Source organism: Vigna umbellata, chromosome 5, assembly GCF_029865625.1.
Source record: "Vigna umbellata cultivar VRB3 chromosome 5, Vumbellata_1.0, whole genome shotgun sequence".
In the NCBI taxonomy this organism is placed as follows: domain Eukaryota; kingdom Viridiplantae; phylum Streptophyta; class Magnoliopsida; order Fabales; family Fabaceae; genus Vigna; species Vigna umbellata.
The window spans coordinates 16,764,866-16,836,954 of record NC_142169.1 but is presented as its reverse complement, the minus strand read 5'-3'; the positions used below and the strand labels follow the sequence as shown (position 1 = coordinate 16,836,954).

Genomic DNA, 72,089 nt, shown 5'->3' with positions numbered 1-72,089 from the left:
GGATGTGAACAAAAAGTACTTATTTATATTAAGCTAAACATTGTATTATTATATCTGCAAATGAATAACTATTAGTAAAATAATATTAATGTGTTATATTTGTTAAAAGTGTTTTTTAAGTGTTTTAGATTAAGTTAAAAATTATTTCCAAAACGTGCTATTAGAATTTGGGGATTTTTAACCATTTTTTTTTCTGATTTTGTACAAGTTTTGAATTAATTGAATATTCAAGAATTAAGGGATCGATAACTTAGTCCTGTATATTCATTTGTTTGATTTAGTTTTCACAATTATGGTTAGAAATATTAAATTTTACGTAGAAGAAATATTAAATATTTATTTGGGTAGAAAAAAAATGGCTACATGCTGCTAACAAATACACCCCATCAAAATGAGTAAAAAGTAAAAAGGAACTAAAAAAATTTCTTAAATGACACTCTTACACTTTCTATTTTTGACTAGGCATTTATCTTAATAAAATAATACTCATTTACTTGTATTTAAATTTGCACTTATATAAATCAGAGACGAACACAATAGTAAGTCAATAAATTTATCTATATATTTATAATTATTTATTTTTAAGAGGATATATGACTCTAAGTGTTCTATGGAATCCATCTATTCTGTACTCTTTCTTTAACAACCAGGAACTTAATGTCACTGTGTTTTAATTTGCTCTAACTTTTACTATTGTTAAGCTACAATACACTTGATTTGTTGTCACAATATACCATAAGTAGTCTTTCAATTCCTTTCATAATATGAATCTTTGTAACAAAATTAATTGATAATGTCAACAAAGAGAATTTGCATTGATTAATTTGAAAATCTAACACATTAGTTAATTGAACAATAATTTTAATCTTTAAATAATTTTAAAAAACAATGAAATCAAGTTATTTTCTTTATATTTGTTTTTATTTTTTTAAATCTTTTTATTAATTTATTTCTTTCTATCTTTTGTTATTTTGTTTTTTAATCTTTTATTAATCTTTATCTTCTTATTGTTTTTGTGTTACTAACCCTTTTGTATAGTTTTAATAAAAACTAATTTTTTAAAAATCAATTTTGTATTTGTTGAAAAACAACTTAGGGTAGAATTTACCCTTTCTATTTTGTTAGTTACTATTTTAGCAAAATTGAAGTTGTTATAGTTTAATAATATTAATTTGATCGCGTAAATGACAATGTTATCTATAGCTGGTTGTTGATTCGATTTCTGAATCTTGATGTTGTTCACATCAGTTATCTGATTCTACAACCTCTGATATATGTCCTCTCTCATTTTCTTGAATTCAATATTCTGCTCAACCATTATCTTTGAAAAAAAATCTAACTCGGTCTCCCTAGCATTGCCATTCATTAGTTGACTTAAATCATGAGACATATGTTCCGCTCTAATAGCTAACTTTACAAGTGCTCTAAACTTTATAGTATCGGGAAATCTTGGAAAACAGTGGATGGTGGAATTAACACTTAGAGGTAATTCTAAAAAGTTATTGTTACTTGCATCATCCATCATGTTGCATAACATTTTTGTTATTTTCATATCACTCATACATAATATTTTTCCTTCTTTGATCAGCTCGCAACCTTTCATCTATAACTTCTAGTTTCTCTTTCACTCCATCCATTAATAACCCAACATCCCTATAGGATGGTCCATATGGTTATTGCTCATATTTCAAAAAAGATAATGTATGATACAGATAATTTATTTGACGCATAGTCAACTTACTTATATCATATACAAGGTGTGATAACTTGAGGATAATAATCATATTTCATTTGAAAATCACATTATTGATTATTTTCATATGAAAAAATTATTTTGACATTTTTTAAAAAGGTAATCTGAAAAGAAATAAGTTGAAAACTTGTTGAGTAGACTTCTAAGAAAGAGAGGTACGTCTCAATGGACAACTTAAATACCTTATTTTTCCTTAGCCAAAGTGTTTCCTAACTAGTTTTACAAATTTCCCAAAATATTTCTCAAACAAAAATTACGAAAAAAAAACAAATTTACCAAATTTCTTTACCTTTTCATGCTATGCTTGGATTGCCTCCTTGTGGTCTTGATCATTTGCTATTCTTGAATGAAACTTTAACTAATTTATTTTCACACCTCAATGAGTTCAACTTAGTTGCAAAACTAAAATATTCTATTAAAGTACAAAAACCAATGAAGAATCCAATATTAGAGGCTAAATGAGAGCATAAATGTAGGGAGGTTCAACACACACACATACACATAGATCTCCACACTTGTGATTTGCTAAGGACTATGGTTCTCCTACCTCCACCTCCCTTACAGGAGGTACTCAACTGAGCCCGGTCCCCAGACCTGAATCATGAGCTCTGATACCATTTGTAGGGAGGTTCAACACACACACACATAGATCTCAACACTGGTAATATATTGTCCGCTTTGGGCCAAGCCCTCACGGATTTGCTTTTGGTACCACTCCAAAAGGCCTCTTACCAATAGAGGTATCTTATGTGTATATAAACCTATGTTTATCTCTTATTTTATCCGATGTGGAACTTTGTTTGTACCCAACAATAAATATGCACTCATTAGCTAGCTTCGATACTGACAAATTTATGGAATTGGCAACCAGCTTCAACATTGACAAATTATGCTTCTGGTTTATATCCTTGACTTGTTTGGTTAACTTTAGTATTGACTAGTTGTGTCTTTTAAGTAAGGGTCAAGGATTTAAAGCCTCCTTAGTTTAGTTTCCTTTGTTGCACAACATGTATATGTGAGCTCAAGAATCTTCATTATCTTTTCCTAAAAATAAATGTGAAGAATAAGGTTAAGAAATGCATATTTAGAATATACTCCTCTTGCTATAAGTGAAATGAAAAATCTAGAAAAATGTCTAGGTCTTAGGTGCATGACACAATCTCCTTAAAGCATAAGGCCCATCAATCAAAACCTTAAATGATGATTTTACCATCTCCTTATCAGTTTGATCAGGCATCTCACTTGTTGACGAAGAACTTCTTTTTAATCTTTTTTAGCCTTGTTCTTACTTTTTCTTTCTAGCTTGTTCAAAAAGATCAAATAATATGTAGAATACAAAATAACAGAGAAAAAAAAATGTCAAAGTTCCTTGTAAGTTTTCTGCTCAACACCAAAATTGGCGTTTAATCTGCTTTGTTCTTTATTGATTGCAGCAAATCATTAAGGTTCTGTCCAACTTTCATTCAAATATTTCTTTTAAGTTTAGTGTTGAAAACTAGACTATAATCACAACATCTAGTACCACAAGTTTAAAATTTGAAACACTTAAAATAAAAAATTAGTATTTATGCAATTTGTCTGATGTTTTAAAAACTGCATCTTCCACATAACTCCAAAAAAAATTTTTCTTCCATTCAAATTAAATCTTTTAATCAAGAATGTAAAGAAAAAAAAATCAAGTTAAGGTGTTGCTCCCTCCACCACCCCAAGTGTTCTTGTACCTCCTCACTATTTTCTTTTATTCCAAAAATACTCTACACCTCCCCACTATTTTCTTTTATTCCAAAAATACTCTACACCTCCTCACTATTTTCTTTTATTCTAAAAATACCCTACACCTCCCCACTATATTCAACAATCTTTTTCTTTCTCTCTCCAGATTAATGGAGCATTCACATGGCTCAGATTTAAACTTCTGATGTATTGCAAAATTTTATTTACACTTTCCCTTAAATAAGTTTGATTCAATCTTATTTTCACTGTTCAATATATTTTTTTTCTTCAAATTACTTAATAAATGATAAAATTTTGTTCTAAATTTCTAGAAAAATGTTTATATATGTGTGTTTTTTTTTACATTTAATATCTATAATTTTTAACATTATATTATGTTTTAACTTACCGACATGTTTGACTTAAATAACTTGAATAAAGTATTTAATTTATTAGATAAATAATATAAAAACATTATTAAATACTTAAAATATAAAAGAAAAGTTATTTGTTAAAGATTTGGAATTTATTTAGTTCTTTCGTTATTATAAAGTTAGTATATAATAATAATAATAATATATTATTATTATTTACTATTAATATTATTATGTTTATTATTTTGTATTTTCATCTAACTTTTAAGTTTATAAAATGGAAGTGGTAAAAGCACTAATATTGAAGTTTCCTAATATATCACAATTTTAAATATAAGCCATATGAATGCTCCATTATTGCAGAGAGAAAAAGAGAAAGATTGTTGAGGATAGTGGGGAGATGTAGGATATTTTTGGAATAAAAGAAAATAGTGGGGAGGTGTAGAATATTTTTAGAATAAAAGAAAATAATAGGGAGGTGCAGAAGCACTTGGGGTGGTGGAGGGAGCAACACCCTGAAAGTTATTATCAAACAAGTAGCAAAGGTCCAGAGTGTTGCTCCATCCACCACCACCAAATGCTCCTTACACCACCCCATACCCAATTTACCCTTGCTATAAAATGAATGTGAACATTCGTTTCACCTTCAACGGATGTTGACATCTGTGAACGGATGTTGACATCCGTTTACATATTTTAACTTTTTTTTTATATTTTAGTTTTTTGTTTTTATTTTAGATTTTATTTTAATAATATTTTTTATTTACATAATATATTATAAAAAAACAAAAAAAATTAAGACTTTATAAATTAATTTAAAATATAAAAAAATTAAATAATATTTCGATATTAATTCAAAATAAAATAAATTAATAAACTAAAAACTAAAAAAAACCTTAACGTGACACATCCGTTTAAGTAATTATATAAAAAATATTTAAATAATTAATTAAATAATTAAATAATAATACATAAATTAAATTAGTAATAATTATTTTATTAAATAAAATAAAATTAATTTATATATAATTATGTAATAAATTTAAAACATTTTAAATAATATTTATATATTATGTTAAAATATAATAAACTAAAAACTAAAAAAAAATAATAAAGAAAAGATTGCACGTCCGTTTAGGTAATTATATAAAAAATATTTAAATAATTAATTAAAAAATAATACATAAATTAAATTAATAATAATTATTTTATAAAATAAAATTAATTTATATATAATTACGTAATAAATTAATTTTATTTAATTAATTAAATAATAATTATTAATTTAATTAATTATAAAATTTTTTAATTTATTATAATAAATGGATGTGCTACATCCGGGTCATATCCGTTTAAGTTTTTTTTTTAATTTTTAGTTTATTTAAATAATATATTTTAATTAATTTATAGATTAATATAATATATTTTGTAAATTAATTTTAATTAATTTAATTAAATAATTATTATTAATACAATAAATTAATTAACTAAAAACTAAAAAAAAATTATAATGCTTAAACTGATGTGGACACATCCGTTAATGGATGTGGCATATTCGTTGAAAAAAGAAGTGGAAGTGTAGGAATTTTTAAAATATAAAGGTTTGTTTTGAAATTTTTAAAAAATGTGGTGGTGCAGGGAGCAATAGGAGGTGGTGTAAAGAGTAACCCTCTACAAGTCATCTGCAATTTGTTTGGTGTTTTCAGAATTAAATTGCACCTTCCAAATACCTCCAAAAATTAGGAATTTACATTCAAATTAAATAAAATTGAATAAAAAAAATAATCAACTCAATTGAATAACTGTAAAGAAATTTATACATCAAACAATCAGTAGAGATTCGAGTTGTCATATTTTAATTAAAGAGCATATTTTATGTAGAATTTTTCTTTCAACAAACAGTCGAAAATACATAACATTCCAAACAAAAATACAAATATATATCTTTTAACTTTCCTCTGGTTTGAGAGAAAAACATAAAACTAAAATATTTGTGTGAGCAAAATAGAAAATGAAAACAAAACTTATACAAAAGTAAAAAAAATGAAACTTTACAACTATACAAATCCAATATTTACAAGATATCTACATACAAAAATAATGGTTAGAACTACCAAATACTTGAACTAAATATCCGTTAACCACATCCAAAATATTAATGGGGTAATCTTGGATTGTAATTTTTATGTTCATTAGGTTTAAGCCCAAAAATCCATAAAACCACATAATATCAAGTTTTAAAAGATTTATTTAATTGAGCCCAATTGGCAAGTGTACCAAGTCATTTGTAGTACAATAGAATGAGGTTATCCTATCTAGTGGGATTTAACAAGCATATTGGTAATTTTTCTTTTGGGATTTTGTATTTGAAAAATATTGATAATAGTATATATTATATAGATTGAGTGAAGTAGAGGCTATGAGTGGATTTCATCCCATCCTCTTCCAGTGCACCACTATTGATATTGTCTATGTACTCATGCACCACTCCAGGTCCATTCTTAACACCTAGAGTCTAAGTTCATCGAACTTATGTTTGATTCCTCATTGACTGCTTAAATGAATCACTTGCACTAAGATCAAGACTTTATAACCAACTAGAGCCTTAGATCTATTCCTAGCATCTAAAAATACGAGAAGAATTGGTGGGACCACAACTTGGAATCAATTCCTACTCAATCCCAAGCTAATGAAATAAGGCAAGTGATCAGTTCATCTAACAAAAAGCACAAACTAATTCATAAACGGATTGAATGAAAGCATAAATAAATATCCAAGAAGTAGAAGTACAAAGAATTAAAATTGATTACATCCAACCTCGACACAAGAGAGTTCAACTACTCATAAATATTGCAATGTAATCCTAACAGCATCTAAACATAAGATTTACAATGGAAGCATCTCTCTCAAGCCTCACAAACTCATTCTTACTCTATTATTACATATTTGATCATCCACTCAATGCCTAAAATAAGGACATGAGGTTTGTATTTATAAATTGTCCAGGGCGTGGCTTCAGCGATGATGTCATGGCTACAATTACAAAGGTTTCCTTCCAACATGGATTTCCTCTATGGTTTAAGCCCCATGCTTTTGTATTGCAGCCCCAGAGATAACTTCTATGGGAAGGATTGTTTATGACCTAGCCTCAGATGCAATGCTTGAGGATTTCCTCTAAGGTGGGTTTCTTCATGTGGCTCAAGCCTTAAGTTTCATGTTGAAGCCGCACCAAATTCAGTTTGCCAGAAATTGCTTAAAATTCCTCTATTTTGTTCATTTTTCATTTGATTCTTTATTGATATCAAGAATTGAAAAGCAAATTAAATACAGGTGAATTAAGCATAAGATAAACAAAATCAAAACAAGATGTGTCAAAATTATCTTAAAATTCACTTAAATGGGACACTTATCACCAGGTCGAGTTGTAAAGTTTAACCTGTTTTCAACTGGCACACCAGCTTGACCTCGCCCATTTTTAGAGGGGCAATATTGGGTTGGCTTAAACAAGCTAGGTTGGCCCATTTTGCCACTGTTACCAATTTCAATTTTTCTCGATTGTACACATAATGTATGTGTCATACTATATAAAATGCAAAATTGTCATCAAACTTCAATTTCTTTACTAACCTCCCTATCACATATCTTGAATGGAAATTTTAATAATTAAAAAAAATATAAATATGGTTAAATATTTTAAGTAAAAAATAAAACGGTTTGTTAATTATAATATAAAGGATTTATTTTATTTGTAAAAGATTTTCTAAGAAATAAGATTTTGTGAATAATTATTCAATTAGGAAAGATATTTTAGATATTGTTGTATATGAGTTGATAATCTTGGATATTATTATATTGTTATAAATTAAAAGATATCTTAAGATATTATTAAATATAATTATATATTTTTGTTAGATAATAATAAGTGAAAATAAAATATTGTATTTTCCTTGAAAATATTAGACTTATAAATATATAAGAGAACAAAGTCTAGGTAGATAGTTTAAATAGAAACAATGGCAAGTTAAGCTAGAGTGTTTAAATATAAACAATGGCAAGTTAAGGAAGAAGGGAGAAAGTCTTAAAAGAGGTTGAGTTTTTATGGGAAAGAAGAAAGAAGTGAAGAGTAAAAGATAAGAGGAGTTTACATTTTTTCTTTTATTGTCTTCTTGCGTGTTTATATGTGGTGACTTAGCAAAAGGTGATGAAAGGTAACTCTACGTAGTTGTACTAGAGGTGAACTTGGCCAGACTCTCGAGGAGAATAATGAGAAGTGACACCTATATACTTCGTCAAGGCTCTCAAGGGAAGTAATGGAATGTGATAATTGTATATGTCAAGGCCTCTAAAGAAAGTAATAAAAAATTATACTTGTATTAGTAAGATGCATGCAAGAGTTACAAATTGACTCCTAACATTGAGTTAACTTATGATTATATAAATTGTTCTAATGACATGTTTTGAAAATTCGACTATATTTAAATTGTTGTTTGAGTTTGTATTTTTTTCTTTTTTGAAAAGTTATTCTATCTATTATACGGAAACATATTTAATACAGGTGAGGAAGATATATGATGTTAGGGAGATGAATAACGAGACATTTGGTATAGTGTTTAAACTTAAGTTTTTGTTTTCAATAAGATATATTTGTAATTGAGTTTCTCAATAAAATAAGAATGAAATTTTGTTTTAAATTATATAATTTATGTTAATTATAAATTTTAATAAGCCAAAACATATTTCTGAATTCGAAGAAACGTTTCAGAACGGTCCACAAAATAACCCACCAGAATGTCCCTCAGCATCTCATTCAACTCGACCTCTGTACAACACCCACCAAACAGCGGTTACAGCGGCGGCCTAACTGTGAGGTTAGACTGCGAGGGAGGTGCACGTGTTTTCTCTTTTCAGTGGATATTAAAATTATTGGGGAGGTGCAGAAGAAATAATTGGGGTGAAAGAAGTGACAGTCTTTTACTCCATTGTAGGAAATAAATGACAATTCCTGTCTGAGGGTCCCATTGTCGTGATTCAACTTTACACACATGCTTTTAATTCTTGCATACAATTGTGATATACAACCTAAAAACGTAATTGTAACATGCCACATTATAAACTCAGCGAAACAGATTGAAATTAACGAATTAAACCAAATGAAAATTACGGGCAACTCTTCAGCATTTGATACTCTTAAACATACGAATATTTTAACACATCTTAATCTTTACCTCTTGTTATAAAGCTTGAGTTAAAGTTTACATCTACAGCAGTTATCCATCCAGAAACTGAAGGCGCATGATGTCGTTCAACAAATGTATGAATGGGACCATTAGTCTGAGAGACACAAAGGGGGAAAAGGTTTCTTAACTAACTACATCATATTACACAATTGGCTCCTCCAACTCCTCTTGGGTTTTCTTCCTGTACTTGCGGTTGAACTTCTGCATGCTCTTTTTAACATCCCCAACTTCTTGTTCATCCTCCTCCATTGCAGAAACGTCACTGTTTTCAGAGTCACCAGCAGCAATGCCAACAGGGAAGCTTATTCTATTCACGGCGCCATCATCAAGCTTGTGCTTTGAAACCATCTCACTGTCACGCATACAGGAATCACCGGATTTCTTCTTTGATATAAAGGTCACAGATGGAAGATCATCCAGAACATCATCCGCTTGAGATGCAGTTCCCTTATTCAACTGCGAAAGGAAGCTCATGTATGCTTCCTTGTTTGATTTGTCATCCATTTCACTAGGAGAATCATCAAAGGTATATCGAGTGTATCTGGAAGGATTTCGAATGTAATCCGGAACTGCTAAATTAAATTCTTGTGACTTTGACAACTGGTCCGAAGCAGGAACCTCTTCCATTGAAGAGGTCTTCATGCGAACATCCCTAGCTTCTTCGTGCCCATCATCATCATAATTATCTTTATCATCACATTCAGGGTCAAACCGAACCCGTTTCTGAGGCCTGGACTCCCCAGAATTATCCTTACTCTTCAAAATTGACTTGGGATTAGTAACATCTCCGCCACTGCCTACGTCTGGTGTGGATTTCTCAGAGACATGTAGAGCATCAATCTTTTTAGCGGCTTCATCATCCTGCTTCAGCCTAATCCTTGCAGCCAAATGATTTGCACGCGGATCTCGCACAAAATCTCTAAACGAGGTGGGGAAAACACTGCTAGAACTAATCTCAACTCCATCGTCCTTTACATCCTTCATGTACACACGATCACCCGAATCCTCTTTCCCAATAGCCTGTTTGTCATATTGATCTTCCTCTTCCTACATAAAGTGTGATTCACTCAATTTTCTTTTCCAATCCAAACTTTGACAGTGAAAAACTGGTAACAAAAACTGACAACAAAAACAACAATCACAGAGAAAAAACAGATAGCCCTTCTCAAGTTTAATTATATATTTGCTTACACAAATGATAACAACCACAATAAAAGGAATTTGGTGCAAGCATACCATGGGTTCAAACACAAAACCATTTAACTAAAATGAAACAACCCCATCCGATTAGATCCACGTGTTTCATTATATATGAAATTTAAGTATACAATCTTAGTCCATCACCTTCATAATATACTCTTCAATAAACTCATCTTCCTACACAAATTTTCACATTAAACCAAAAAACCCTCAAATTTAGAGACCACTAGTTAAGGTGGAACAACAGCTAGTTAAGGTGGAACAACAGTGAACCCATGGGGGGACTAAGTGGTAACAGTAACAGACTCTTCAATATATTTAAATCTTCTTCCTAGACAATTTCCTCACACACAAAAAAGAGGGATAGTAAACCCAAATTAAAAGGAAAAAGCTTTCCTTCATCGCAGGTCTAAATGATTTTTTTTTTCAAAAAGGAAAAAAAGAAGCAATTTTCATCATCAAATTGATTGAATTAAAATTATAACTGCATAATGTTAGTTCATGATAAAATATTATTGGGGGAAAAGAATAAAGAGGGATGAATGGTATATATACCTCGTAATCGAGGGTGCAATCTTGGCCAATACCAGACCTAATCTGCCACTGTTCATCATCGTAATCGGGGGGTTTAGAGGGTCCACGTGGTGCTTCTTCGTCGACGTCGTCGTCTTCAAGATCGTCTAGGTCCTCCGGCTGAACCCGCGAACTGGAAAAAGGGTAGGGTTGGGGTTGGAGGGTTCGTTTGGAGCGTGCGTTATCGATTTCGTCTTCGGTGAGAGACCACAGAGAGTTGATAGAAGAAGAGGGTATTGGAAGAGAACCAAAGGCTCTCTCTACTCGCACTCTGAAACTATCCTCCATGCCGTTGCAGTGAGTCACCAAATCGTACACAGAAATCTGTTTATAAAGGGTGAGAGGGAGAGAAGGGAGAAAAGGCAAGGGTATTATTGGCGTCACTCGGAAGTCTTTGGGATGCTTCTCACGCAATGGCCATGGTTTCAACTAAATCATTACATTACCCTTTTATGTATTTTTTTTTTCTTTTTGAAACTATTTTATTAGCCCTTTCACGGTGGTATACACTCTACAAAACATTTTAAATAATAAAATTAAAGAAACCGTACATTTTTATTTAGCATCATGTTCTATATATAATATTTTCTACATTTTTTAATTTTAATTAAATTTTAAGTTTTTATAAATTTAAATATTTTTAATTAAATTTTTATTAAACTTGTTGTCTATTAAGTATTTAAAAATTTTATATTTTTTAAATAAGTTATGTTTTTTAATTTTTTGTTAATTGAATAACTTGATTATTTTATTTTTCTCTTTGCACGTTTTAAAAAATGTAAGGCGTTAATATCATTTTTTTTCGAATATGAAGACATTAAAATGATTATATGAAATAATATTCATATCACCTTAAAATAATTAAATAATAAAAATTCAATTAAAAAATATAATGTTCTTTTTTTCAACTTAGAAGGTACTACTTTGGTGAAAGTATAATTTTATTAAAATGAAAAGAAAATTTGTGTGGAATTTTATACAAAAATACAATTCCAGAAAACATCATTAGTTTTGAGTCTAATTTATTCTATTTTACCAAGATAATTTTTATTAACACTAAATAAATGTTGGTATCTCAATCTTTTATACTTTTTATATATTATGGATTATCGTGAAATACATATGTCGGATTGTAAAATCTAAAATGAAAAATCATTGTAGAATTCATTATGCTTTTCACATGCATTCGGTTTAGATAATATTGTAATATTGGATATTGTTAAAAGTTGATTATAAATGTGGTCGCAATTTGTGATGTAATACAAGAAACTTAGATGTTGTTGCCAAAGTCATGCTTATAGATTGTTATTTAAAATTGTACTTATGGCTTGATTTGGTGAGACACTGTCTTATGACACTTATTCCTTTTAAAGGATTATTAGGCGTGAGGAAACTATGACATACAACATTGGTTGTGAGGAATCTATGAACCAAAATAGAGTGCATCAGTTGAAGCTCTCGAAAATTAAGGCAGTGCAAAGGGTGAAGGAATTGCAAAGTGAAGGTGTAGTGCAAGGAAATCTAATATTAGTGATACGATTCTATCCAGGAAAAAATAATATTGTTTGTAAATGGGATAGAAAAAAATAATATTGTTTTTAAATTTGAATCCTTAAGAGATAAACAAAAATAAATCAGAGAAGAACGTGAAATTAAGATTAAGACGAGGACATAACAATCTAGCATATTTATGAGTCAATGAAGATTCACTACAAAGATTTTCATGTTTGATAAGAACCAGAGTTAGGACATCACAATCTAGTAGATTAATGAGTCAATGAAGATTTTTTACTAAGAAGTCTATCTTTGATAAGAATTAAAGTTCTATGACAAGAACCAAGAGAATTCTCTCTTATTGAATTCAAAATTCATTTATTGACCAACCAATATGTATTTGTTATCCCTATATAAAGCCACAAATGCTTAACCCACATAAGAAACCCTAAAAGAAAACCCAAACACATTATATCCAAAAATAACTTAAAAATTTAAAAACAGAAACAGCCTACTTAAAAATTATAAGAAAATTACAAATACTTTGAATTGTCTAAACTATTCTATAATTGTACTCCAAGCCATGATCTTCATGTCCTTTGAATTACAATCTTCATGGAACATCATGAATCTCGAGAAGATTTGTTCTTCTAAATGTTTGCTTATTGACCTTGTTAGGTCTTTTGAATTGCAATAACTCTTCCTCAAGTTCTTCTTCTATAGAATCAATGGATAGTAATTTATCATTCCTTTCTTAAAGTGAATTTTTTCTCAAATTAGTACCTTCATCAAACGGATACAAGTCATTAATGTTGAAACTGTAAGTTACTCCATAATCATTAGGTAGATCAAAATGTAAGCATTATCATTATTTCTCTTAAGAACTTGAAAAGGTCAATCTCTTCTAGGAAGGAGCTTAGATTTCTTTTCGAAAAGAGCTTAGATTTCCTCTAGGAAGGAGCTTAGATTTCCTTTTGGAAGGAAACCTTTCATTCCTAAGGTGTACCCACACCCAATCTTTGGGTTCAAGCTTCATCTTCTTCCTCCTTTACTTAGCTTTAGAAGCCAGTTTCTTCGTTTTATTTTCAATTTGTGCCTTCACTTCCTTATGCAAGTTACTAAAAAAAATTAGCTTTGACAAGACTATCTTTGTTAGTCATAAAATCAATATTAGGAAAAAGGCAACAAATAGAAGGGACTTAGTGAGTTAAAACCATAGACTACCTCAAATGGAGACATACAAGTAGTAGAATGAACTATCCTATTATAACCAAATCCCACATGAGGTATCCATTCCTCCAAAGTTCACAAATTTTTATTTATAAATCATCCAAGGAGTTGAAAAAGAGTTTGATTACCACTCTGATTTATCCATATCTTTGAGGACTACACATTTTAGAGAAGAGAAGTTTTATACCTAACTTACCTCACAATACCTTCCAAAAATGGCTTACAATTTTTACATCTCTATCGGATGTAATGCTCCTTGAAATGGCATGTAGTCTTACCACTTTCTTGAAAAATAAATTGCCCACATGGTTAGCGCCTTCACTCTTTTGACAAGGAATGTAAAATCACAAGAAAACACTAGGGGGAGGGGTTGAATAGTATTTTTAAAATTTTTCGCAAATCAACATCTGATAGGTTTTCAAAAGATTGATAGTCAAAATATATGTTTAGACGATTGTCTTTAAAAATAGTTTTAAGGAAAATGTTTGAAGAAGCAAAACAATAAAGCATAAATTTTATACTGATTCACTCAACCTGAGCTACGTCCAGTTATCCCTTAAGAACTCTTAAGGGGTTTCACTAATCTTCAAAAATATTACACAAGTTTTATCTCTTTAGGTTTACAACGAGTATTAGCATCACTCATGGTTCACCTAGTCAACACAACTAGTCTAAGTTTAATCACTCTTAGTATACAAGTATTTTAACCATTTTGGTTCAATCCTAGACAATTGTCTAGAGTGTTTAACTCAACTGAGCTAAACATCAAGTGTTTTGATTCTCTTCATAATGTACAACACAATGAGTGTTAAGAGAAAATATAGATGATAACTATCAAGGAGAGGATACAGGCAATATAATAAAATCTGAGATTTTTCTATGGTTATTTCTCTTAGAAAATTTAGTTCAGACGATGTAGAGCAACAATAAGCTTGTATGAATGTTCACAAGTTCATTATATTATCCTTCTTATATTTTCTTCAAACTTCCATTTATTTATAGCTTTTCTTGAGAAATGACCTTTTTAGGTGAGAAGTCAAACTCAAGTCTACTTTGTAGAGGTACAATGCTTTGTCATAGCTTTTAGCAAAACGTAGCTTGTATGATGTGTTAGAGTAGAAGTCTTCAAGGGAAACATACCCATAATGTTCTTTATACCTCTCAACGTATTTTTCCTGTGTGTAGTGATTATGATAAAGTCTTTTGTACTTTTGTGAACTGCACAAATATCAAGAATAAGGTATATAAGCATCGAAGCACTTTATCGTTCATGCATTATGTGACATCCCAATTATATACATCATGCATATATAATAAAGACATCATCATGCATAATATAGGAAAGCAGTCAAGAGTAATTAAGGATTACAATCATCCTCAGAATAGAGCGGAATTGACAACTAGAGTATTAGGATTTCTCTATGGGAATTACGGAAAATTTAAAACTTAAAATACACAAAACATCCTTCCAAATAAAACGAGTTTACGAAATAAGAACTAGTCATCTAAGCTGCAGCACTGCCGTCTCCATCAAGAGCTGCTCCCAAAGTTTCCTCCTCAACATCTGCTCCCATCCAAGTGGATGATCATCGCCAAAGAAACATACCCAAACAGCACATAACACAAACAATGCAAGGGTGAGCTAGATATAAAAAGCATGTTATACATACAACACAGTTAATTTATGCAATCATTCGAACAATTAAAGCATACTCATTGATCCATATTTTACACACTCCCATGACATGTAAACATTCATCCAAACATGGCAAACTGACATCACAAGACTTGTTACTTTAAATCCCGACTTGTTGCTTTATAGACCGACTCGACCGGACTAGAATGATTACCGAGCTATGGCGGGTCTTGCACTCGTGGTGGCTTTATGAAATTTAGGCACTCCCGCCCTGGCACTACCGCCTTATGAAACTTGGGCACTCCCGCCCTGGCACTACCGCCTGGTGAAACTTTGGCACTACCGCCTGGTGGAACTTTGGGCACTCCCGCCCTGGCACTACCGCCGGGTGAAACTTTGGCACTAGTGCCTTGTGAAACTTTGGGCACTCCCGCCCGGTGGAACTCTGGGCACTCCCGCCCGGCCACAATCACGAGGTTAATCCGTTATCACTCACCTTGGATCATATGGAAGCATCCAAGACTAGGACCTCCTGCTACTCCTCACCACATGTTCAATCCTCTCTACGTGAGAAGAAAGACCATTGGAGTTTCAGGATGACCCCCAAAACTGAGCTACCATGTAATCATTCTATACAACCCCAAAACACCACCATGTATCCTCTCCTTGAGGATCATGGAATTTCGTCCATGAATTATACTGTTACTTTGAAACTTAACCTAAATCATGAATAACCAGATATCACCATATTATCACAACAAATCCCACATACCTCATACATTTACATACTTCCCACATAAATCACATCATACTATACATTCCAACATTCCACATGCATAAAAAATCTGTTAAGCAAACAACATTAATCAATCCAATACACATTACTAAACAATAATAGTCTCAAGAGAACCACTAAACAATACAAATCCCCGTAACTCATACTTAGACAAAGAAAATGGCTTTGAAACCATCACCAACAGTTCCGGAAGGGTCCAAAACCTCCAAAACGACTTAAGAAACGTCCAAAACGGACACCCGGAACCCCAAAAACTATCAAAAACAAAGACAAAGTCACTTTTTCCTAACACCTCGCGCCCGGGCGCCAAAAAGGGGCGCTGGGCGCGACTTTCTGCGAACACCTCGCGCCCGGGCGCCACAAGAGGGGCGCTGGGCGCGACTTTCTGCGAGACTCTCGCGCCTGGGCGCCACCGGGGGCGCCGGGCGCGAACCAGAAGTCGTCCAGCCCCATACCAGTTGACAGCAACCATTTTGCACCTGTTTTGATCAGTTTGATGACTCTAACAAGTCACAAATGACTTACCTAAGATATCCCAATAACCCACATGTACTCAAAATCCTTACTTCCTAAAATCACTACCTCACTTCCTCTCAAAGTGACCCAAAACTCTATCAGCTTGTTCAAAACAGTGTATACTTTCCTTACCTTCCATTTGATCACCCCTTCAACAGAATACATACATCAACACACCAATCTCAAATATCATCTCAGTCCAACCACATCCACAGTCACAATTTCCAGCATACAGTTCATACAACAAATATCAAAAGCACAATTTCAATCCAAACAACATAGTAACACAAAGATCAACACATGTATTGTTCATACAACCCATAGAAAAAGATCTAGCTCCCCTTACCTCTTGAAGACTTTCTTTGTAAAATTTGTGATCCATCTTCCTCCAAACGTGCAGATCAAGATCTCTTTGCATCCTCCACAATTCTTCACTTCCTCTCCCAGATCTTACTGCAAAAGACTCCATTCTCACCAGATGCCCATCCCAGCTCCTCCTCTCAGCCCTTCCGAAGTTGGTACAGCTTCCCATGGTGTTCTTTGGACGGCTGGAAATGGAGGAAGGAAGGCTCCCTTCCTCGGGCTGCTTTCTCGCTCCCTCTCCCATGCCAAAATGAAGACACCCCCTTTTCTCAGCTTCCTCCCTTCCCCTTCAATAATGCAGCCCAATAAATGAAAAAGTGGTGCCCACCATGTCCCCACCATTCCCAAAATTTACGGGTCTTACATTCTCCCCAACAACAAAAAATTTTCGTCCTCGAAAATTAAGTCTACCGGAACAAGTAAGTTTCTTTTATCTCGTCCTTTAACTCCCGGTAGAGTTTCCTACTCTACCGTCCAAGATTTACACTTAGCCAACTTAGCATACAATATTCTTTTTCTCAGTACTCCAAGTACTGCACTAAGGTGTTCTTCATGTTCTTCTCGTGTCTTAGAATAGACAAGTAGGTCATCTATAAATACTACCACAAACTTGTCCAAGAAGGTCTAAAAATTCGATTCATATAGTCCATGAAATTGGCTGGAGCATTAGTCACGCCAAACGGCATAACCACATACTCGTAGTGACCATATCTAGACCTGAACGCCGTCTTCTGCACATCATCCGCTTTCACTTAAGATTTGATGATAGCCCAACTTCAGATCAATCTTAGAGAATACTGTAGCTCCGTGTAGTTGATCCATCAAATCATCTATTCTCAGCAACGGATACTTATTCTTGATCGTCTGTTAACATAACCTTACCTCTAGATTGCCACTATAACTCAAACCACAACTCAAATCGTCTCCTTCGTCCATTGTCCCACTCTTCCCATTCCAAAGCCATTAATACTTTCTCACTTTAAAGTTGACCCTGTAGCTTGCAACCGAAGGCTCACTTATCTTCCCTACCTGATACACGTTTCTTTCACACCTAAACCCACTTCTGACTCTTGAAGATTACCAACACTCCCGACTCATGCTCATATAACAACACCAATACTGTTTAAAAACTCGTCCCTCACAAACCACCAATCCACAATTTTGAAAGCTCTTCATGAATACCTATTACTGACAATAACATGCTCACCATCATCTGCTGCGCTACTCTGATCCTTATACTTCCTTACTCACCAATTTACTTAAAAGAACACTTCCTTCCTGACAACTGTAATCAGCAAATGATCACCCTCGAAGAACCTGTTTCAGAACTTCTATACGGCCTTACAAAACCCTGAAAACTCTTCCCTTGCATAATAGCCTTGTCATTCCATTTCCTCAACATTGTTTCCTACTCTACAAAACGACCATGCCTGAAATCACTCCTGATTGTTAAGACTTGCACTAGACTATGCCAACATGTCCTCTATTTCTCTTCTGTGATTCTCCAACCTTGTAGTTCTCCCTATGATTATACTGAGTCCAAATATTTTTGCTCTAACTCAACCTCCATCTTCCTCTTGCACTACACGACTTAAACAGGAACCACCCAAAAATTTCGGACGCAGGTGTTGCCTAAGACCCCACTCCAAAGTGAATTCCACTTCTTCAAGGATTGTCCTCTTCAACTCGGAGTCGTCAAAATAAATCAAACTCAGTCGAACACTAAACATCACCATAAAACCATATCCAAAGAAAATTAACTCTATCACAACATGCAACTTCATAACTCTAAACATCTCAACCAACCCAAACTTCTCTGATCATTCTCGATACCCTCTTTAACAACTTATACTACAACCACCCTTTATCATCTGTTCTAAAACCTTTCTTCTCCTTAACATATAGTTGAGCCAACTTTGTCATAGACATTCTCAAATCAATTGCCAAGAAGTGAGCACTCTTGGTCAATCGGTCCACTATTATCCATATTGCATCATGCTTCCGAATAGTGCGTGGCAAATGGGTAACGAAGTCCATCGCGATGTTATCCCATTTCCACTCTGGAATCTCCAACGGTTGCAACAAACCTCCAGGTCTTTAATGTTCCACTTTTGCCTTTTGACAAATTAAGCAAGAAGCCACAAACTGTGCCATGTCCCTCTGCATACCCGACCACCAGAAGGACTTCTTGAGATCTTGATACATCTTCGTCATACCTGGATGCATGCTAAAATGGCTTTTGTGACCTTCTTCCATGATTAACTTCTTCAATCCTGAGCTGCTAGGGATACAGACTCGGCTTTTGAATCTCAAAATACCGTCGGTCCCTAAGGCAAAAATCTTTTCCTTGTTCAGTTCCAATCAATCTAGCTGACGTCTGAAGTTCAATATCCTTCGACTGCTCTTCTTTAACATTCCTCAACAAGTCATTGGATACCACCAAATTACTGCATCTGATGCTGTCAGCTTCAAATTCTACTTGTAACCTCAAATCTCTGAAACTTACTACCAGTTCTAATTCTCTGATCATCAATGAAGACATATGTACTGCCTTTCTGCTCAATGCATCTGCCACTACATTGGCTTTCCCAGGATGGTATAAAAGATCAAAGTCATAATCCTTAAGGAACTCCATCCATCTCCTTTGCCTCATGTTAAGCTCCTTCTGATCAAAGAGATATCTCAGGCTCTTATGATCACTGAACACCTGAAATTGCGCACCATACAGGTAGTGTCTCCAAATCTTCAAGGCAAAAACTACAGCTCCCAACTCCAAGTCATGAGTGGGTTATTTCTTCTCATGAACCTTGAGTTGTCTTGATGCATACGCCACTACCTTCTTCTCCTGCGCCGCATGATTTGGAACTTGAGTCGCTTCCACAGGTGATAACGCTAAGAAGCAACCATCATCATCTAGGAGGTCTTGTCTCAAGACACTGATTGACAGAGACATACCTTTGTCTTCATCATTTGAAACCTTTCATCTTAGCCTATGCTCAAACCTTTCTTCTGGGTGAACTACTAATCTTGAAACATCCAACTAAACTTGACTCTGAATCATTCACTTGTTGAGAAAACTTGATCATCTCCTTCAAATTTTTCACTTAAGACCTTAACAATACATCATTCTTCTTCAAAGACCTCATGTTCTGCCTTATCTGACTGCCTCTCGAAATATTCTCCTTCTACTTCCTTCTTGATACTTGTTCCCCTTAATCCACTATAGAATTTCCTATTCCTTTCTTAACTTAAACTTTAGGTCATCCACCACCTGCTTATTCAGATTCCAACCATCACTAATACCTAGATTCATGTTACCAATCTCTCGTAACGTCACCCCATTTCTCGCCCACACTTCCCTTTCTTCTGACTGCTGACGTCACTGATATACTAAACCCAACTCATTTTTCAAACCTTGTTACAACCATGCTTATCCAAAGCTTTTCTAAATCTAACCTCTAAACTTCTTGCGAACGTACGATATAAGATCTTCTGACTTTGTTTTCTTGAAATTTTCTTCACCCATAACATTACTTCTAAACTCCAATATCTTCACTCGTCCTCGGAAGCTTAACTTTTAGTCTTCTAACTCCTATCTTCGAGACAAGAACTTGTCTCAAAGGCTTAAACCAATTCCAATAAAGGTATACAACTCAAGTTGCCCTTGAATATGCATTCCTCTACTACTATCGAGCACAATACACTACCACAAAAGCAAGAGCAAGACAGGAATTACTACAGGAAACAACACTAAAACTCTAACTCATTCTTACCTCAAACCTTCAGATTTAAGAAAGGAAAACCATCTATGGTAAAAGTCATGAGTGTGCACCCTCATTACTCTTATCAAGATGTTTTCTATTCTTAAAACTTCTAGTTAGATATACCTTACTATATAGACTTGAAAGAAATGGTAAATCATACCATCTACCCTCAAGTCCTCACAGAGAAGACACGGCAAACCCATAACACAAAGGTCATCCTAAGGACGAACTGCTCTGATACCATTAATGTGACATCCCAATTATATACATCATGCATATATAATAAAGACATCATCATGCATAATATAGGAAAGCAGTCAAGAGTAATTAAGGATTACAATCATCCTCAGAATAGAGCGGAATTGACAACTAGAGTATTAGGATTTCTCTATGGGAATTACGGAAAATTTAAAACTTAAAATACACAAAACATCCTTCCAAATAAAACGAGTTTACGAAATAAGAACTAGTCATCTAAGCTGTAGCACTGCCGTCTCCATCAAGAGCTGCTCCCAAAGTTTCCTCCTCAACATCTGCTCCCATCCAAGTGGATGATCATCGCCAAAGAAACATACCCAAACAGCACATAACACAAACAATGCAAGGGTGAGCTAGATATAAAAAACATGTTATACATACAACACAGTTAATTTATGCAATCATTCGAACAATTAAAGCATACTCATTGATCCATATTTTACACACTCCCATGACATGTAAACATTCATCCAAACATGGCAAACTGACATCACAAGACTTGTTACTTTAAATCCCGACTTGTTGCTTTATAGACCGACTCGACCGGACTAGAATGATTACCGAGCTATGGCGGGTCTTGCACTCGTGGTGGCTTTATGAAATTTGGGCACTCCCGCCCTGGCACTACCGCCTTATGAAACTTGGGCACTCCCGCCCTGGCACTACCGCCTGGTGAAACTTTGGCACTACCGCCTGGTGGAACTTTGGGCACTCCCGCCCTGGCACTACCGCCGGGTGAAACTTTGGCACTAGTGCCTTGTGAAACTTTGGGCACTCCCGCCCGGTGGAACTCTGGGCACTCCCGCCCGGCCACAATCACGAGGTTAATCCGTTATCACTCACCTTGGATCATATGGAAGCATCCAAGACTAGGACCTCCTGCTACTCCTCACCACATGTTCAATCCTCTCTACGTGAGAAGAAAGACCATTGGAGTTTCAGGATGACCCCCAAAACTGAGCTACCATGTAATCATTCTATACAACCCCAAAACACCACCATGTATCCTCTCCTTGAGGATCATGGAATTTCGTCCATGAATTATACTGTTACTTTGAAACTTAACCTAAATCATGAATAACCAGATATCACCATATTATCACAACAAATCCCACATACCTCATACATTTACATACTTCCCACATAAATCACATCATACTATACATTCCAACATTCCACATGCATAAAAAATCTGTTAAGCAAACAACATTAATCAATCCAATACACATTACTAAACAATAATAGTCTCAAGAGAACCACTAAACAATACAAATCCCCGTAACTCATACTTAGACAAAGAAAATGGCTTTGAAACCATCACCAACAGTTCCGGAAGGGTCCAAAACCTCCAAAACGACTTAAGAAACGTCCAAAACGGACACCCGGAACCCCAAAAACTATCAAAAACAAAGACAAAGTCACTTTTTCCTAACACCTCGCGCCCGGGCGCCAAAAAGGGGCGCTGGGCGCGACTTTCTGCGAACACCTCGCGCCCGGGCGCCACAAGAGGGGCGCTGGGCGCGACTTTCTGCGAGACTCTCGCGCCTGGGCGCCACCGGGGGCGCCGGGCGCGAACCAGAAGTCGTCCAGCCCCATACCAGTTGACAGCAACCATTTTGCACCTGTTTTGATCAGTTTGATGACTCTAACAAGTCACAAATGACTTACCTAAGATATCCCAATAACCCACATGTACTCAAAATCCTTACTTCCTAAAATCACTACCTCACTTCCTCTCAAAGTGACCCAAAACTCTATCAGCTTGTTCAAAACAGTGTATACTTTCCTTACCTTCCATTTGATCACCCCTTCAACAGAATACATACATCAACACACCAATCTCAAATATCATCTCAGTCCAACCACATCCACAGTCACAATTTCCAGCATACAGTTCATACAACAAATATCAAAAGCACAATTTCAATCCAAACAACATAGTAACACAAAGATCAACACATGTATTGTTCATACAACCCATAGAAAAAGATCTAGCTCCCCTTACCTCTTGAAGACTTTCTTTGTAAAATTTGTGATCCATCTTCCTCCAAACGTGCAGATCAAGATCTCTTTGCATCCTCCACAATTCTTCACTTCCTCTCCCAGATCTTACTGCAAAAGACTCCATTCTCACCAGATGCCCATCCCAGCTCCTCCTCTCAGCCCTTCCGAAGTTGGTACAGCTTCCCATGGTGTTCTTTGGACGGCTGGAAATGGAGGAAGGAAGGCTCCCTTCCTCGGGCTGCTTTCTCGCTCCCTCTCCCATGCCAAAATGAAGACACCCCCTTTTCTCAGCTTCCTCCCTTCCCCTTCAATAATGCAGCCCAATAAATGAAAAAGTGGTGCCCACCATGTCCCCACCATTCCCAAAATTTACGGGTCTTACACATTACATATTTTGAACATTGATAAACATTAAGATGTATCGCGTGTTCAAAACATTTTATTATATGTCAATTCATTAATAAGTGCATCGTTTAATAAAGCATTCAACATATAATTGACAGACTGTGTGAAACATTATATGTTTAATGTTTGAAAGGTTTTTTAAAATGATAGTGCAAGTAGAATGAGTTTGAAAATATTTACGTTTGAATGACATTTTATGAAGTCAAAAGTATCTTGATATTATAACTTGCATCTAATGCACCTTAAGACTTGCTTGGTGTTGGTAATATTTGTCTAATTTACCTTGAGGCTCCTTTGGTCTTGATAGATTGAGTCTAACACATCCTAAGACTCGTTAACTTTTGTTTAAGACCTCTATCTAACCAAATTGCCATTTTTTTTCTTTCATTTCACACTAAAAAACTTCATTAGATAGCCAAACTTTTGTATTATTTTTTGTCATCAATATCATGGGTAACTTTAGGAAAGATTTTGATCTTAGAAAATAATGGATGGCTTAGTTAAAACAAGAGGGAGTGAATTGGTTCTAAACAAATTTAAAAAAAAAAATTCTTTCTTCAAGTCCTTTATAAAAACTAATTCAATTTTAAAATAATCGAAAGTTCATGCTAGATATGCACTTTGACATCTCAATTATGTTGAGTACATATTATTTGTCATCATATGAAGAAAAATATTACTAAAAGGAAAAAAGAAGAATAATAAATCATGAGAGCAACCAAACCCATGATCAAATAATACAAGACAAGAAAGAAGCTAAACAATCCTATACATAGGAAATTGGTAACTATTATAAAAAATAATCCAAACTAATGCTAGAAGGCATAACATAATACCATTTAAATTGTTCCCAATTTACCATGCCCAATTGGCCAATTTATTGACGCAAAGGTTTTATGGTTTTGTTCCCTAAAAATATGTGAAACTTTAAATTCCATATCACTACAAATATTTAGACATTTCCTCTGTCTACCTTTGAGAATCCAAGAAACAATATCTTGTGAAGAGAAGACCTTGAACATTGAAACAAAATCAAACTCCAACCAAAGAGGTATAAATCCAACACTTCAAGCATACTCCACTACATAAATGGCTCTCGTAAGTTTAGCAGAGATATTTTTGAACTCCCATAAAAGAAGAAAAGTTGTCAACATATTCTCCCCTGTTGCCACAAAAAATATCAACAGAAATAGCCAAATCAGGACAACCTTTCGTTGCACCATTTGTGTTAAATTTAACCCAAGTAGCCAATGATATCTCCTAAATAACTTGAACTAAAGAAGAAACTTTTCCAAACCGATTATTAATACTTAAAAAAATTTAAAGCAACAATGATGTTATTCATTTATTTAGTATAAGATTGAAGAAAATGCGTAACAAAATTTTTAGAGCGTAAGACAAAACCAAGAGCGGGTGAATTGGTTCGAGTTAAAAATAACTTCCTTTTTAACAGATTCTGCTTTTAAAAACTTCTTTAATGAAACTAAAAAATTACTTTGAATAAAAGCAAATAAACAAAGGAAAGAAGGGAAGAGAAAAATTGCACAGGTAATTTTTATATTGATTCAGATCAAAAGACCCTACGTTCAGTTGTTAATCTCTCTAAAAGAGGGGTTAACCTTTCCACTAAAATAAGTAACAATTTACAATAGAGAAATAAAGATTGAGATTAGAAATCACTTCTCTTAACAGATAAGAGATGAAATGCACATCCTTTTGATGCACGAAAGGATGAACAACTTGACTCTCCTTTGTAGGTATACTCCACCACTTAGATACACTAAGAAAGAACAGTTCCTCCTACAAGCACCAAGTTCACAAGCTCCCTTTTCACAAATAGAGAGTTTCCCTTAGGCACACAACTCTAATACTCTTAAGTGAAAAGTTGTATTTAAGTTATGTTTAAGTTAATTATTTAGGTTTAATCCTTTCGAACATCCCTATTTATGTAGGATCGTCTCAAGTAGGTCCTCGTATTGTAAATGTTCTCGATTAGGTCCCTTATTATGAAAAATTGAATCAATTTAGGCCTTACCGTTAGTTCCATACTAACACCGTTAAAGGGGTGACACGTGTCAGTTCGTGATTTTTTTGAATTTTTGAATTATATTTTTATTATTTTTATTTTTATTTTTATTTTTATTTTTTATTTTATTTTTTAGTTTTTTAAAAGTAAAATTTAAAAATGTCACGTGTCAAACTGATAGCATGCCACGTGGCAATGGCAGTGTGACATGACACTGACAGTGCCACATGTCATTGTCAGGCCACGTGTCATTGTATTAGTCTCAATTTGGTCCCTGTATTTTTATTATTTTGCAATTTGATCCCTGTATTTTTATTTTGTCTCAATTTAGTCTTAATTTTAAAAATTAAACAATTTTTCCCTCCTCAAATTCAAACAAAGTTTAAATTGTATATATTTAAATAACATAACATAACACCAGCATGTTATGTCACTCTTTTTTTTAAACCCTTATAGATATATTTAAATAACATAATTAACATTTCTATGATTAAGTAAATATAAATATAATTAAACTTAATCTTGTTAAAAATATTTATTAAAAATATTAATTTTAATAAAAATATTTGTTAAGATTTATATACAATTTAAATTTTGTTTGAATTTGAGGAGGGAAAAAATTGTTTAATTTTTAAAATTAAGACTAAATTGATACAAAATAAAAATACAAGGATCAAATTGCAACCTAATAAAAATACAGGGACCAAATTGAGACTAATGCAATGACACGTGGCCTGACAATGACATGTGGCACTGTCAGTGCCATGTCACACTGTCATTGCCACGTGGCACACTATGAGTTTGACACGTGGCATTTTTAAATTTTACTTTTAAAAAAATAAAAAATAAAAATAAAAATAATGAAAATATAATTAAAAAATTCAAAAAAACCACGAACTGACACGTGTCACCCCCTTTAACGGTGTTAGTATGGAACTAACGGTAAGACCTAAATTGATTCAATTTTTCATAATAAGGGACCTAATCGAGAACATTTACAATACGAGGACCTACTTGAGACGATACTACATAAATAGGGATGTTAGAAAGGATTAAACCAATTATTTATAGACTCTTCCATTTGAAAATTAAGTCAAAAAATTAAGAGTTGGGTTCGCAACTACCACTGATAATCGATTATCATAAGTGAAAATCGATTATTTCATAAACATTTACAAATAATAATTTTTTAATATGACAATTGATTATCTATAGTGATAATCAATTATCAGAGTGACTTTTATGAAAAATAAATCCTTTTTCTTAGTGTTTTGCTACTTGAGTTCTACCTATTGACTCTTGAATTACTAAATTAATTACAATACACATATTACAAGTCTTTAACAACTAAGTTATTGAGTTTTCAAAGGATTTCTTGATACTAAATACTTCTTTAATTCTTTAACATTTCTTCATGAAACATCATCATCAAAATCCTTTGTTGAAGCAAGATGTCAATCTTCTTCATTTTGCTAACAATTTGACTAGCCCAACAAAATTAAAAATAATTAAAAAATCGAAAATTATAGAAATAGAATTTTTAAATCTCGCATGGTTTCTTATACTTCAAATCATCTAGACTAATCATCTAGACTGCGCCAGTAATAGTAGTAAGCTTTATCAGATAAACCAAAGGACTGCATTTTCCTTTTAGAAAAGAAATAAACATCATAGAAGAACCAAAAGTGAGATAAAAATAATAGTATCAACCAATACCAAATTTTAACAAAAAATTGAAAATAAAATGCAATAAATTTATAAGTCAAAATGAAAAAATATTGGATTGCAACAATGTAAAAAGATAAATGAAGAGAAAAGTTACTTGAGAATTTATATTGGTCCAATCTTAGAATAACTGGTTCCATTATCTTCAAAAGGTTTGTACATAAAAATCATAAGCAACTTACTAACATAATATGGAAAGAAAAATCTAGATTAACTCTTAAACATACTCGAGAAGATATCAACCTAATAAACTATTTATTAATAAGAAGATATCAACCCAAATCAACTCTTGATATCACATAAGAAGATATGCATAACTCTTGATCAGACAAGAGGATATGCAATGGAACACTACGATAAATTTACTAAAAAGAAGGAATGTACAAAAGGTCACAACAAAAGTAATGCATAAGGCTGGATACAGTCAACACAACACAACCTTTGATTCTCAAAGAAAAATTTGAAAGCACTCTTGGAAAATGAAAATAGCTCAAACAATCTTAATAGAATTTTTGTTTCTAAATGGTATTAATTATTTCAAGAATGAGACCAAGATTCAATTTAGTTAAGAAAACGTTTCTTAAAGAAAGTTTAGACTTATTTAGTTAGTTATTCCAAGTATTTAATCGATTATTCTAACTGGAATTTGAAAAACAAATACGACGCTTCATGTTTTAATGTTTTAATTGATTATGACATGTGCTAGTTGATTAAATTTGCTTTGTATTTATTAGAAAAAAAGAAGTTAATTGATTATACAAGATTTTAATCTTTTAATTGTTTAGAGCATTGATAACACTTAAATATGCTCTTTGATTTAATTGATTAACTAAATTGATAATTGATTATCTTCTTCAGAAACCTTTTGTGAACCATTTAATCAATTTCTTGAAAATTTATTGGTTAAAAATCCATAAAACATTTTTCTCACATTTTAAACCGTATAAAATATTTTTCTTTTAATTGGTTTTAGTATAGGTTGTGTACAAACTAAAACCTTACATGAAATGCTCAATCAATATACAATGAAAGCTAAAACTCTATAAATGCATTTTCAACATATTCTTCTTGAAACATAATAATTAAAACATCTTCATTGGAGACTTGAGTCTCTCTTTTCAAGTCCAATAACTCATATATAGACACAAGTCTAATAATGTGAATTGCTATATCTTAATAATCTCATTTTCCTCTATTATGACAAATATTATTGTTTTGTATAAACATTTGTTTAACTTCTAAATCTATTGTTTGTGTTAATTTATTTTGAAATAAGTTTAAAATTCTTAATACAACCTTTGATTATATGTTTGGAGAATTATTTGACAAAATTTTATCAAGGACTTCAAATGCATCACACTTAAAATGTGATATAGTTTATTCAAATTATTGTAAAGCATGATGTATTATTTTTCTTTAGCTTGGATTTTACTACTAATGGTTTTTTCTAGTAAGGTTTCAACGTGATATGTTCTTAAATAAAATCATAGCTTTTCTCAAAGACGTCACATTGACTTAATGATATCTAAATTACTGACATTATATTCAAATAGATATGTCGTTCAAATTAAAGGATTAGGACATTAGATCAAAGTCATTCAACGTATATCTAAACAAATCATTCAATGAAACAACCAAAACACCAAATTAAAGTGCTTGATATATATATATATATATATATATATATATATATATATATATATATATATATATATATATATATATATATATATATATATATATATATATATATATATATATATATATATATATATATATATATATATATATATTCCAAAATAAACTACTGACATGTTTAATAAAAAATGAAAGGATAATAATCTTCAAATTTTTTAGAATTTGGAAATATCTTTTAAACATTTTTAAATTTTTATAACAATCAAGTATATCTTGAAGATATTGAATTTCTTTAGAACATAATTGTAGGAGACTATATTGTCAAAAACAATATTACAACAGAAAAGCCAAAAACAAAGCTAAGTTTAATTTCTATATTAAGAGTCTTAAGGAAATACATTAAAGAATCTAAAAAGTCCTAATTAAGGCCTAATTTTATCATCTTTTATCTTTCATGTTCTTCACCCTTTCTTCTTTTATTTTTATGTTATTCTTACATTTTATAGAGTGCTAAGACTCTGGATTGATTCTACCATACTTTCTTAATTGAATTATGAGGTCAAAATGAAATAATTTGTTTGTTCCTTTGATTATTGTTGTGATTTATGTTTATCTATATCTTTTGTCTCTAAATCAAGTAAAAATAATATTTTTTATATTGTAACAAGTTAGTATAATGTTAATCTACATGCATATTGAGAGTTAAAAAGTTTTTAATTTTAATTGAGAATGTAATTTGATTAAACTTAAAAACTCTTTTGTGATTCAATGACTTTTTATCAATAATTGAGAATGCACTTTAATTAAAGGTAAAAAATTTAATAATAATTAATCAAGAATATATTTTGATTAATTAGCTTTTTACTTAATAAAAGTGGTAAAATAATATATATGATTAGACATAGAAATATTTAATTGAAAATGTACTTTGGTTAAATTTACTATTATTGATCTAAAAAATTTTTGTTTTTAATTGAGAATGTATACTTTGGTTAATAGTGAGAATGTCAACAAATTAATTGAAAATTTATATTGATTAATTTGAAAATCTAAGACAATAATTAATGGAATAATAAACTTTAGATAATCAATTATGAATCACATTTTTTTAAAAAGTATCATAATCAACCTATTTTCTTTATTATTATTTTTTCTCTTTTTATCTTTTTTTAATTTGATTGATTTCTGTTTGTTATCTAATATTTTATTTATTTTGTTTGTCTTTATTTTCTTGTATTGTTTTTATAAGAGTTAATTTATTAGAAATCAATTTTGTGTTTGTTAGCTACTATTTAGAGTTACTTTATCCTTTTTATTTTGTTGGTTACTATAACAATGTTAAAGTTTTCATATTTTAATAATATTGATTTGATCGTATCAATGACAACACTATAAATCTTAAATAAGGAAATCTTGCTTTGAAAATATTTGATCTAATCTTCCCCTCTGGGTTACACAAACACCGATAACAACTTAGTCAACTATATAAAATGGACATCAATTTTTACCCAAAACTTTAAAATAATGAATTACTTTCTCATTTCTATCCAATGTGGGATTTGGACTCACACTTGGATTTTCACATTTATATATTGTTCTACTTTCTCATTTTTATCTAATGTAGAACTTGAACTCACACTTGGATTCCCAACACGCATAAGATTATTTGTTTTCTTCAAAAGAGTTTATCATACATACGTTGATTTCATTAACACCAATTCATCAAACTAGCCGTTCGAAAAGAATTTTAACTTAGTCTGGAAAATATTTACCATTACAATTGATTTTATTATAATGGAATTTTATATCATACGTCGTCTGATAGAACATTATATATGTTGAAGTGTAAATCAAAACAGAAAAACAGATTACTCTCATGCATATAAATACTGTAAATCATTTCTAATATTGTTAATAATACACTTTTGAGAGTTATTCAGCATACCTGTGAGTCTTTGCAACCTGTTGATCAGTCTGAAATTGTGTGTGTGGTGGTGCTCTGCCGTGTGTGGTGGTGGTGATCGTGGAAGAAGGGTTGAAACCCTAGCAGAGAGTCGTGTGACTCTTTTTCTCTCTGATTCTCGCCTCTCATTCCTTTCTCTTACTAAAACACGTGTGCATATTATGTTTAAAGTAAAAGTAATATCTGGAGTTGGGTTTTACGTTTTTGCCCTTATTCTAATATGGTATCAAGAGCATAGGTTCGTGTTGTTGCTTTCTTGGTGAGTGATCTGGAATTGTGTGTATCCAAAGGAGAAGAAAGAAGATTTCTTTGTATGGTTAAAGATCAAAGAAATTTCAAGAACTCAGCAAGAAAGGATGACAGGATTTGGAGGAATACAGGGGCCACTACCCGTGTTTGATGGGAAGCAGTTTGAAGACTGGCGCATTAAAATGCAAGCCATTTTTGGCTTCCAGGATGTTTCAGAGGTGATAGAAGATGGGTTGCCCGAGTTGAGTGACAGGGCTACAGAAGAAGAGAAAAAGAGTTATAAGTGGTAGGTGAAGCTGGATAGCAAGGCTAGATTTCTGCTATACCAATGTGTCAGCCCAAAGATCTTCAACAAGATCTGCAAGGCTGCTACTGCTAAGGAGGTATGGGACATCTTAGTGAAGACTTATGGGGATGGAGACAGAAACACAAAGGTTAAACTGCAGGCACTGAGAAGACAATTTGAAATTCTAGTCATGGAGGAGAGTGAAACCGTGGCTGAGTACTTTGATAAGGTACAAGAATTAGTGAATAAGATGAGGGCCTGTAAAGATGGAATATCTGATGAGTATATTGTTGACAAGATCCTGAGAACATTATCATCCAGATTTGATAATGTTATGGTTGCTATAGAGGAAACCCGAAGGAAGGAAACCATGGAGATAAAGGAATTGTTGAACTCATTAGAGTCTCATGAATTTCGTATTAATGAGCGCAGGCAATGCCAGGAGCAGGCCTTGCAGGCCAGATCTCAGTGGAAAGGCAAGAAGCTGTTCAAGAAAGGAGGAAAAGGTAGCAAGAAGGGCAAAGACTCACTGGACCAGCAAGGAGAAGAGTCCAGTGAATCAGGCAAGGTGAAAAATCAGAAGAATGGTGAATGGAAATTTGACAAAAAGAAGGTCAAGTGCTATAATTGTCAGAAACTTGGTCATTATGCCAAGGATTGTTGGAGTGGTGAAGGTGCTAAGAACAAACCAAAGAAGAGAGCTAATTTGGCCCAAGAAGAGGAATCTGATTCAGAACCAGTGATGTTGATGGCTAGAACTGAGGAAAATTCCTCAGAAAAGGATGTCTGGTATCTAGATTCTAGGTGTTCTACCCACATGACAGGGAGAAAAGACTGGTTTGTGCGAATTCAAGATGCTGCACAAGGGAAAATTCGATTTGTTGATGACAGGAGTTTGATGGCAGAAGGTACAGGCAGGGTTGTTCTAAGAGATGCAGAAGGAAAAGAAGTCACAATTGAAGAGGTACTGTATGTACCAGGTTTGAAATCAAATCTGCTGAGTTTGGGGCAGCTATTGCAAAAGGGCTATGTGATGAAAATGGAGGATAACAGCCTCAGTATTTTCAACAAACAGAGGAGAATGATTGTACAAGCTCAGCTGTCACACAATCGGACATTCAGAGTTGTGATGAGTGCAGTAAAACACCAGTGCTTCATTGCCTCATAGAGCAAGGAGGAATGGCCATGACACTTGCGGTTTGGGCATTTAAATTTCAAAGATCTGTCTCTGTTAGGACAGAAAAGAATGGTGAATGGATTGCCTAATGTTGAGATTCCAGACACAGTTTGCAGGGAGTGTGTGTAGTGTAAGCAAACAAGGGGCAGTTTTCAGAAGAATCTACCCCAGAGATCTGTAGGAAGACTAAGAGTTGTCTATTCTGATGTTTGTGGATCGATACAGGTTGAAACACCAGGAGGTAGCAGATATTTTCTGCTGTTTATTGATGATTACACCAGGAAATGTTGAGTGTACTTAATCAAGAGGAAAGGAGAAGTATTGCAGGTGTTTCAAAAATTCAAAAGAATGGTTGAGAAGCAGTGTGAGCAGAAGATTAAGATCTTGAGGACAGATGGAGGTGGAGAATATATCTCCACTGAATTCAAGACCTTCTGTGAAAATGAAGGGATTGTCCATGAGGTTACTCCTCCATATACACCACAACATAATGGTGCAGCTGAAAGGAAGAATAGAACTCTACTGAACATTGTGAGATGTATGTTAAAAAGCAAAGGATTGCCTAATTTTCTATGGGGAGAGGCTGTGGTGACATCCACTTATATTCTGAATTTGTCTCTAACAAAGAGACTGGTGGGCCTGACACCTAAAGAGGCATGGACAGGGGTGAAACCAGATGTCAAACATCTGAGAATTTTTGGATCTATATGCTATAAGCATATACCAGATCAACTAAGGAGAAAGCTGGATGACAAAGGTGTACCACTGATTCTTGTGGGCTATAATCCTACTAGAGGATACAAGCTGTATGACCCTGTATCAGGGACAACATGTATCAGTAGGGATGTAGTTGTTGATGAAAGTGGGGCTTGGCAGTGGAAAGAAACTGAGCAGGAATCACCAACCATTTCTCTGGAGGATACCACTACTGCAGTTGAAACAAAAGAGAACAGTGTTAATAGCAGGCAGAGAAGATCATCCAGAACTCCACAGCTGCTAGTACACTTGAGAGACTATGAGTTGTCCTATGAAGCTACTCTAACAGCAGATGGACAGTGTGTTCATTATGCCATAATTATAGAGGCTGAACCAGTAGAATTTGAAGAAGCTGTTAAAGATTAGAAATGACATAAAGCCATGGAGGAGGAGATTGACTCCATAGAAAGGAACCAGACCTGGGAGCTGGTGGAATTACCCTCTGGAAAGAAACCCATAGCATTAAAATGGGTTCAAAAATCAAAGATAAATCCACAAGGCATTGTTGTGAGGTATAAGGCACGACTGGTTGCTAAGGGATTCTTACAGAAGGCTGGAGTTGATTATGGTGAAGTATTTGCTCATGTGGTAAGGGTTGAAACTATCAGGTTAGTGTTATCTCTGGCCACTAAATTTTGCTGGTCTTTACACCAGCTTGATGTGAAGTCAGCCTTCCTAAATGGAAGACTGGAGGAGGAGGTATATGTTGTGCAACCACAGGGTTTTGAAGTCAAAGGGCAGTTGGACAAGGTGTATAGGCTGAGGAAAGCTCTCTATGGGCTTAAGCAGGCTCCAAGGGCCTGGAACCAGCGTATTGATGGATTCATGGGCAGTATTGGGTTTGAAAAGTGTGTTTCAGAACACGGTGTGTATGTGCAATGCTGTCAGCACAAAGGCAGAACAGAGAAGTTGATTGTGTGTCTTTATGTGGATGACTTGTTAGTCACTGGAAGTTGTGAAGAATTAATTTCAGTTTTCAAAACTGAAATGCAAAGTGAGTTTGAAATGAGTGATCTTGGAAGACTCAGCTATTTTCTTGGCATTGAGTTTACCAAGATTGAGAGTGGAATGGTGATGCACCAGTGAAGGTATGTTTTAGACCTGCTGAAAAAGTATGAGATGGGTGACTGTAATGCTGCAAATACTCCTGCAGAAGTGGGATTGAGGCTAGAGAAAGAGCCAGAAGAGGAAGCTGTTGATCCAACAGCTTACAGGAGAATGGTTGGAAGTCTTAGGTATCTCTGTAACACCAGACCTGATTTGAGCTATAGTGTTGGAGTGATAAGCAGATACATGGAGTGTCCTAAAGTATCACATTTGAATGTTGTCAAACGGATACTGAGATACTTGAAGGGTACACACTCGTATGGGATTCTGCTTAGAAAAGGAGAGACTGGAGAAGAAGTACAAATTACTTCTTACTCAGATGTAGATTTGTGTGGAGACAAGACTGACAGAAGAAGCACTGCAGGGTACATTTTCTTCATGGAAGGATGTCCTATTTCCTAGAGTTCTAGAAAGGAACCAGTAGTTGCCTTGTCATCATGTGAGGCAGAATACATAGCTGCCTGTGAAGCTACGTGTCAAGCAACCTGGCTGAGATCCTTGGTAGAAGGACTGAAGATTAAGCTATCTGAGAAGAGGGTGAGACTAATGGTTGACAACAAATCAGCCATAAATCTTGCTAAACATCCTACATCTCACGGTAGGAGTAAACACATTGAGACCAGATTCCACTATATCAGGGAACAGGTCAGCAGTGGGAAAATAGAGATTGTACACTGCAGATCCGAAGATCAACTTGCAGATATACTGACTAAAGCCCTCAAAGGCGAACGTTTTCTGAAACTCAGAAAACAAATCAGGATGGTGCAAGTTAAGATTTTGAAAACTTAGGGTTTTCATCACGGAGAAGGAGATCGGTCAAGGAGGTGTTTTTCCCCAGTTTTAATCGGTGAAAAACATGTGTGTGCTTGAAAGAAGGTGGTTTTACCAATTTTAATCGGTAGAAGTTGCTGAAAATCAAGGAGGTGAAGCTTTTCACCGATTCAATCGGTGAAAAAGAGGGGTTTCGTCGTTTAATCGTTGTTTTTCAAAGTTTTGTTTAGGAGGAGTGTTGAAGTGTAAATCAAAACAGAAAAACAGATTATTCTCATGCATATAAATATTGTAAATCATTTCTAATATTGTTAATAATACACTTTTGAGAGTTATTCAGCATACTTGTGAGTCTTTGCAACCTGTTGATCAGTCTGAAACTGTGTGTGTGGTGGTGCTCTGCCGTGTGTGGTGGTGGTGATCGTGGAAGAAGGGTTGAAACCCTAGCAGAGAGTCGTGTGACTCTTTCTCTCTCTGATTCTCGCCTCTCATTCCTTTCTCTTACTAAAACACATGTGCATATTACGTTTAAAGTAAAAGTAATATCTGGAGTTGGGTTTTATGTTTTTGCCCTTTTCTAATAAGATAAGGTCTTTAAAGGCATATAATATAGGACAAAAGCAAACTTGTCTAAGGATTCTTCAACTACACAAACACACATGTTAAAAACAATTATGTAATATTAATTCATATTATTTAGAGTGTTTATTATCATTAAAATCAATATATGATTTTATAGATTGGGTAATTTGGGGTGGTTAATTAGATTATCTTATCTTAACGAGGTGATCTTCATACACCTTGCCAACATTATTATCTCAGAAGAGTTGAAACACTTGCCCGTCAAGAGAGGAATCAGTTCTCGAACCAATTCTACGTGAATCATGCATGTGGGGAATCAATTCTGCTATGGATTAAACCGATTCTCATTGCTTTTAAAGTAGGGGCAATAACATTTCTGAAAATATCATTAGGTGAAACAATTGCTTCCATCTTATTAGTAATCTCTTTATCAACTTATTCCTTTTCTCCATCATAAAAACTTTCATCTAGTGCACCTCGTTGTGTTTTTAAAGTTTTATTTTCTGTTTTCGTCATTTATTACAATTATTAACTTTATTTTTTCAAAATTATTCATTAACATCCTTTTAAAAATTAATTTAAACTAATCCAAAAATTATTTTATATTATTTTTAACAATAGTATAATTATTAAAATATTTTTTTATTTAACATGTTAATCAAATTATTCATAAACTTTATTTTTAAATTTATTGACTTTTACTTTCAAATTTTTTAAAAAAACAATATAAACTTTACTTTTAAATTTATTCAAAAATCTCTCTAAATTTATTTTTAAACAAAAAAACAATCTAAATATTACAATGTCACAAATTAATGTTGAAATAAATGAACGTTGGAAATCACTCTTTGGTTAACATTTGTCATAAAAAAGCATTCAACATGTAAGAGTTGAATTAAATAAGCTCAAATGAAAGGTTCACGAAGCATCTACCTTTAAAAGGATGGTACTAAAAATTTAACCGCATAGTTAACTGAACAAAGTCGATCTATAATCAATTGATATAATAAAAGCTTGTTCATCCAAGAAATTGATTTCTCTTACAAAACCACAAGCTTAGGGGCATATGTAGCCACCTACCTTCGTGCAACTTAGAAATATAATCATATATTAATATGGTTGGCAAAGTACTTATCTATATTGGAATAACTCGAATAAACAATTAATAAAAAATGTGATATATTTTTCAATTATTTGTGTAATTAAATTTATGTTATTGATTATTTAAGCCTTTATTTTAGGAGGTCCAACACCATACAAATACATGACGAAATACTCATTTATTATTTTATATTTTAATATATATTTATTCTAATACAAAACTCTTTTTAATTTGACTATTTGTTCTGTATTATGATCTCTTCTTATTTCTTAACGGACAATTCAACTTTCATCTCTCAGAAAGATTAGCTCAAGTTCTAAAGTTACTACACTTTTCAATTCATAGATACAACACTTCTTTCCAATAATATTATATTAAATTTAAGTTTTAAGTATATAATTGCATCTAAGCTTAATACTAAACGTAATGGTCTCTAACAGAAAGATGCAAATAAGCTAAAAAAGACAGACTATTTATTTCTTAACTAAACAATAATAAGATTCTATCGAGAAACTTATCGATAAATTGTTATAAGTTAAGTAGATATAAGATTTACTTATAATATATAATTAAGTGAAAATTTCAAATTTTAAGTTGATTTTATAAAATTAAATATCTACTTTTTAATATATGATATCAAAATCATAAATTAAAATCTTTATAAAAAATATATATGAATAAAAATAGAATAAATTTTTAATAAATAAAAATTATCATTAAAAATAACAATATCCTATGTCTAAATTAAAAATAAATATTTGAAACATTACACAAAATAATTTTCAAATATTTTAATTTATATAAATTAATTTTAACTAATAAATAGTTATTTTTAAATTTAAATATCAATACGATTGGATTGGATTTACATCCAATTTAATATAACTCAAATTTAATATTTTAAATTTTATATTTAATTATTTAATTTATTAAGTTAATTCGATGTAGATTGTTTAAATTACAGGTTTATTTGATAGTTTTTCAAATTACAAAGTTATAATACTTATTTTGTTTAATAGATAATATAAACATAGTAAATTTTTAACTAAAAAAAATTACATAAATAATCCATGAATATATATATATATATAAAAGGTAATTTTGTGTATACATTTGTTTTGGACGAGGGGTATATAACTATACCTTACTGGTTTTTCTGCGTTGCATTTGATTCCAGTTATTGTTAGTATTAATTATTTTTGTTAGATCTTTTAATCGAGCGGGGTATACTTGTTAAAGACACTCTAACGCTGAAGTTAGTTAATGAATCCAATCGATTATCATAATACAGTCTTAATTTCAAAATAAATGCAATCACCTACATTTTTACATTACTTCTATATTTATAGGTTTCAAAGTGTGTTTTTAATTAGGGTTGACTCAATTACGGTCAAAGAGTCCATAGATATGCTTTACTTTGCTAAACATGTTAGGTTTGTGAAGATGGTTTAATATTGGCCTTACTGACCGGTTAACTGGTGAAGGGGTTTGAGATGGTTCAATGTTGTGGGAGAGTTGATCGTTCAGGTACGTAGACCAGACGATTATATGGTGCACCATATAACTGTCCGCGAACGACTCTGCCTTTAGTGCAGTCAATAGGTTGTTGAGGATGAACTTCTGACTAACATCTCTCACCTGTCGAGTGGTATTGTTATATTGCTCCATATGAAGTCCTTCAACAATTCGTCCTTCCCTTGCTTAGTACTGATCATCGTAAGGTGTGTTAGACTTTGGATGCGACTCGAAGTGTATTACTTGCTAAAAAGAGATTGAACGGTGGCAAAATAGTCCACTATGTTCGGGGGCAGGGTGTTGTACCATACCAACGCCTTTCCCTTTAATTATAAAGAGAACTCTCGACACCATACTGGATCACTTGAAGAACGTCATTGTGTTCATGAACGAGCAAAGATGATCGTTCGGGTCGGTAGACCCGTCATACTTCTCGAATGTAGGAGGTGTGGACTTCTCGGGCATCGGTGCTTCCACAAAGATCGTAGTAAAGGGTAACAAGCCTTCAGCCTGCATGGTCGGGACATAAAGGGTCGTCTTAGTAGTCGTAGTGCTCATCTCCTTACCGATCCTGCTCAGTCCTTCAGCTTGACTATTGTTCTTCGAGGGTGTGGGGATGAGTGGCAACAAATGTTGTGTCGATTGTTCTTGATAGTCGGCGACGTGCTCGACCCTTAGTACGACTATCTCAGCTTCGTGCCTCCTTCGCATCTCCTAGATTTGTCTTTACATTTCCTCTATCAACTCCAAAGGATCTCGTTGTTTGCCTCATGTTTCTCGTGGTCACCATTGAGTTTGTTTGCTCATTCTCGGGCCCCATAGTGGGGCCAAAATATTTCGGATAATGGGGTCAAGAACTATTCCTCTACACTTAATTACTACTCTTTCTGTGTCGCCTTCAATTCTGATTATTGTTGTTATCAATACTCTTTGTTTTATCTTCAAGCCGAGTGGGGGTATACCTATCAAAGATACTTTGACGCTTAAGTTAATTATTGAATCTGATCGGTTATCACAGTACAATCTTAATTTCATAATAAATGCAATTACCTTCCTTACCTTACCTCTGTATTTATAAGTTTCAAAGTAGGCTTTTAATTAGAGTTTTCTCAATTACAGTGCAAGAATCCATAAAGTATATTTTACTTTACTAAACATGTCGACTTTATGAAAATGATTTTATATTGACCTTATCCATCGTTTGACCTCGTATTGGTGACCGACCAATTACAAATTAAAGGGTAATTGGTGAAAGGGTTTGATATAGTTCATTGTTGTGGGAGAGTTGTATGTAGACTAAACAATTATATGGTGCAACATTTATTTTCTAATTTTATCCTTTAAATAATTTTTATAAATTAAAATAATTATTTTGTTAATTTTAGTTTTCAAGTAATTGTTTTTCTAAAGTGTAACCGTTTTTTATTTGACTTTTTTTAAATTTAACTATTTTTTAATTATAAAATTACCTAAAAAACAAAGAAATAAAATTTACAATAAAATTATAAAGGTTACTTATATTTAATTTTATAATTATAATAATAAAAAAATAATTTTATTACTTTTTATTATCATAAAAAGAAAATAACATATACAACGCAAGTGTTTTCATAATTTTAATGATTGATGATTACAATCTATTACTTTATATAATTTATTATTAAATTTCAACAAAATGGTATTATATTAAAATAAAAATTTAAAATATCTTTATAAATTTGGTTTAATTGCTTGAATGGTCTTTACGGGTAATATTATGTGCATTAATTAAGTCCATTTTTGTTTATTGCGTCTAAATTGTTAACGTTAGGGATGATAATAAAACTCGTAGGCGTGGGTATATGCGGACAAAATTCATTGCGGGTATTTAGTATTCGCGGGTAGCGAGTAATTTAATACCCACTCGTTAACAGGTTGGGTTCGGATATCACACTATTCGTACTCGCGGGTATTCGTTACCCGTTTAAAAAACGAAATTTCAATTTTTACCCATTACTTTTTTATGAAATTAGAAAATAAGTTAAAGTATTTGTTTTTAATTTTGCCTCTGTTACTGCGTAGAGGAAGTAAAGGGTCCAATCAAATTAATTTTCCTTTCGGCTCCCTTCTTCTTCTTTCTTCTTCTCTCTCAAACTTCCTTCCCTTCTTCTTTCTTCTTCTCTCTCAAACTTCCTTTCCCTTCTTCTTTCTACCACCTACCAACAACAAGAATCACCGTCTCCAACAACGCCGCAAGGACCTCACGTTGTCGTTGTCGCAACATTTGTAGCTTCCTCTTCCACCATTCACACCTCCGTCCGCGGCCAGCGGTGGAGCCAGCCAGCAGCAGGTGATCCTGTTCGTAGAGCTTGAGAGGCTGAACCACATCGGGAGTGGTCGATGACACGAGGAGACGACGACGAGAGGCAGATATGAGATGTTTTTGTGCAAATCTGAGATGCTTTGGTGCAGATCCGAGATCCTTTAGTGTAGATCTGAGATCTTTTGGTGCAGATCTCAGATCCTTAAGTGTAGATCTGAGATGTTTTTGTGCAGATCTGAAATGCTTTGGTGTAGATCTGAGTTTTGAAGTGAAGATTTAGGGTTTATAAGTTTTGAAAAAGAAAGGAAAATAGAGTTTGGGTCAGAATTTGGGCTTGGATAATAATACACACTGTTAACAGATATCCAACGGATATCTGTAGGTTGGTAAAAATTCACCGTTGTTTTTTATGCGGGTACCCGACGAGTAGCGGGGCGGGTAACAAGTACACTTTTTTCATGCGGGTCGGGTTCGGGTATCACACTATCTGTGCCCGATCCGACCCATTGTCATCCCTAGTTAATGTTGACCCTTAATTATGCTGTGCTGGGTATTTTTATGTGTCATGACTAGGGAAGGCAAAAAAATCCGCAGGCACGGATATTTGCGGGTAAAATCCGCAGTAGGTAGTTACTATCCACGGATATTTACTACCCGCGGGTAACGGGTAAAGGGTATTTTAATACCCGTTTCTAAATGGATCGGGTACGGGTAGTATACTACTCGACCGGTAGGTACTCGTTACCCGAAAAAATAATAAAAAATTAATTTATATATTTTTTAATTAAATTTAATTAAAAATAAATTTAAACTATATTTTATTAGGCTAAATTTAATTAAAATTAAGTTTTAATTTATATTTAATTTAATTTATATTATATTATATATCTTTTTTGTAATTTTATTTAAATTTTATTTTAAAAAATGTATAAAATATGTTTTGTTTTATTTTTTGCGGGCATGCGCAGGTTTTAAAATACTCACGGGTATTTTCTTAACGGGTACCCGCACGGATAACGGATACAATTTTATCCGGCGGGTCGAGTTGTGGGTAGACACTATCTGTGTCCGACTCGACCAATTGTCATCCCTAGTCATGACATTGTCGTCACATTTGTTTGGTGATGTGCAACCCAATAAGGACTTGGTGACGTGGAAATTTTGGGATTAATGTTTAGAAAAAAAATTAAATGTTTATGAAACTAGGGATAGAGAAGAAGAGTTCATGAATTCGGGGATTTCGAACATATAAGAAGAGAAGCTTAATTTGGGGTTTTAAACATAGAAAAAGAAAAACTCAATTGGGGATTTTGAACAGAGAAGAAGAAAAACACAATTGAGGATTTTGAATAGAGAAGAAGAGAAGTGAAATTGAGATTTCGAACAAAGAAGAAGAGAAACAAAATTGGGGTTAGGGTTTCCCGTCTTTGCCCAAAAAAGGTAAGGGGAAGAAGGAAGAAGGAAACGAAAATCACAATACTAGAAAAGGTGTCTCATAGAGTCTTCTTCATCATCACGATATTAATCTTGGTGATACAATCCTCTCTGGCGTTCCACGGTAGCAAAAACAATATCATGAAGGTCCACATACGCAACATCTCAATCTAGTTCAAAGAGTAATGTAGCTCATTGGATATTGTTCAAAGAAGAAATTGTGAAGATGGTGTTGATCATGGTGGTCATATGAGTGTTTGCAAAAGTGAATTTTGGTTCAAATTGCTTCACTGTAAAAGAAAGAGAATGAAACAATATTACACGGAGATGATGATAAACTCGTTCATTCTATGCCTATAAAAGTATGAGAAACAATGACTTGATTTGTTCTTTAGATAAATTAGCTGCACCTACCAAGTTTAAATATTATGTGTTGTAGATGAAAGGAATCTCATGTCATAGGTGAAGTAGGTGTTGTTGGGGGAACTCCCATTCCACTCCGACTCCGACGTGGTGGTGGAGGCCTTAGGTGCTTCAAAACTTGGATAATATTTTTCCTAAATCCTAATATCAAATTTTTATACTAGAAAACCCTCATGACTTACAAGTTGCAAAAAAGGAAACGAAAATCACAATACTACAAAAGGTGTCTCATAGAGTCTTCTTCATCATCACGATATTAATCTTGGTGATACAATCCTCTCTGGCGTTCCACGGTAGCAAAAACAATATCATGAAGGTCCACATACGCAACATCTCAATCTAGTTCAAAGAGTAATGTAGCTCATTGGATATTGTTCAAAGAAGAAATTGTGAAGATGGTGTTGATCATGGTGGTCATATATGAGTGTTTGCAAAAGTGAATTTTGGTTCAAATTGCTTCACTGTAAAAGAAAGAGAATGAAACAATATTACACGGAGATGATGATAAACTCGTTCATTCTATGTCTATAAAAGTATGAGAAACAATGACTTGATTTGTTCTTTAGATAAATTAGCTGCACCTACCAAGTTTAAATATTATGTGTTGTAGATGAAAGGAATCTCATGTCATAGGTGTAGGTGTTGTTGGGGGAACTCCCATTCCACTCCGACTCCGACGTGGTGGTGGTGGAGGCCCTAGGTGCTTCAAAACTTGGATAATATTTTTCCTAAATCCTAATATCAAATTTTTATACTAGAAAACCCTCGTGACTTACAAGTTGCAAATGTGTTTTGTCATATCATTACTAAGTCAATATGTTACTAGATAATTAACATAATGGATTTGATTGATACACATTAACTCAATTACAAATCAAGTTGACATTTTTTAAAAAACGGAAACCAAACAACACACTATTGTAAAAGTGAAGATTATCTAAGCAATTAAACCAATTTATAAATATTAAAATATAAATTTAAATTGAGTAAAGTTTTTATAAAATTTTAAATTTCTATTCAAATTACATCATAATTATCTATTTCACTCAATTTTATTTATACATCAGATTATACATTCAAATTTACTTTTTTTTACTGGATTTTATTCCTTCCCGTGGTTATTCTTTTTATTTTCAACTTTTATGAAAGCTTATCCACTCAGGGTCTGTACATCCAAAGAAGTATTTTTCCTTGAGAAAGACAGTTAATTATTCACTTTGGGCCCTTGTGCCTTTCCTTGCACTCCACATTTACTTAATTCATTAACCATGAAACAAAACTCTCAGTACATATAGCCAAAATCAGTGCAAAAATGGTAGCAGCAGAGATGATCAATGCGGCAGTGGTATTCGCCCTTTTGGTGGCGGCGATTTGGGTTGTGGAATCAGAGTACATAGAATACAATACGACGCAGAGGATAGTACCAGACAAAATAAACGTGCACTTGGTACCTCACTCCCACGACGATGTTGGCTGGCTCAAGACCGTCGATCAGTACTACGTTGGGGCCAACAACTCCATTCGGGTCTGTCTTTTCTTTTGTTATAATTTATTATTATTAATTTTCTCTGCAAAGTTAGGAATTGTAATATGAACAATTAGTTGAGGTGACTTGTGGTTGCAGGGTGCATGTGTGCAGAACGTGCTGGATTCTGTGATATCCTCGCTCTTGGAGGACAAGAATCGCAAGTTCATATATGTGGAGATGGTAATTGATCATATATGGTATTTCAGTTGCATTGCACTGCGTAGCTTTTATTTTGGATGAACTTTTTTGTAAAGAATTTTATAAGAGACGAATATAATGATAAATCTGAATGACTAAAATTAATTTGTTAAAAATAAATATTTGAGAAGTTATATGTGAGAAATTCTACGAATTAATATGAGCTGGTCCAAAGAGACTCATGTTTGGACAAATTTCTTTCTGAGTAATTCTAGATGATAAAAGTGAAAATGAGCATCTTTGTAAGTTAAAATTTGCTTATTTACAAGTAAAACCAAAATTAAAGAAGTTATATTAGAGAGATTTTACAAATTAGCTTATGTGTAAACTAATTTTAATTATGAAGAAACTCGAATACTTTTGTCCAACTACATCCTTATCAGGGTGCTTTTAGCGTCCATGCCATTTGTTGTTCAAAGTTCTCCTCCTTTAGAATTACAGGATTGATTATTAGCTGATGTCATGGGCATCTTTTTCCTGCATTGTAATTAGTTCTTTCTTTCATGAAGCATTAAAAGGAGTATATGTCTATGAATATATAAACTATATTTTGGGTTAATAATGAGGACTTTGCATAATGATTAAATATGTTTTTAACTAGAGACAGTTTTTTAAAAAAAGTATTAAAATTTATTTTAATAAGAAGTGATTAAAATATTAATTATACATATAAAGAAAAAAATACGATGGTTTGAGAGAATCTCTTAATTAGTTGCAAGCATAATGTGTGAAATACATCAACAAAGGAAAGAAGTGAGAAAGTATTAAGATTTCCTAACTGAGTGAGTGAGTTTTGAAGTTGTGTACAGGAATAAATAATAGTACCTTCCTGTGCTTTTTGTGATGTTTTATTTTTTTACATGATGGATTATAAATGGCAAGAACTAAGTGATTAGTGGGTTTAATTGAGTTTTAATTTTTTTTATGGGTAGGCTTTTTTCCAAAGGTGGTGGAGACAGCAAAGTAAAGTAATGAAAATTAAGGTCAAGGAGCTTGTCAACTCGGGTCAGTTGGAATTCATGTAATGTGTCTACCCTAAGTTATTCTTCCTGAAGCTAGTTAATAGCTACTTCTTTTCTAATTCATGTCTAATTTGGGAGTGTTTTTGCCTAATTTATAACTGGCATAGATTATGTCAGTGACTTTTGAATCTGATTAGTAATTTCTTATTCTTGTGCTATTTTTTGTTTTGGTTCCTGATTCTGTTTTTGAAGAAATGGGGGTATGTGTATGCATGATGAGGCCACCCCGCATTACATTGATCTAATTGACCAGACCACGCTTGGGCATCAATTTATCAAAGAGGAATTTGGTAAGGTTCCAAGAGTTGGTTGGCAGATTGACCCATTTGGCCATTCTGCAGTTCAGGCTTACTTGCTTGGTGCTGAGGTATGTTCATCATAACTGAACCATTTGGACAATTATGTGTACTAATTACCAACATAATATGCTTTATTTCACTTCTGGTCACTTGAAAATTGTACTATTATGTTTAAAGTCATTCACACACAATCATATTGAAGTTGTTGCATGTCATTATGAATTTGCAAGTCCTATGTGATTGTATCTTTGGTGCAGCTAGGATTCGATTCTCTCTTTTTTGCTAGAATTGATTACCAAGATAGAGCCAAGCGATTGAAGGAGAAGACTCTTGAGGTTATTTGGCAAGGTTGCAAGTCTCTTGGTTCTTCTTCACAAGTTAGTTCCCTAATGATTATGTTTCTCCTTAGAAGTTAGAGTTTTTTCCCTTCATATAAGTACTTTAGAGGAATCATCCCTATGGGTACACTTCGTTGCAGATATTTACTGGGATATTTCCTAGGCATTATGATCCTCCTGATGGTTTTACATTTGAGATAAATGATGTTTCCCCTCCTATTCAGGTAGTCTTCGTTTATTTATTTAAAACTTACTTGAAGAATATGTTTAATTCTCTATTTGACCATTTGAAGGATGACATTCTACTATTTGACTATAATGTTCAAGAAAGGGTCAACGATTTTGTATATGCTGCCTTAGCTCAGGTGAGATCTGGCTGACAATTGAACCTCTTTTGTTTTTTTTTTCTTTTTATATGAATCTCTATATTGATAGCTCAAATGCTAAATGGAGGTGTAAGAATGCAAGTTAAACTCTAGTTAGTAAACTAGGAATGTAGTAGATTTTGATTTGTTACCTTTCACATTGAAGGCCAAAATATGTGTTGGTGGGAAAGGTATTTTATGAACTTGTAATTTTAAAATTTCCAGATGATCTTTTTGACACCTAAAGTATGCGTCTTAAAGAAGGACTTGAAAGGGTTAGCTATAATGATAGGAAAGTTAATTCAAAATAATTTTATACAACAAGATACATATAAGGAACTCTACCCTCTAGAATAATAATTATGATTACTAGTATCTTACAATACCATATGCAATAATTACAATATGTCCTTATAACTTGATAGATACCATAAATAAGAAAGCACACTATAGCTGAATAATCACTTTATTAGTAAAGAAAACAAGATTGCATCAGTATGTTATCTTAGGGAAGAAAATATAGAGCAGTAAAACAAGTAAAAAATATCACTAGACACTTAGAGAGTGCCTAGTCTCTCCTAATTCCCAACCAATTCCAGCCTCCCCCTCCCCCTCCCCCACTATCTTCCCACGCCTTATAGCTGTACAACATCGCTCCTTTCCTACTGTGCCAGCTTAGTAGTTTGTTACATGGAAAGATTCTTCTCATTCTCTCTTCTGTCATTTTGATCCCCTACTTTGCCATTTCTTCTCTGTTACCTTAGATATTTTTGTGTTTGGGCCTAACTATTTCCGGGTTCCTATCAACACTCCCCTCCACAAGACGCACCTTGCCCTCAATGTGGAAATCAGGAAAATGCTCCTTCATTGTTGATAGAGCTTCCCACGAATTTTCAAAATCTGGCAAATCCTTCCGAGTTCCTATCATAACTCAACAAAAACGACCAAAGAGTAGACAAATATGTTGCCAAGTGGTTTGGACAATGGGAAGGTGGCATGTGGAGGACATGCGCCAAAAATCGGATGTTGTAGATTGATCCTTGATGATGTTGGATGGTCGATTGGTAACTTGGCTTCATCATGACCTTTGAGGTGTACTTAACCCTGACTTCTTCCAATAGAACAACATTGGACGATGGTAAACGATGATGTTGATAGTGGTGATAACGCAGGAGAAGATAGAGCATGATTGTACCCTATGTGATAACAACTTGAATAAATAAGATAGAGGAAAATGGTGTATTCAACCTACATTGTTGTACTTTATTGATGTAAATATAGAGGTTACAAAAAGAGGTAAGGCATTTACCTCAAATCCTAACCCTAAAGTTGAGTACACACAAAAAGAGATAATAATAAAATAGCATTACATCTCAACAACCATGTTCGTTTTCCCAAAGCAATAGGTTGGTCATCAAGGTTAGGTGCACAATTATTCAAGGAATTTTTCAAAGGTTCTTAACTAAAGTACAAACACTTTCCAATTTTATAAGGCAATATAACTGTCCTTGTTTCTTAACAATTCTAATCATCCTCCCCGTAGCAATATCCTGAAAAACACAATGAGAGAAAAAGAAAGTTACAAAACAATTTAGGTCATGAGCAAAATTTTGAGCTAAAACAAAAGAGTTGTAGCTAAGCTGACAATGTGTAAGATGCGGATGCAAAGCCCCTAAGATTGGGATATCTATACCAACTTGAAAAGGGCTAGCTATATAAGGGGAAAAAAGACTTTGATTGAATTGATTCAATGTAAATCAGTCCAATATATGCAATATATGCAGAGACCTCTACCCTCTAGAGTAATGATTACAATGATTTCTAGTATCTTAGAGTAGCACACTTTTAATAATTACAATATCTCTTTGTAACTCAACATATTTTCTCATCACTCAACGAAAGGCATGGATGATAAAGAATATGAATTACCTAAAAAGAATCCGGCTTCTATTAATTGTAACATTTTTCCTTTAACCTAAACATTTACCCATTTTAATTTTGTAACATCCATCTTTTGTACTTTTGTTAGATGTAACCAAAGCAAATTTGTAGCCTTAAGTTAAAGTCTTAATACAATTTTGCAAGGTATCTTTTTTCAAGAATCTATAACACCACGGCCTTTGAAAAGCTTGACAAATCAGTATATTTCTGAGAGTAAACCTTTTATTTTTATTCATATATTTTAGTTGGTTTTGTGTTGTTTGAAATGGAGTATTTGTATATCATGGAAAATACAAAATAAATTTTCTACCTGTTTCTAGGCTAATGTGACCAAAACAAATCACATTATGTGGACAATGGGTACAGACTTCCGTTATCAATATGCTAATTCATGGTTTAGGCAGATGGATAAGTTCATTCACTATGTTAATCAGGTAATCTAGCTTGTGTTTTTGTCTAAAGTGTTTCTTTGGAGTTATTGTTTTATATCATTGATGAGACTTACTGATTTTTGCGCCTTGGAATTACAACTTATACTTGCACATCATGTTACATTCTCTCAGGATGGACGTGTCAATGCATTATATTCAACACCATCTATCTACACTGATGCAAAATATGCAGCTAATGAATATTGGCCCCTTAAAGTTGGTGATTTCTTCCCGTGAGTTTATGATACTTATGTTCTATATTTATCTTTGAAATTAGAGGTAAGGAATGAGAAGGGAAGGGGTGGAAAGTCACAACCTTCTGTTTGGGAGCTTTTTAGTGAGGGAAAAGAAAGGTAAATAACTTATTTTAAATTAAATAACAAATATAAATGTCAATTCCCATTCTTTTAACTTTAAGTCCTAATGAACAAAAGGAAGAAAGTACACCTTCTTTCTATTGAATATAGTAAAACTAAATATAGGATTAATCTCTCTTGTATCCAAAACACACATAGGATAATATATTTCTAACGAAGAATGATACAAGTATATATTATAACCAGACAAATATGGTGAATAGAAGATATTGTTTTAATATATCAAACAATATCAAAAGTCTACGTTTCCTTAATTAACATAAAACGAAATATATCTAACATTTCCCCTCAAGCTAGTGTATACAAATCGTATTGCAAATATAATCAATTCTCGGTCCCCTAAAAAATTTAGTGAAAATATCTATTAACTGATAATTTCAAGTCTTGATGTCTACATATACAATCTTTTTTTGAATGAAATGATAATCAATCTCAATGTGTTTGGTTCTTTCATGAAAGACAGGAATATAATTGATATGAAGAGTTGTCTGATTGTCACATATAAATGTTATTTGAGTGACATTTCCAAATTGTAACTCTCTAAGAAATTGCGTAAGCCAAACAAGTTCATAAGTGGCTGAGACCATAGCTCTATATTTTGCTTTTGCACTAGATGTTGTCACAAAACTTTGTTTCTTGCTCCTCTAAGAAATCAAGTTACTACCAATGGAGACACAATACCCGGAGGTAAATCTTCTATCTGAAGGAGATTCTGCCCAATCAACTTTTGTATGGTTATTGGAACCATATAACAAACTTTTTCTAGGAAATCCTTTAATGTACTTTAATATAAAGATGACTGCAATCCAATGATCTTCAAGATAACTTATCAAGACCAAAACTAAGATTATGAACACAACATGTAGACCCAAAAACTTTAGTAGGTAAAGGATGTAGAGTTGCATGAGGAAATAAAATAGAATGAGAAATTTTGTTATTTATAATCAAAGATGACATGAAGTTAATAAGATAACATGCAATAAGAATAGCAGCACCCGAAAAATGTTGAGGAACCTCACCATAAATTAAAAGTGTTCGAGTTGTTTCCACAAGATGTCTATTCTTGCGTTCAGCCACCCCATTTTGTGCAGGTGTATAAGCACATGAAATTTGAGGAAGAATGTTATGAGAAGCCATAAAATGTTTAAAAGAATGGAAAATGTATTTGCAGCCATTATTTCTTTGCAAAGTTCGAATAAAAATCCCAAACTAAGTTTTAATTTCATTATAAAAGGATTGAAATATAGAAAATAACTCAACGATTTTTCATTAAAAACAACCAAGTTCATCTAGAATAATCATCAATAAAAGTAACAAAATACTAGAAACCTAAATTACACTTGACACGTTTAGGTCCCTAAATGTTATAGTGAACTAACGCAAAAGGTGACGAAGCACGTTGTGAGACACTACGAGGATAGGAATTATGACTATGTTTGACAAGACTGTGATAACCTAATTGAGTTTGAAGAGATGGAAACTCCATAAGTGTGCCAACATGTGTTGAAGGGTAGAGAACGAGTTAGATGACTAATGGATCATAAGTTAAAGGGGAACTCAAGGACATAAAGAACATTATCAATGGTTAAAGCTAGAAAAAGATTAACCGTACCCACACCATGAGACAAGACCATCAGATAAGACCCAAGACCCATCAATCATTGTAACCGTAGGTAAAGTATCCGGAGAGGATAAAGAACAAAACAAAGATTTCTTACCAATAATGTGATCTTTGGCACCTAAGTCAAGAACCCAAGGTCCAAGAGAAGAAATTTGAGTTAGGCCTGCGTTATCAGAGGAGGCAGTGGAAGAAGCCATGGAGAGAGAAAAACACTAAAAAACCAAGGTTCTCCAATCAAGGCAACAAGCACAGATCCTGAAAGAGGAGAAGGAGGCGACTTTTGCGTAGTTGATTGCTGCCTAGATGAAATGATCCTATCTAGGTACGAGTACGCTTGTTTCTGAATTTGATTCCTCTCATAACATAAACAAAGAAAATCGGACAAGAACGTGAAAATAAGATAGAGATGGAGATGCCAAAATCTAGCAGATTGACGAATCAGTGAAGATTCTTCCCCTCTTACCATGAGAAATACTTTTGATAGGAATGGTAATTTTTCTCTTCCTAAAATTTATACTCGGATTAGGTCGCACTCATGATTCGGGCCATGGAGAAATTTAAAGATTCTTCCTCTTTCCACGACTTTAGCATGTGTGGATGCATATGTTTTACACATCTTTATTGTTTGGTACTGATCTAATTGAATCCATGATATTTTGATATGGAAAGGGAGCTCTGTTTTGTATTAAATATCCTACTTTCAATGTCATAACATGTAGCAAAATCCTTTTTCAATGTCATAACATATAGCAAAATCCTTTTTCAATGAAAAAGTACTCTGTAAGTCATCTCATATCTCTTTGGCAAAAGAATGAAACATATAATTTCGACTTATTTCAGGAATCATGGAATGCCACATCCAAGTCATAATTAGTGAATCTTCATTGTCCCAAATTGGAAAATGAGTGTCGTCTAGTCTTGGCCCTCCTCCATCTTTGTAGTCTTGAATGTCCCTTGAGAATCTTTAGAATGTAATGGCTCCATTGTAAGAAATTCTGACGATCCAACCGATAGGCACCCACCACATTTGGAAGATCATTAGGACCCAAAGGAATAATTTTTACTTCAAACATGACTTGGAACACAATCAGAATCTCCGTTGACTCTATCCGAGATGACGATGACATGTGGGCTACACCGAAAAACAAGAGCCGAACATAAAAAACCAGATCTACTCAAATTTGGGCCAAATGGGACCTCACCGACCCGTTGAATGGACTTAAGAGGCTTCGACGACCCTTTTTGTGACGGCAGTGACAAGTGGATCTCGATGAAGGTAGGCACATGGGCTACCCGTGGAATGGACTCAAGAGGCTTCGACGACCCTTTCTGTGACGGCATCAACGAGTGGGTCTCACTGGAGCTAGGCGAATGGGCTACATGCACTCGTGACGATGGTGGCATATGGCGGCTTCTTTCCTGGAGCGATTTTCGGTGTGTATTCGCCAGAGTTAGATGCACATTTCTGCCATATCAACGACCCCAATCGGCTACCCCGGCAGCTGCATTGGCCGGACAACAACGACGGTGACTACTGTTGCAGCGGATTGAAAACTTTTATTATTTTCATTCATCTCTATTACATTCTCCTTACCTATATTTTTAACAATCTATGTCAGAGCGGCTGCAGCGGGGGGGGGGGGGGGGGGTTGAATTGGTTTTTAATAAGAATGTGTGCCTTTTAAAAATTTCTACTCAATTTAACTTAATAAGCAATTAATAATGATAAATAAAAAGAGTAAGGTTGAGAGAAATTTGTATAGATGATTTTATCCTGGTTCGGATCTTACCAATCCTACGTCCAGTCGCTTATCTCAAAACAAGATAAATAGTTCACTACTCACAAGACAATTACAAATTACAATCACAAAGAAACAATTTGTAAAAGTTTAGAAAACACCTCTCTTGATACCACAAGAGATGAACCTGCACCTTCTTTGAGTCTTCACAAAGGATGAAACACTTCCTTCGAATACTTCATGAAGATTTGGGTGCGTTTTTAATGGTTCTGACAGAATCTGATGCTAATTCTTGATGGCCAATTTTGTCAGAAATTAATGACTTGATCAACTAAGAAATAGTATTCAATAACAGCTTATCAGTATTATATACATGTGATAAGATCTATTAAATATGTGCAACTTCATTCTAACACTAACATAAATTTTTGTGAGAGTTGGATCTTGACAAATAGGAAGATTACCACCTTCATTTACTTCCCTTCCCATCTCTTCCTTCACTTTAAAGCTTCCACATAGTTTAAAGATCCAATTTTAAATTCAAGACACAACATTTTAGGTACGCAGATCACCCAAATGCTTATTGGACTGGATATTTTACAAGTAGGCCAGGTTTGAAGTTCTATGTGAGAGTGATGAGTTCTTACTATCAGGTAAAATTTTTGACCTATTTTACTTAATGAAGTAATTTGTTAAGTGCTTGTGAGCTAAAGGCTCAGTTTTCTTGTTTGGGCTATCTTTATTGCTTTTCTTTTATTGACATTTAGGCAGCACGGCAATTGGAATATTTTAAAGGGAGGGATGAAACAGGGCCAAATACTGATGCATTAGCTGATGCTTTAGCAATTGCCCAACACCATGATGCAGTTAGTGGCACAGAAAGACAGCATGTTGCTTCTGATTATGCACTGCGACTCTCATTGGGATATGAAGAGGTGTACTTTAACAATTTTCTCCTTTAGTATTGATATCATAAACATAAACTTATGCATACAACTTTTTAATTTTCAGGCAGAAAGGTTGGTTGCATCTGCACTTGCTTCCTTGGTAAATCAAAGACTAAGTTCGCATAGGGTGAACCCAGTGACAAACCTCCAACAGGCAATGCACCACAGTCATGGCACAAGTTTCTTTAATTTTTTATGGAAGAATCAATCATAAATTACCTACTATTTGGTACAGTTTGACTTGATAGTGAATTAAAAATCAAAGATGAATGATTTTTGTTAGATGTATTTTACTATATGGTCCTCGGCTGCCCATCTCTATGTTTTCCCTTGTGCTTGAGATACACAAGGATCCCATCATGAGACTCTATCATTTATCTCTAGGTGGTATCCAAAACTTGTTGAATCCAATCCCTCACAATGGACTCACTGTCCATAGGCGCCAAATTGTTTTTCTGAAAATTGTGTTTCTTTCTAATTTTTTGCATCCTCTCTTCACTGCAATTTTTTAACAGTTGTATTCCATCATTTTTGCTATTACCGCTGCTGTTGTCAGCTTTCTAACCAGCTACCTCACCATTAGAGTCACGTTGTCTAGGTGACCACTGTACCACCAAAGTTCTGGCCATCAAAGCTACCACATGCGACTAGATGCAAATGTTCTTTTCTCTCCAGCAGTCACTGGAAGCCGCAGGTAGTGGCACGTCTGGCCCGCCCCTAACTTGCGTTGGTGTTCCCTTCTCCAATTGGGTCTTGAATTGACTTTGTGATTAAGGGTTGATTTACATATCCCCTCTCTGTTGGGATTACATTATGGGATATCTGATCGTTCCCACATTTAACTTTGTTTGGTCCACCTTGTAGCAATTTGTGCTAGTTATTCTCTAACACACTTTCACTTGAAGAGAAGACTTTTAATCACGTGAATTTAATTAACAAGGTTTTTTGAAAGTTTATTAATTTTTTTGAACAACCATGTTATTTACAAGGACGCTATTTTTGTTATCCTACACAATGGGTATTGCTTGAGTGACCAACAAATGTTTAATAGTGTTGATTTTTGTCTCCGGCAAGTAGTGGTTTTGACCTTCTACTTAATCTCCATCTCCATTAGGGTCTTCACCAAAAGTAGCATCTCATTTATTTATATTGTGAACTTTAAATCTAACTCAATCCCAAAAAAGCGGCTTGTAAGGTAGGATTTATACTCACTTATTTATATTGTGAATTGACCCTATCTCTAGTCAATGCAGAACTTCCATCACACCACCCTCACGCTAGGTATATACATTAATGGGTGATCCGATAGCGAGTGGAACAATAGACCCCACAAACATCAAATTTCACTACAATAGGCTCTAACCTATGATTCTGATACCATGTTAAAAAGTGGACTTTAATCCTAACTCAATCTTATAAAACCAGCTTGTAAGGTGAGGTTTGCACCCTTTTATATATTGTGAATTGACCTTATCTATAGTCGATCTAGAACTTCCAACACAGACCAAGCTAGAGGAGCTTTGCTCGACATTTGTAATTGGTCTGAACAAGCTAGCTACTTTTTCAAACTCAGTTTTCAATACAAAGGTTTCTTTTCCCTATAATTTTCTTTTTATCTCTTAATTTGGTATCAGAGCTCCTTTTCTCTCCATTTTCCTCTTGATACTTATACAGAATCATGGTCAATCTAAACTTATACATATTTAGTGGTACACATTTCTCTACATTAACCTTTCTTATCTGGTAAGGATTCCTATTTCTTTTGTCATATTATGTTCTTGATAAGTGATATAAATGAACGACAAAGGAGTTATTTATCCCAATGAAAATGTTTTTGGCTGCTTTTAACTGTTTTTTATTTCTGATATGTGCTATTAACTATTATCAATCAGTCACTTATTTTTTTATTAACTTAGGCTTCCTAAATCTTCTTAGTTTAAGAACATTTGATATTATACTAAATTATGTGAATCTATTTTCAGTGTCCTCTTCTTAATATAAGTTACTGTCCTCCTTCAGAAACTACATTGGTTAATGGAAAGAGCTTGGTAAGGATAGTATTGATTTTTTGCATGACTATAATTAGATATGAAAATTTCTAATTGAAATGTTTCTCACAAATTTTATTCCCGTTTTAGGTCATTGTTGTTTATAATCCTCTTGCTTGGAAGAGGGAAGATGTAATTCGAATTCCTGTAAGTTCTACTGGTAGTTTGTTTATTTTATTTCTTGTCAGACTTGGGTTTGGGCTGTGAAAGGTGTATTCCATCACTTCAAAATCTGTGATTGCTGCCATGTTCCATTTACTTGGGTGTATCATTGGGTCATTTTGTTGTCTTGTAAAATATATTAATTCACTTATTCTTGCAAATTTTATTCTTTAGAGTTTTTTGTTTGCCTCTTGAAGGATCACAAAGTTTATTTATTGCGTGTTAGAAGGCTTAAAGATGATAAGAAAAACATACTTTTGTTTTGATAATTTCTTCAAGTTTGGTGGAATGAGCTAATTGAGGGACTATAGGCATTCATATACTGTTTCATTTATTCGTATTTCCCTCCCCTTGGATCTTTAATTGTATGCATTGATGCGTACTTTGACCAATAAGCAAGCTGAAAGAAACAGCATGTACATATACATCAGATAGGATATTCGAACAAATTCCTTTGATTCAACTTTTAGTGATTATCATTCTGATTATTTATAAATTCTAACTATTCAATCACTTCAGACACTAATTTATGCTTTGTGTGACTGACTCCTGAACATATTTGCCAGATTTCCACTACACGTGTTTTTGTTCAGGATTCGGATGGGAAGAAAATTGAGTCTCAGCTTCTGCCTCTGTCTAATGCTACTTTGACTATGAGAAAATACTATGTCAAAGCATATAGAGGAAAAGCTCCTGGGAGCAACGTACTCAAGTATTGGCTTGCATTTCCTGTGTCTGTACCTCCCCTTGGTTTCAGCACCTATACAGTGATAAGCTCTGATCAATCAAGTTAGTGATATATGTTCTTGCTTTCTTAACTTCGTTTATTTGTCTCTGGTCTGTTGTCTGTGTCAGTGTAGTGGGACTGAAAGATAATACTAATTAACTTCAACTTTATGACTCTTTGAATGACATAGATGATAGTTCAACAATCTCAAAGATTTCAAGTCCACAGGGAAGTACTAATAAAAGCATACAAGTTGGACAAGGGAATCTAATGCTACTTTATTCAGCAGATGAAGGAAAACTGACTCACTATGTTAACAGTAGAACCCTGGTAAGTTTCAATGAGCTTATTAGTTTTTCTATTTGTAGTCTTAATATGCTCCAAGATCAGATGTTATCTGGTAAGGGATGCCATTATTTTCTGAGTTCAATTTGCTTAAGGAATAAAGTTAGCAATGCTGAAGTTTCTTATTTTATTTTTGGTTGAAGGTTACAGCACCAGTTGAACAATCATACAGTTATTATTCTGGAAACGATGGGACTGAGAAGGATCCCCAGGTTACATATATACTGAAGCTTCTATATATTTGAATATCATTTCTATTAATTTTGTACTACATTGTTAGTGGGAAGAATTTTTTGGTTGATATAGTTGTCTTTGTTATTCTGCTCTGTGCAATATTATAAATCAGGTTGTCCTAGCCGGATGATGACATTTCTTTGTTAGGCATATTTTGGTATAGTATTTCGTTTGGTAAATGTAAAGAGCATCGTAACAGCCAAGAATTACATTTTTCACCTAACAGTGTCGTAACTGGCCAATTTGCTTCCAAAAATAGCAACAGTACCAAAGAAAGCCCCTGAAAATGACTGGGCTTTCAACAGATCAGAGAGATTCTCCTCTCCGTTGCTGAAAGGAGACTTGTTTTGCTCTTATAATCAAATCATCAGTATCTACACTTGATTGTTGCCACACCCTTTGTTTTCGGATGTGGTTGGTTTCTTTATTAGGATTTGGCCACCATACAAGTCTCATGATCCCACCAGTAGCTGTTGGCTCACTGGTAGGACTCTTTTTGGTAACAGGTTGCCCTAGATGGTTGGTGGCTAGTGAAAGGAGAAAAGAGAATTATGTTCTAAGGGGATGATTTGTATAGCATGGTCTCCCTATGCCATATGAAATACCGTGTTGAGAGTGTAGTATATGCAGCACAAAGTACACTCAAATCGAGCCTATATGCTCTCATTAACCTAGCAAATAGAAACAATAAAAGAGCCAACATTTGTTAATCAGAAGATTGACTTAAGGTGTACATGTTTTCTCATTTTCTTTAGTTTCTTTTTCTGGCTTTTCCTTTACTCTGTCTTCTAGTTAGAACTATGATAAGATCACTTTCTTACTTTAATCTGTAACATTCTTAATGAACTTGGTTAAATATTTGTTAAAACTGCATACTACATTTTTCTTAGGCTTCGGGGGCATATGTCTTTCGTCCAAATGGCTCGTTTCCCATTAAATCAGATAATCAGGTTATGGACTTTTCTTTTCAAACATTCAATGGTTGATGATTTTAATTTATGGTCAATCCAGACAATAATTTACATTTATTTTGTATGGTTTTCATTCAGGTATCTTTTACTGTCCTGCATGGTCCAATATTGGATGAAGTGCATCAACAGCTCAATCCATGGGTATCCCAGGTAAAATATGGTTAAAATAGCTATTATATGAATAATCTTTCATGTGCACGTTCACACATCACTCCCAATGCCTGCAGCGTCCCCTGTCCCCTCAAATTTCAGTTAAATTAGAAGTTATATCTCTTGTAATTTTCTATTTCCTTACAGCTTAAGCATGGAAGTCTAATTTTTTTTTTTTTTTTTTTTGCATATACAGATTACAAGGGTATTCAAGGAAAAAGAGCATGCTGAAATTGAGTTCACAGTAGGTTACTTTTCACGTTATCAAACTGGAAGTGTAAAAATTGTTTCATTTCAATTATCAGAAACATTTGAGTTGTTGCATTTTAAATATATATATATATATGTAGGTTGGGCCTATACCAGTGGATGATGGCATTGGGAAAGAAATTACTACTCAATTTAAAACGACAATGAAGACCAACAAGACATTCTATACCGATTCTAATGGACGTGACTTCATTAAGAGGGTTTGTTTTGTTTTCTCCTCACCTAGTATTATAAATTATGCATACAAGTGATTATTAGATTGTAGTATCAACTCTGCTGGCCTTTGTATTATGATAAACTATTCAAATTTTCTATTTGAGAATTCCAACACTTTTGCAAGTAGAAGACACAATATAATTAATAGGAAAACCCTGAGTTGAACCCATCTTGATAATGGGGATCTCACACATAGGATCCATGATGGGTGGGTGAAATTCGAAGAGACTTCATTTAGGTTTAACACTAATGACATCTGACAAAGTGCTGGCCTACCTGAAAGTGCTTTGCTTTGTCACCTGACGTGTTTATTGTCCTGTTCTAGTTTGGAAACAGGAAATCCTCTTATTTTAAATTGATCTGCGGCATATATTCTCTGAAATTAGATTATTTGGGATTTTTTGAGAGTTGAGTCTGTCTTAAGGGTTGCATCAGTTTCTCTTCATGAAAATTAGGGTTTCATCTGTCAATAACGGTTGCTATGCTCTCCTCTGTTCTCAGATGATTTTGGCTGGAAAGGAATGCTAGAATTTGCAGGAAAGCATGCTAGACAAAATCATGGACAGTGTTTTTTTATTTTTTTCTCAAACTTATTTAGTGTTATCTTGAACACTTTTTTTTCTCATCACTTCTTTATTAGATATGCAGAGTTTGGGAAGCCATGTTACTTGATTCAATCTCTAGTTTTCGATGTTTATTTTTTGTATTATTCTTGAGGGGATGGCTTGTTATCTAGCTTTGTTCCCTGTTTTCTTTAATGTATTTTCTTTTTCAATTGATACAAATTGTTTTGCAGATTCGAGATTTCAGGCAAGATTGGGATCTCCAAGTGAACCAACCCATAGCTGGAAATTATTATCCAGTATGTTTCATTTTATTGAAGACTCACTATCCGCATTCCAATTTTTAACTTATATTATGTTTGTGTACTGTGGTACTTATAGAAACTTGATCAGAAAACTTAAGGAAGATGAAGTTTACAGAGATAAAAGAGACAACACAGTATCTTCTGGAAACAAATTCAACTCATGACCTTCTGTTAGTACTTTGGGCAGGGGTTGAGACTTTTGTGTGTATAACTTTTTTCTTGAGTGCCACATGGAGTACTGGGTGAAATTTTAGAATGAGGTGGAAGCTCCAGCTGATACGCTGCTGCCCCTAACTTGGCTAGAATTTTGTGAGGACCATAATAGCATGGACTCAACTTCTTGTTCAACTTTTTAGCCAAAGATCTCATCCTACATGGTTGTAGTTTGAGATACATCCAGTTCCCCACCTCTAACTAAACATCTCTAGGATGATGATCAACATATCTTTTCATTTGATCTTGGGCCTTCAACAGATTCTCTTGTAACCCCTTTAACAATGTGTCTCGTTGGTGAGTAATTTCTTCAACTCAAGAAATAATTGTGGTCCCTCTTAACAAGGTAGGAGGGTCTTGGTCATACAGTGCTCTAAAAGGAGACATTAACAAAGATGTATTATAATTTGTGTTGAACCAAAACTCTACCCAAGGAAAGTTTAAACTCTCTTGGTTTTGTACCTCTAAGAGCCTATTGAAAACCTTGGTTTGTCCATCCATTTGTGGATGATAAGCTGTGCTCACACGAGTTTGAGTTCCTAATGTAAGACCCTAGAAAATTTTTATTTAGTAGAATAATGAAAATGAGTTAAGTTCAAATTATAAATTTAAGAATGAGTAAAATAGCCAACTAGTTATATAGCTCATTTCTATAGAGTACTTGGCTAACATATGGGAGGTATTGGGTTCAACTCCCACCAACAACTTTTTATTTTAGACCTTTTTCAAAAATTTAATTTAGATGTGGAATTGGTGCAGTTACGTGAATGGCAATTGAATTGGGTGAGATTGAGTCAAATTGAATTTATAGGTGCTGAATTCCTTAGAAAAAAGAGCTATTAAAATAAGTATTGGAAGATTAATTAATTTGGGCTAGGAGAAGAGTAGTAAATGTGAAATAAGGCCTGAAGTAGTGATTAGGGTTTTCTTAAGTGCAAAAGCTTTGGGATAGTCTACATATTTTGGGACGGTGCCTTTTGGGAGTCTGTAGGGTAAAAGGAAAAGAGAGAAAAATACTGAGTTAGAGAAAAGTGCTAAGTTTTTTGGAGTTAAGCGCAATACAGTTAGCAGAACAGTGAAGTATCAAGAGTTAGAGTGAAGTAACAATTCAGGTGAAGGGATCTAACAATTTTAATTGTTTTAGTTGTTTTAACTGTTTCAACATATTTTAACTTAAACTTGTTTTGTATCTTATTTGTGAAGATGAAACGAGTTTTGGGAGAAAGGAATTTCTTAATTTTTTGTAACTTTTTGTTTCAATTGAGGTTAAGAATTTTAAATCCTGAAGTTTGACTATACATGATGAATAAAGTTTAGTTTCCGTTGTTAAAAGGTTGGTATCGGAGTTAAGTAGTTGCTTTTTGTTAATTATCAATGACATCCTAGATGGGGTTACATTTTTGGTATCAATGGTAGGTTATGATTCTTTAGGAGGATGTTGGGGAGAGAGCTCGTGTGTTTCTGCTGTGCATCTTATGTGGACTCTTTTTGTGTGTGATGTACTTGGTTTTCTTATTGGGTATTGTAATTTTATTCAGAGCTCTAAATTCAATAGAAAATTGTCATCCCTCATCTTTTTAATTGACTAAAATAATAGATCTAGCATGAGGACTTACACTTCGGCAAATGATGCCTTTTCCCAACATCTCTATCACCAATTTTTCAATCTGTCTTCTGGTAGTGGGGATATTTGTATGGCTTAATATTTGGTATTTGAGAGTCCGATTTAAAACCAAATCCATGGTCTTGCCTCCTTTGAAGAGATAGAGAGTACTAAGAGCTTTAAAAACATGAGAATATTTGTCAATGACCCTGTCCAACCACTCTACAACCCTGGTACGCCACGTTGTTGTATCTAATATTTGCTTCCATTCCAAAACGTACCCCTCTCCCTCATCTTGCAAAACCCTTCTAATTGTTTTTATAGAAACTGCAGGTTTGATCTATTTAGGTTCGGCTTTCAACAACTTTTTCTCTCAATTAATTTTTAATTGGAGGGTTAAGGTATCAAAATTTTCCTTACAAGAAAATATTTTGCCGTACTGTCAACTCCTTTAACTCTAGTAGTAATCATTTACACATACCTCTACACACATTATTATGGCCATCACCAACCTCAACCGAATATTTTCTGGTAGAAATAAAGCAGTGAGTTGCTCCACAATCAAATAATGCCACCACCTTATGAGCTGACAACTTCAGAGATCTTCTAGTTGAGTCCTGCTATACTGTTCAGTGATAGTTGTTTCCTTCTGCACCTCCTCAGTAATTATTCCTCTGTATCCAACTCTTCCTCATCTTGTTGTCCTTTTAATAGCATCATAATATTGAGTGGCTTGTTATTTAACTCAATGAAAAGTATTACAGAAAGAATAACTCTTGTTCCTCCAGGGTTCAAGATCCTCCCACATTCTTTTCCTTCCTTTTTCTTCTGACCCCAAACTTATTTATACAAACCTCTCTTATTCTTGAACTAACTCTATTGACATGGTTACTTATTCCCAACTATTTGTAATTACATCAAATAGCTCTATTCCCGTTTTCCTTTATTTCTTCTCTCAAACCTTTGTAGTCGGAGGTTGTATCCTATCAGGTACTTTTTTATGAATGGATTCGTTTACTATCTACGGTAAGTTTTCCTTTCCCTGAGTGAATGAATTTTTTTTGCATTTTTTTTTCTTTTCACGTTTTTATTTAAATGCCAAGCATTGTGTTAAGAGAAATGAAACTTCTGTATTATGAACTGAAAGAATATACATTCACTTATAGACTTTGTTTACAGAGATCTACATTCTACATCAAGCATAGGGCTCGATGGAGATGGTTGCCACCACACAAGAAGCAGTTGATCTTCTTTTCCCAAACTTGACCATCTAGTTCGACAAGATTTAGTCAATATATTCCTTAGTCAGAAAGCATATATATGGGAGACAACGAATCAAACAGATTATGTGCTTTGATAATATTTTTAATTTGATATCACCACAACAAACAATAATTCTCATTGAGTTTTTCTATGATCTGATGAAACAATATTGTCAACCATTGGAATTTGAGAAGAGAATCATCATTGGGGAAAGGTTGCATTGAGCTAGAGTCCTGCAAATTGGACCTTCTTGATTTGTAGTGGAAGCCATCTAAAAGGTGGACCAAAGAGCCCATGATACCATGTTGAGAGAAAATAAAATTGTTAACTATGAATTGAAAGATTTTACATTCACTCATTGACTTTGTTTACAAATATCTACATTTATAACGGTCCAGTTATAAGTTAGTTGTAATTTCCTAACCAAAGAAGCTACACTAACTAGAGTAAAGAACAAGTTGTAGTTAATACTAACTAACTAACCAATATACAGAGTTTTACACTCACATTGATCTTTGCTCTCTGCTTCACTTGCAAGACATGCTTTTTCTTTTATTTCTTAAGCTTGTTGATTTGTTTGAAATAGATATTTCTGCATTATAGACCATCTGCTTTGTTCTTCGAATAGATATTAATAAATATTATGGCTTTTCACTATTCCTTCAGGTTAATTTAGGAATATATATTCAAGATAGTAGTGTGGAATTCTCAGTGTTGGTGGACCGCTCAGTTGGAGGTTCCAGCTTGGAGGATGGCCAAATGGAGGTGATGCTGCATAGGTGGGTTATATTGGCCAAGTTCAATAATGAAATAATGAATAATGATTGACATTTACTCGTTTTTGTGATTTGGTTTTATATTTTGTTAGGAGGTTGATTCATGATGATGCAAGAGGTGTAGGTGAGGTACTCAATGAAACAGTTTGCATTGCTGATAAGTGCGAGGGCTTAACGGTTAAGTAAATCTTTCCAACAATTCATCTACAACTGCTTGCACAATGATTTCTGTTTGTGTTCATTTGTGAGGGGAAATTTTTGATGCTCTGATAAGGTCTCGATGTATTGACTTTTGTTGTTGAGAGATGCATGTTGTCTTACTAAGTGCAAGCACGTGATTTTATTTAGTTGATCTCTCCATACATACCATTTTTTTGTGTGTGGATCCTGGTCTGCTTGCAATGAACATTTAAGATATTATAAAATTTGCTCTTGTTGTGAGAGAAATGGATGGAAGAGAGTCTGAAAAGTGGTTGTATGGACTACATATCAGACTCCATCTTATGTAGACTGATGACAATAAATACGAATAATTATAAGGATATTTTAATCCTATATTCATTATATGATAGGCCCATAAAATCATATAATAAATCTGATTTTAACCATATATTTTCCTCTAATTATAAAGAGCCAAATTAAATAAGGAAATAAATAAAAATATAAAAGAAAAATAAACCCTAAGAGATCATCTAAGATACTCTAAAATATTTTAAGATAATATTTGAAGATATTTCTTACAGTTCTAACCATATTCTCTAAATATTTGGCATTGTGTTTCCATTTCCTCACTGCCTGTACTATGGCCATTAGTTCCCATTCATAGACAGACTTTTGTTGGGCTCTGTCCGATGATAAGGCTTGACTCCAAAAAGCGAGAGGCCTCCCCTCTTGTAATAACACAACCCCTAGACCATTGCTAGAAGTATCTGTTTCTAGGGTGAATGATTTTGTAAAATCAGGGACTGCCAAAACTGGTAACTGAGAAATCGCTTTCTTCAATTCATCAAAAGCATTTTGAGCCTATGTTGTCCAATGAAAGTCCTCTTTATATAATAATTGCGTTGTAGAATATACTTGAAGCTTCTAGAGTATTCTAACATATCTAAAAACAAAAAGTTTCATTTTTACAAAATAGATTGTCTATTTTATGGTCTGCAATTCCTTCCCCTAGCTTCTTTATTCCTGCTCATGTTCCTCTCTCTTGAGAAATTTTGTGGTCCTCGTCACTAATCCATTTGAAATTTGGCTCCCATCATATCACCAACTTACAATTTACTAATAGTACAAGTTTGTATGTTTACAGATTCAAGGAAAACTTTACCTTAGAATTGACAATAAAGGTGAAGGTGCCAAGTGGCGTCGCACAGTTGGCCAGGAGTTATATTCACCGCTGCTTTTGGCCTTCACAGAACAGGTAAAAAGAAGGGAGACCCCCGAGAAGGTGGTAGCTTAATCATTTGATTAACTGTCTTCCACTCGTTATGCAGGATGGGGATAATTGGTTACATTTTGCTACATCAACATTTTCAGGCATAGATTCTTCCTACAGTTTACCAAACAACGTTGCTCTTTTAACCCTCCAGGTGTGCAAGGAAGATTGGGAACATTGAGAGATAAAATAGAATGAGTTTAAGATTCCCTCTAAGATTTTACATTATCTTTATCTTTGATAAGTATCTATTGTTTTTATGTACTTCCGCAGGAATTTAAAAATGGAAAAGTACTCGTAAGATTGGCTCACCTTTACGAGGTATAGAATTTCTTTTACTTATATACTGATAATAATGAAAGATTTAAACTGCCCCTTACAAAATGATCTTCTAAGGATTGCTTGCAATCTTATATTCTTAACCATGATTGGAATTATTTTCTGACACGTACATGTTTTACTTGCTCTTAACCTATGCTATGAAAATGCAAAATGTATACATTTCAATCAAAGTAATGGAAATAATATTTTTTACGTCACTGTTAGGGATCAATAACAGTTGTCAATGCTACCATAGACTAAGCTTAACCACGCAAAGACATTAATAATCTAGCTATGAATGATTTCTGATATCAATTGGAATCTTTAGGAAGTACGACAACTTTTCCATTATTTTTATTAGCCCTGAGTATCACATATTTTGCTCTGTATTCAAACATCAAATAACCTATATTCATGAATTGTTGTTTGGTGCCTGTTTACATATAAAGATCGGAGAGGACAATAATTACTCAATAATGGCTAGTGTGGAATTGAAAAAGTTGTTTCCTAACAAGAAGGTAAGAGCGATAACTAACTACTCCAGGTTATGTTTTCAGATATCATGTACCATGTATAGGTTTCCTTTTAACAACTCATCCTTTTCAGATAAATAAAGTAACAGAGATGAGTTTGTCTGCTAATCAAGAAAGAGCTGAAATGGAAAAGAGGAAGTTAAATTGGAAGGTAGAAGGTTCCACTGAAGAACCTGAGGTGGTGAGGGGAGGACCTGTTGATCCTATAAACTTGGTGGTTGAACTTGCTCCAATGGAGATCCGGACATTCTTCATTGACTTTAATCCTCTCCAAACAGTTTCTGAAGCTGAAAATCATATGTCAAATTATCGAAGCATCCAATAAAGTAGCATCTATGCATTGTGTCTGGTTGCAATCCGATGATGTTCCATTGGAATGTATGTTTTCTTGTAAATATAAGTAAAACTTTGCGTGGTTTGTGTCTGGTGACTATTAAAACGAGGCTTTTTTTGCAAAAAATTATAACCATTGCTATTGTAAAATCAAATTATTACTATGAAAAGTTTGGATGATAGTTCTATGTCACATTGAATCCATACCTAAGTTCATCCCTTAGAGATAGCAAGTTCCATGAAAAGGATAATCCACATAGCTTTAGCGTACAAGACAGAATGGATACTAATAAAAGAGAAACAACCAATAACTTATTGTATGCACGTATTTTCCTCATACACTCCCATTTTTTAAAAATTGCTAAATTTTGTCCTTTTAGTTTTATAACCAATTCAACCTCCTAAATCTCCTTTAATCTTCATTGGTCCCCTGTGATCTCTTGCTTTGGACATTGAATTGCACACTCTAGATTGGATTGTTGAACAATATTACGAAAAAAAAAATTGCTTTACATAATCTAGAAGTCCTTTTTGAATTACATAATGCTTAAAAAAGGTGCTATACAATTGAAAATATGAAGAAAAGATTATCCTATAACGAAATTAATATCCTGTGTCTATTTCCTGTGTTTCAATTAGTGTGTTTAATCAAAATAACTATATCTAGACCATTTATTCACTAATATCAATACAAATTCTAACATCCCATTTGTCTTTCATAAACAATTATAGTGGTATCGTCTTATAACAATATAATTTACCACACTCTCAATTCATAGAAAAACTTTGTAACATAAAGATGTTTACATTCTTCTCTAACTGAAATTTTTACAAAACAATATTAAATAAAATTTACATCATAAAATTTACTTCATGTTTCCCTTGACATTCACATGACACATTTTCATATGGAGAACAAATTTTCAATGTTGTAAAAGAACACATTTACAAGCAAGAAAAGTGAAGGAGAGGTCCATTGAAATAAAGTGATAAAAATCAAGAAATAATTGAATATCCAAGTTTGTATTATTTAGAATATTATACAATAAAATATTATTAAGTTGATAACTCTACAGCAACAAGACAACCTCATAGTATTAGAGTCCTCTAGAGGATCACTCTCCTCCTAATCGACTCACAACTTCCTACTTTGTACACTCTCCTTTCTGTCTCCTATAATAGAATTCCCCGTCCCCGGATTCTTGACACGTCATTTCTCATCTTAACTAACTTCTCACTCTTTCCTTTCCTAACCCCACTTTCTTTCTTCTCACATAAACATTCCATATTTTGGGCCTAACTGTTTCTTCTATAATTGTTCTTTGCTGAATAACAGGTTCATATTCACTTTTCACCTTATGATCCTTATTAGGAGTCCTATCATTACTCCTCCCCTACAACAACAGCCTTGTCCTCAAGGCTGAAAGGAGGAAATTGATTCTGCAGTAGCACCTCATCTTCCCAAGTTGTCTCCTCCACTGTTCTCCCCTTCCATTTCACTAGCCATTGTTTGATGATGTTACCACCCTCCAGAATCTCCCTTGCTACTAACACTGCCTCAAGCTCTTCCTTATCTTCCTCCTCAAAGACTCAACTATGTTGGTAAAGTCGGTTCTACTGCATGGTTTCCAATAGCCTTTTTCAGTTGGGAAATGTGAAAAATTGGATGTACTTTGGCTTATTTCCAGCAACTGCATAAAAAAGGCCCGTAATACCAAGGTTCCAACTTTTTATTAATACGTCGAGCAATGGTTAGTTGTCTATGTGGTCGCAATTTAATAAACACCCACTCTCCTACCTCCAACTACATGAATCTACACTTTTTGTCTGCAAATTTCTTCATTTGTTGTTGAGCTTGCAACAAGTGATATTTCAATTGTCGAATATCTTCATCTTTAGCAACCAAGTCAACAACTACAGCTTCCACATGTGTTTCTCCCTATGTAAAGCGCACTAATGTAGGTTGTGTTCTCCTATAAACGATTTCGAAAGGAGTCTTTCCTATCTGTCCATGAAAAGTAGTATTATACCATAATTTTTCCCAAGGTACCTAATATGATCAATATTTGGATTGTTTCGACATAAAACATCGTAAATAAGCTTCTAAACATCAGTTTACTACTTTCGTTTGACCACCGGTCTCAAGATGATAAGAAGAACTCATTTTCAAAGTTGTTCCCTGTAATCGAAATAATTCCTGCCAGAAGAGGCTCATAAACAAAGGGTCTCGATCACTAACAATCGACTATGGAATGTCATGAAGTCTTACAATTTCCTTAGGAAACAATTAAGCAATCTTCCTTGCAGTGTAAGGATGTTTCATCAAAATAAAGTGGCCATATTTAGACAACCGATCCACCACTACAAATATAGCTTGAAACCCTTTCGATTTTGGTAAACTCGTAGTGAAGTCTAGGAAAATATCTTCCCAAATCCTATCTGGAATAGGCAACGACTGAAGTAATCCTATTGGAGATGTTACTTCATGTTTATGCCGTTGGCACACATCACACGCTTTAACAAATTCTTGAATCGTCTTCTTCATACTATCCAATATAAATTTCCTATGATGCGTTTGTAAGTTCTTAAAAAACCCGAGTGAACCGTTGCTAGCAAAGAATGAAACTCGGTTAAAATGGTGGGAATTACATCTGACTTAGCTGACAATACTAAGCATCCTTTGAAAAATAATACTCCTCGTTTCAAACTAAAATCTACAATAGATGAGTCCTCCTGTTGTAAAATAATACTTCTGCACCACTTGCTGTAAGAAGGGATCTACTTCCACTTCCTTTTAGATGTGTTGTTCCCGCAAGCATATATATGGGAAAAGATTGAATCTCCCTCAATTCACCACCTATAAACATTTGTCACAACGAGTCAAGCAACTTTATTATATGGGCCAAGTTTGTAAATCACCTCAATCTGATATCCCAACAGCTTTGCCAACCAAATTTGTTGAGCCTATGTGGTGATCCTTTGATGTAAAAGGTGTGTCAAACTCTTTTGGTCTGAATACACCTTAAAACTCCTTCCAATCAGGTATGGTCTCCAATGTTGGACCGCTAACACTAATGTCATTAGTTCTTTCTCATAAGCTGACTTATTTAAATTAGTCAGTGACAAAGCTCTATTGAAATAAGCTATCGGTTGACAATCTTGCATTAATATTGCTCTTATCTCTGCTCCTAAAGTGTCACACTCAATGCTTCAACTCGGTCAAAACTTTTGGGTGGCATGGACATCAATGTTAGCTCTTCTCGAGATCCGACAGGTCGGGCCAATGATAAAAACCAAGAAATAACTGAATATCCAAGTCTGTATTATTTAGAATATTATGCAATAAAATGTTATTGAGTTGATAACTCTACATCAATAAGGCAGCCCCAGAACACTAGACTCCTCAAGAGATCACTTTCCTCCTAACCGACTCACAACTTCCTACTCCGACTCAACTTCCTACAACATACCCCTACACACTCTCATTTCTCTCTCCTATAACAAAATTTCCTCATCCTTGAATTCTTGACACATCATTTCTCATCCTAACTAACTTCTCACTTTTTCTTTTTCTTTTCCTGATCCTACTTTCTTTTTTCTGATATAAACCTTCTATATTTTAGACCTAATTGTTTCTTCTATAATTGTTCTTTGTTGAGTAATATACCCATGTTCACTTTCCACCTTGATTCTTATTACTTATGACCTATCATAAAGCATAAAAGATATTTTAAAAATAAAATAAGTGCATGTAGTATCGGAAGCGAAAGCCCCAACAATTGGTTAGGGAACCCTCTTAGACTGGAGATATATTTCTAGGTAAAGCTTCTGCACCCATCAAATTTCTCCTCCCACTCATAAAAAATTTCCGTAAAAGGAGGGGATGATTGATTTTCAAACAAAAAAAAATCTGAAATTGTTTATAATGTTTTAAAAAATAAATTTCGGGGATGATAGGAGAAGTGATAGTGTATAGGAAGAAAATGATAGAGTGCAGAAAACAATTATCATATTTCTATATGGACAATGAGTTCATTTCTCACGATGTATTGCATGTGTTTTACATAGAGTAATGATAATTAAATAAAATATACCTACCCAATAATTCAATATAGTAACATTTTAATCATATTTGTTTTACTTTTAATTTAAAATAAATATTATTATATCATTATAAAAAGCTGTAAAATCAATGTATTTTGTATTTTTTTAACGATGTTAAAGTATTATTTTCCTTACTTTTACTTTTTATGCATTTTCGTATGGGTTAAGTTTTGAAAAAGTTTAAAGTAAAACAGATATCGCCTTGATGTAGAAATTAATTGCCTTTAGTGTACATAAAATATGTCAGCTTAGCTTCTATGAGTAGCTCACTCTATATTTATTGAGAAGGTAAATAACACAATAAGAAACATTTCATATTTTGCTTAAAATCATTTAGTATCAAATTTATTTTTCAACATATAAGTCGAAATTCAAGATTTGAAACAAGTGACATTTGACTTCGAAGACCCACATCGAAAACATGAGGATCCCAAATAAATCAAAAACAGCGTTCCTCATCTGAAAGTGCATATCTTTAAACAAAATTTGATCGGCGACAGAATCTGTGGTTCCTTGAATGATATAGGCATCAGTTTTCTATAGAAATTTTCATGCAGAATTAATCCGAGTTTGGATCCCCTTTTTCGAAGTTATACCACTAAAGTAACCCCAAAATAAACTACTATTTCATGCATCCATCATTAAAAGTGCTAACTCCTAAAAATGAAAAAGGAAGACTTAGGAAAGAACCAATGTGACTGGTTTGGCCAATATACATTTCATTCTGCAACAATTATAATGTCTAAGTCCCAATGAGTAAACATTAAAATATTAAACAAATACGAAAAAGAGAATCCATAAGCCCTTAGCGACATATAAGGAAGTCTTTCCGGAACAAATCCATGGCCAGAGAACTGTTTCTGAGGCAAATCCCTGATTCTACAAGCACCTGCAACAAAAGTTTCGACATGTTCTGTTTTTGCAAAAGCACATGATTCCTATTCACACATTTATTCCATGAATCTCGTTGAGAGCTACGCAACTATGAATTGAGATTGTTTTCAGAACAGCTAAGGTTAATTATTAGTCATGAATCATTATCCTTAAAGAAGCAAGTGCATACTTTCACATATCAGCAATTGACTTGAGGGTATGTAAGATATATGATGATTGGAAACATTAGAAATGTTTGAGTGATTTGAATGCTTCATAAACTGATAATTTTAAGGCTTTTATATGATATTTAGAGACATGATGGCATGCAGTTTCCAGAGCAGTTATCAATAAAATATTTCAGTTATATGATGGCACACACACATCACTGCACCCAAACAATGCGGGATATTTGTCGTATTGGAAGGCCCGCTTGTCCCACATCGAGAACCTTTCAAAAATTATAACAGTTTATATACTTCAGAGAAAGAAGCATGGTCACGACCTTACTTGAACAGGATCTGTTCTATAGGCTCGTACCTCTGCATCCTTAAGTTCTAAGGAGACAGGAACTGAAATCTGGTGGATGAATAATGACTCTGTGATCAGAGCGTGATTAACGGCTAGATGGACTTCTCTTCGGATTAGTGAAATCTCCAGCTGCCGAGGATCGTTCCTGGTCAGCAGTGGCTTAGGATGGTCACAGAGTTGTCTGACAGATTATCTCTTATTTTAACTTTAAGCATCGATTTTGCATTACATAGTCTAGAAGTCTTTTCTGAATTATATAATGCCCAAAAACACAAGTGGACTAAACAATTAACCTTTAAAATATGAATAAATGAATATCCTATGTCTACTTCCTCTGTTTCAATTTATGTCAAAACATTTATTATTGATAATATTAAGGTTTAATTAAGATAAATATTCAATTTTTTTATTTGATATAAGTTTCAATATAAGTGTCAAAACATTTATTTTTTAATCTCTTATCTCCTTCCTCTTTTTCCCCACACTACCCTTTAGACTCCTTTTACGTCTGATTCCCCCATATCATGATAAAGAGGTGAAGGGTTCAAAACTCACTGATTATGGTTGGGTATTGTCCACGCTAGCTACAATCTTTCTTTCATAGTTAGCTACCGTTTCATAACCTCATCAATCTAAAACTAAACAAAACACAGAAACACAAATTATAAGATAGAAAAAATTGTTTCAAAGATAAATTACAAACAATTAAATAAGCCATCACAAAGAAAAAGGTGGATAGTTGATATTTACGCAAAAATTGGTGAAGAGATACTTAAACACAAATTGCTAATCATTCTTTGTCTATTTGTGTTACAGAATCTCTCATTGATTAACAATAACTTAGTTTTTACGATTTCATTGAGCACACAACCCTATCCATCCCTTACTTGATTTATAATATTTTGCTAATTGATAAATATATCTACTTTATCTTCATA

The 72,089-nt window shown here is 33.7% G+C and overlaps 2 protein-coding genes, 2 long non-coding RNA genes and 1 other non-coding gene across 6 annotated transcripts; 2 read left to right on the top strand and 3 right to left on the bottom strand.

Annotated features, from left to right (window-relative positions):
- Nucleotides 1-9,042: 9,042 nt before the first annotated feature.
- On the bottom strand, nucleotides 9,043-11,265 carry LOC124835682 (uncharacterized). Its single transcript, XM_047310651.2, has 2 exons — nucleotides 10,833-11,265; nucleotides 9,043-10,124 (listed from the first exon to the last, which is right to left on the bottom strand). The coding sequence occupies exons 1-2, from the start codon at nucleotides 11,136-11,138 to the stop codon at nucleotides 9,219-9,221; spliced, it is 1,212 nt and encodes a 403-aa protein (XP_047166607.1). The 5' UTR covers nucleotides 11,139-11,265; the 3' UTR covers nucleotides 9,043-9,218.
- Nucleotides 11,266-14,883: 3,618 nt separating this feature from the next.
- LOC148197836 (uncharacterized) lies at nucleotides 14,884-17,237 on the bottom strand. The gene is made up of 2 exons (XR_015779974.1): nucleotides 16,869-17,237; nucleotides 14,884-15,138 (listed from the first exon to the last, which is right to left on the bottom strand). It is a non-coding gene; the product is annotated as an uncharacterized LOC148197836 (long non-coding RNA).
- A 3,690-nt stretch (nucleotides 17,238-20,927) lies between these two features.
- On the bottom strand, nucleotides 20,928-23,287 carry LOC148197835 (uncharacterized). Its single transcript, XR_015786499.1, has 2 exons — nucleotides 22,913-23,287; nucleotides 20,928-21,182 (listed from the first exon to the last, which is right to left on the bottom strand). It is a non-coding gene; the product is annotated as an uncharacterized LOC148197835 (long non-coding RNA).
- A 20,300-nt stretch (nucleotides 23,288-43,587) lies between these two features.
- On the top strand, nucleotides 43,588-65,836 carry LOC148197834 (alpha-mannosidase At3g26720-like). Of its 2 annotated transcripts, XM_088092032.1 has the most exons (29): nucleotides 43,595-43,897; nucleotides 43,997-44,080; nucleotides 45,031-45,119; nucleotides 45,313-45,487; nucleotides 45,677-45,796; nucleotides 45,898-45,981; nucleotides 46,051-46,122; nucleotides 48,384-48,497; nucleotides 48,627-48,727; nucleotides 52,791-52,884; nucleotides 52,999-53,166; nucleotides 53,243-53,332; nucleotides 55,161-55,226; nucleotides 55,317-55,373; nucleotides 55,955-56,177; nucleotides 56,306-56,445; nucleotides 56,604-56,672; nucleotides 57,585-57,644; nucleotides 57,744-57,815; nucleotides 58,012-58,059; nucleotides 58,166-58,285; nucleotides 59,098-59,163; nucleotides 62,915-63,027; nucleotides 63,117-63,201; nucleotides 64,331-64,441; nucleotides 64,515-64,610; nucleotides 64,730-64,777; nucleotides 65,227-65,295; nucleotides 65,384-65,836. In XM_088092032.1, exons 1-29 carry the CDS (start codon nucleotides 43,685-43,687, stop codon nucleotides 65,633-65,635), a joined length of 3,099 nt encoding a protein of 1,032 aa, XP_087948158.1. In that variant the 5' UTR covers nucleotides 43,595-43,684; the 3' UTR covers nucleotides 65,636-65,836. The 2 variants fall into 2 exon arrangements, 1 of the variants encoding a protein (XP_087948158.1); XR_015779902.1 differs by lacking the exon at nucleotides 65,384-65,836 and having other exon boundaries at nucleotides 43,588-43,897; nucleotides 63,117-63,206.
- A 5,284-nt stretch (nucleotides 65,837-71,120) lies between these two features.
- On the top strand, nucleotides 71,121-71,342 carry LOC148197833 (small nucleolar RNA U3). Its single transcript, XR_015780032.1, has one exon. It is a non-coding gene; the product is annotated as a small nucleolar RNA U3 (small nucleolar RNA).
- Nucleotides 71,343-72,089: the final 747 nt, after the last annotated feature.

Excerpts from the sequence above, each read along its gene's own strand:
- LOC148197834 (XM_088092032.1), top strand. The coding sequence starts at position 43,685 with ATGGTAGCAGCAGAGATGATCAATGCGGCAGTGGTATTCGCCCTTTTG. Across the intron at positions 56,446-56,603 it reads ATGTTAACAGTAGAACCCTG|GTTACAGCACCAGTTGAACA; the intron begins GTAAGTTTCAAT and ends TTTTGGTTGAAG. Across the intron at positions 56,673-57,584 it reads GGACTGAGAAGGATCCCCAG|GCTTCGGGGGCATATGTCTT; the intron begins GTTACATATATA and ends CATTTTTCTTAG.
- LOC124835682 (XM_047310651.2), bottom strand. The coding sequence starts at position 11,138 with ATGGAGGATAGTTTCAGAGTGCGAGTAGAGAGAGCCTTTGGTTCTCTT. Across the intron at positions 10,125-10,832 it reads ATTGCACCCTCGATTACGAG|GAAGAGGAAGATCAATATGA; the intron begins GTATATATACCA and ends CACTTTATGTAG.